The following is a 57,309-nucleotide window of genomic DNA, read 5'->3' on the forward strand; positions in this document are numbered from 1 at the left end:
AAATAAATTTAATACTGAGTGCTGGAAATTATAAAATGTTCTCAAAACATGAGCTTCTATTGCGCCGTATTAGAAAATGCAGGAAGCCGAACAAAAGATGGGGCAGGGAAATGACTTGCAGTTCAATTATAACCTTTAAGTTCAGAAGTTCCTGTGCAGATTGCTCTGCATGGTAGCCACATTTCATGCAACAGTTGTTATCTATTTGGGGAAGTTGTGTGGTGTTTCTGTTTCCTGTCACATGATGATTTGGCTGCTGACTTTATAGAACTACCAGGAATGGCTATGTTTTGAGTGATGGCTGAGTGGTAATGTTGCCTCTCCAAAGAAGATCTAGTCCAGTATTTGCAAACGCTCATAGGAATAGTTTCGGAACATGGAGCAAGGAACTGAAGACATATTTGATGCAGAATCAGGTGGGTCGGACATTTACTACCTTGAACTGAAACTTTAAGTGATGCAATACTGATATCAGACAGTAAACGGGCTGTTTTCAAAGTGTATGGTTTCTCTAATACATTTAGCACAATCATAATTGAATCTCAATTGGCTTTACATTTTTTTAAAAAGGTAATTTCATAAAAGCCACGGGTTTTACTTTATTAGAATAGAATATTGAATTCCATTATTATGTTTTATCACACTCGACTTCTCTCGAACGTAGTCACCAGCAACTTACTGACTACAACTACTCCTTGTACTTGACAGCCCAAAGTGTGAGCAAGCCACATAGCTGGCATTGTATTGACAAATTTTCTACAGTTTTTCTGCCTCTGTTTTCTGTGGTTGCTATCTATTTTTTTCCCCACAGAGAAAATGATGAGAAAACTGGTTCTCAAGTACTTTTCTTCATTTATTCAAGGAATGTGGATTTCACAGGCTGAGCCAATATTTAAACACCCTCCCTTAATTTCTCTTGAGAAAGTGGCAGTGACCTGCCTTCTTGAAGGATTACAGTGCTTCATACGGGGTTATACCCACAATGCTGACAGAGAAGGAGATCCCAGGATTTTGACCCAGCAATGATGAAGGAACTTAGTGGCCACTTTATTAGTTACACCTGTATATCTGCTCATGAAAGCAAATATGTAATCAGCCAATCATGTGGCAGCAACTCAATGCACAAAAGCATGCAGACATGGTCAAGAGGTTCGGTTGTTGTTCAAACCAGATATCAGAATGAGGAAGACATGTGATCTAAGTGACTTTGACCATGGAATGATAGTTGGTGCCAGATGGAGTGGTTTGAGTATTTCAGAAACTGCTAATCTCGTGAGATTTTCACGCACACGGACAGCTTACAGAGAATGGTGTAGAAGAGCATCGTTGAACATACAACACATTGAACTTTGAAGTGGATGGGCTACAGAGAGCAGTACAAGAGCACAGGCATATACTCAGCATCCTCTTTATTAGGTTCAGAAGGTACCTAATAAAGTGGTCGTTGAATGTATTTCCAAGTCAGGATGATGTGTGGCCTTGGAGGGAAATGCAGATTGTGCTGTTACTATGATCTTGCTGCCCTTCTTAGTATTTCTCTTAAACTTTATTACTTTGTTATTTAAAATACTTTACCTAAACAACACTCAAAAATTGTAAAGTAATGCAATTACATATTGGAAGGTGGATGAAAGAGGTCAAAAGTGAGTTGTATTACAGGCATAATATTTTAGTGGTCAGGATTATTGAACTAAAGGAATGATTCAAGTTCCTCTATGGCAGCTATGGAATTTAAATGTAAGAAGTTAAAAATCAGGAATGAAAATAAATGTCCTTTTAAATGACCTGCCAAACCATTCATTTCAGGGCAAATAGGCATGGGCAATCAGTGCTGGTGCCCCCCATCGTCTGTAATATGAACAATTTGGTCTCAAAGTCAAGAATGCGAATGTGTGGGCTAATTGGACTGAGTAACACTGTGATGAAGTGAAGACTTTGTCACACATAGAGGCAACGCTAGGTTACAGATTTGTGGAGGTTGGGGGAAGTGGTTTGTGTTCCAAGAAAATGGTTCACGTCAGAACTTTTCTTAATATGAAGCCACACCCCTGTGTCATCTGCCTGTGTGTCAAGGAATGCAAGCTGAAAGATATTCTTTCTTTCTTTTCCTTTTTTGAGATAAATTTAGTAAGAGTGAGTTTTCATTTGGTATCCCAGATTTTTTTGGTAGTGCTTTGTGGATTTTTAAAGGGTAAATTTTCATTATCCGAAGTGGCATAACCCTGGGGTCACTTGTATCTAGAACAAATAAAAAATAGCTTATCCCTTTTTGTCAAAACATAAGAAAGCTGACTTTTCCTCCTTAGGGTAGAATATTTGGACGGTGATGTTTTGGGATTAAGCCTGTCTCCAACCACTCTGCTCCATGGACTATGGGTGGTGTTGATTTGACGTTGAGTTGAGAAGGAAGAGACAGTGATGCAAATTGGGCAGCACGGTAGTGTGGCAGTTGGAACATCGCTTTACAGAGCCAGCTGTAATACTGAGGTTCAATTGTAGCTGCTATCTGTAGTGAGTTTGTACACTCACTCTGAGACTGAATGCTCCGATTTCCTCCCACTTTCTAAAGACATACTGTGATGGTTACTAAGTTGTGGATATGCTTTGTTGACTCCAGAAGCGTAACGACACTTGCAAGTGGCCCTGAGCTCATCTTGAACTGTGTTGGTCTTTGAAGCAAATCATGCATTTCACTGTCTGTCTTGATGCACACATGACAAATGAAGCTAATCTTTAATGTTTAACTTTAATCTTTTCTATCAGCCACACTGAGCGATGGAACTCACCACTGATCCTAAATAAAGTCACCCACAAGGTTCTAAATATCTGTTCAATGGATTTCACCTTTTCTGGCATGAATTGTATTCTGATGTCAGTTACAGGAGATTTCTGACATATAGCAATCATGATATGAAGGTGACCTAAAAGCCAGTCAATATGAAGAATCCTCATAGAAAACAAATCAAGAACAAATAATCTTAATTTAAAGTTAACTTTTTAAAGAGTTTTTAAAGAATTTAAATATTTAAATTAACACCAGTAGCACACATAAAAACTGTTGGTGAATGCAGCAGGCCAGGCAGCATCTCTAGGAAGAGGTACAGTCGATGTTTCGGGCTGAGACCCTTCGTCAGGACTAACTGAAATAAGAGGTAGTAAGAGATTTGAAAGTGGGACAGGGAGGGGGAGATTTGAAATGATAGGAGAAGACAGGAGGGGGAGGGATGGAACTAAGAGCTGGAAAGTTGATTGGCAAAAGGGATATGGGAGGATCATGGGACAGGAGGCCTAGGGAGAAAGAAAGGGGAGGGGGGAAGCCCAGAGGATGGGCAAGGGTAATAGTGAGAGGGACATAGGGAGAAAAAGGAGAGAGAGAGAGAGAGAGAGAGAGAGAGAAAGAAGTAAATAAACAAACAAATAAATAAATAAATAAATAAATAACAGATGGGGTACGAAGGGGAGGTGGGGCATTAACAGAAGTTAGAGAAGTCAATGTTCATGCCATCAGGTTAGAGGCTACCCAGACGGAATATAAGGTGTCGTTCCTCCAATCTGAGTGTGGCTTCATCTTGACAGTAGAGGAGGCCGTGGATAGACATATCAGAATGGGAATGGGACGTGGAATTAAAATGTGTGGCCACTGGGAGATCCTGCTTTCTATGGCGGACAGAGCATACACCAGTCCTTGATATGGAAGGTTTATCGTATGAGGAGCTTTTGATGGCTCTTGGCCTGTACTCACTGGAAGTCAGAATAAGTGGGGATTTCATTAAACCTATCAAATGTTGAAAGGCTTCGATAGAGTGGATGTGGAGAGTTTGCTTTCCATGTTGGGGGAGTCTGAGACTGAGAACACAGCCTCAGAATAGAGGAGCAAGTTTAGTATGGAGATGAGGAGGAATTTCTTTTCCCAGAGAGTGGTGAATCTGTGGAATTTGTTGCCACAGGTGGCTGTGGAGGCCAACTCACTGGGTATGCGTACTTAAGGCAGAGGTTGATAGATTCTCAATTAGTCAGGGCATGACGGGATACGGGGAGAAGGCAGGAGATTGGGGCTGAGAGGGAAATGGATCAGCCATGACGAAATGGCGGAGCAGACTCGATGAGCCAAATGGCCTAATTCTGCTCCCATGTCTTATGATCTTAATGCTTTGGCATGGACTAGATCGGCTGAAGGGCCTGTTTCAATACTATAGTGTTCTATGACACTATAATGCTAGAGTCAATCCAAACAATTTTCGGATCATGGCATTATAAGATTGATATCTTCATGAAAATGATTCCGGGTTTGAACAGCTTGTCATATGAAGAGCATTTGATGGGTATGGGCTTGTATTCACCGGAATTCAGAAGAATGAAGGTGACTTCATTGAAACCCATCGAATGGTGAAAGGCCTCAATAGATTGGATGTGGTGAAGATGTTTCCTATGGTGGGAAAGCCTAAGAGAAGAGGACACAGCCTCAGAATAGAGAGGTGTCCTTTTAGAATGGAGATGAGGAGGAATTTCTTTAGCCCAAGAATGGTGAATCTGTGGAATTTGTTGCTACAGGCACCTGTGGAGGACAAATCTGTATGTATATTTAAGGCAGAGCTTGGTAGATTCTTGAATGGTCAGGCATGAAGGGATACAGGCAGAAGGCAGGAGACTGAGGCTGTGAGGAAAAATGGATCAGACTCGATGGGCTAAATGGCCCAATTCTGCTCCTAAACCATATGTTTTAAAATAAAAATTGAATCATCCATAACAAAACTTTGCACTAATTAGTTTAAGATAGTTTTGAGTTGTGAAATAGTTATCCTAAGGGAGTAAAGCTTTATATGTAACATTAATTCTTTATGGCCGGTCATTTGTTAAGAATAATTGTGGGTTACTGTCTAAGTAAAATGCCTCATTCAACTCGGTTTCATTGAGGATTTTTAAGAGAAAATAGTGCATTCATGATTATAGTTCTTGACAAGTTGGTGATTGCAAATGATTACCATCTGCAAGACTTCAACAGACTATCTTGTTTAGAAGAAGGCTTCCATCCACAGCAACCTCAGGATGTCTGAGTTTTATACATTTTGATTTCAGTTTCATTGTATAATTATTTTGAACACCATTGTTATAGTCACAAATTGTCAACCGTAAATTATTAACAGTTTCAGATGTTGACCACAACTTCCAGATTCCCTGCAGCCCATGGCTTGGATAATATATTATGTCTGGGAGCCAAAGTGTCAGGGGACTGAAGTTTGATGCTTTGATAAAAACAGGAAATGTTGAAAATACCCAGGCAATCAGTCTGCATCTGTGGTATGAGGAACAGAGTTAACATTTTAAGTCCATGACACTTCTTTAGAACACTTTAGAAAAGGTCAATAAATTGACATGTTAACTCTATTCTTGTCTCCACTGATGCTCCTTGATCTGCTGAGCATTTTCATCATTATCTGTTTTCATTTCAGATTTCTAACATTTGCAGTTTTATTTTTTTTAATAAGGGATTGGTACTTACTTGAGCTACAGCTGAGCACCAAACATCTCTTTATTCACTGACCAGTATGTGTTAATTCTTACGTTTAAATCTCTTGATGGTCTTACCTCTCTCTACCTCTGTAACTGCCTCCAAGTTTCAGGTATACTTCCATTCAATGTTTCCATCCTTGACAGCCAAGACATCAGCTGTGTTTGTCCTAAACTGGTAAATTCCCCTCTCTACTACCCTCTTTTCTTAATGGCATGTTAAGATTTGAATAATAATCCTGTAGGATGCCTTGGAAAATTTTAAAATGACCAATTGTTGGTCATTTTTTTGTTGAATACAATATATACAATATATAGCAGTGAACGATAACTAATGAAGCAGGCTCCATGCAATGATTAACTTCCAATTAATCACTGACTCCAATATATATATTTGTAACTTTATTAGGTACCTCCTGTATGTTTGTGATCTTCCGAGGCTGTAGCATTCGATGTGTTGTGTGCTCAGAGATGCTCTCCTACACATGCATGCAGAAACACGCATTCAGCTGTGGTAACACTTGGTTATGTGAGCTAGTGTCACCTACCTGTCAGCTTGAACCAATTTGGTCATTCTCCTCTGACCTTTCTCATTAACAAAACACTTGTCCACAGAACTGACACTCACTGGACGTTTTTTTTTGTTTTTCACGTCATTCTCTCTAAACTCTGGAGACTGAGTGTGAAAATCCCAGGAGACCAGCAGGTTTTGAGATACTCAAACCACTCTGCCACAGTCAAAGTCACTGATATCACAATTCTTTCCCATTCTGATGTTTGGTCTGAACAACAACAGCAACTCTTGACCATGCCTGCATGCTTTTATGTTTTGAGTTGCTGCCACATGATTGGCTGATTAAATATATGCATTAACGAGAAGGTATACAGATGTATTTAATAAAGTGGGTACTGAGTGTAGATTTTCTGATCTGCACTAATAATGACTGAGCATTTTTTTTGTTTTAAAGTGACAAAGTAGTTGATAGTTATTGTGATAGGTGTAAAACTGAGACAGCTACGTTGACACACATGTTTTGGTCTTGTTCTATACTGGAACAGTTCTGGAAATCAGTTTTTTTTCAACAATTTCTAAAGCACTTAAAATTAATTTACAACCTAACAAATTAACTGTGCTTTTTGGAATAATTAATTAATTAAAGGCATCCGTTAGTCTTGTGAGACCATGGATCTGCACCTGGAAAGTCTTCACTCTCCAGGGCGCAGGCCTGGGCAAGGTTGTATGGAAGACCGGTAGTTGCCCATGCTGTAAGTCTTCCCCTCTCCACGATACCAATGTTGTCCAAGGGAAGGGCATTAGGACCCATACAGCTTGGCATCAGTGTTGTCGCAGAGCAATGTGTGATTAAGTGCCTTGCTCAAGGACACAACACGTTGCCTCAGCTGAGGCGCAAACTCACAACCTTCAGGTCGCTAGTCCAATGCCCTAACCACTTGGCCACAAAATATCCGTGGTATCTCTGTGTCTGACCAACATGTCATTGCATTTGTTACGTTGATAGCTAGGAGGGCCATTTTGTTGAAGTGGAAGGATACATCAGCTCCCACTTTGTCACAATGGTTCTCTCAAGTGATGCTATGTCTTAGTTTGGGGAAAATTAGAAGTTGAACCTTTGAACCTATATTTGATTTTGAGAAAAGATGGGGTTCATTTGCTCGTTATTATCATTTGAGTTAATTGATAGATTTCCTCCACGATATAATTGTAAATTTTTGGTACTTTTTTTTTCTTGCTGGCGGTTTGATGTTTATCTTTAGAAGCTTTTTGTATGATGCATGGCTCCAGGGTTGAACACCTAATGGGGTTTTCTCCCCCACCTTTTCCTGCTTAGTAGGTTTTTTTTATTATCACCAAAAAATTTTTCAATCTTTAAAATAATTATTTTTTTCTTGAGAGTAAGTAAGTGTTGCTTACTTCGATGTACTCGTGTTAATTTTGGACAATAATAATAAAAGATTTGAAAAGGAAAACAAAGTGACAAAGTATTAACCAGATGGTTACTTGATAAGTGAATATGTGAATATCCAGCATCTGCAGGTTTTCTCTTGTCAGTGAATATGTGTTTGCTTTTTTCCTAACAGATGGGAACTCTTCATTGAATATTTCCAATCAATCCTACTGTGAAACCAGCATTTACCAGCAACTTCCAAGTAACCAATCAGTGAAAAGAAGATCAAAATCTGTGACTTCCCAAGATAAACGTCGGTCCTCCATTGAGAACTCAACTGAGCTTTCAACTTCCGAATTCACATATGATGAGGAGGATCTACTTGTGGATTGTAAGCAAGCTCTGAGAGAACTTCCTTTCACAATGGCAAAGAGAAAGAAAGAGAGGTTAGTTCTAAAGTTCAAAGTTCAAAGTAAATTTATTATCAAAGGATATATATGTCACCATATACAACCCTAAGATTTAATTCTTGCGGGAATACTCAATAAATCCAATAATGAATGATGGCACTAACTGGGCATACAAGCTGTGTAAATACAAAAAGAAAGAAGAAATAATAAATAAATAAGTAAATAAATACATACATAAATATCGAGAAAATGAGATGAACAGTCTTTGAAACTGAGTCCTTAGATTGTCGGAACATTTCAGTGATGCTGCAAGTAAAGTTGACTGAAGTTTCCCCTTTGGTTCGAGAACCTGGTGGTTGAAGGGCAATAACTGTCCATGAACCTGGTGTTGTGAGTCCTGAGGCTCTCGTAGCTTCTTCCTGATAGCAGCAGTGAGGAGAGAGAAAGAATTGGGTACCTGATGCTGAATGCTACTTTCCTGCCACAGTGCTGCATGTAGATGTCCTCAGTGGTGGGGAGGGCTTGACCTACGATGGACTGGGATGCATCCACTACTTTTTTTTCCATTCAAGGGCCTCGGTGTTTCCATGCCAGGCTGTGATTCAGCCAGTCCATATACTCTCCACTACACATCTAAACAGGTTTGTCAAAGTTTTAGATGTCATACCAAGTCTTCGCAAATTCCTAAGGAAGAAGAGGTGCTGTCGTGCCTTCTTCATAATCACATTAACGTGTTGGGACCAGGACAGGTCCTCTGAAATGATAATACAGAGGAATTTAAAGTTGCTGACCAACTCCACCTCTGATCCCCCAGTGAGGACTGGCTCATGGACCTCCGGTTTCCTCCTCCTGAAGTCAAAAATCAGCTCCTAGGTCTTGCTGATCTTGAGTAAGAGGTTGTTGTTGTGGCAGGATTTGAATCACCTCCCTACCCCATGGGACAGTAGTCCTACCTCATTGGACAGTAATGATTATATTTATATTTAATCAACTTGGTGAAAGATAGCCAGCTGTCCTGCTGCGTTCACCAGCAACTTTTATGTGTGTTGCTTGAATTTCCAGCATCTGCAGAATTCCTGTTGTCAGCTGTTCTGCATTGTTGCTTATGCAACTCAATTTCATTTGGGTACCATTTCTCAGTTTACATCACCTTCTTAGCTAAACTGATTTAAGGAATATGGTTGTCAATTGGTATTGTTGACTGCTCTTGAGATACCATCTTCAACCACTGTAGTCCTTGCAGTGAAGATGCTCCTATACTGCTGTTTGGTAGAGGGCTCCTGGGGTTAGACCAGTGAGGTCAGAATCTGTGATTAGAACCACTGGTGTTAGAGCCTGGGGTTAGAACCAGTCAGGTCAGATCTGGGTTTCGAACCAGTGAGGTCAGAAACTGGGCCTAGGACTGTTGATGTTAGGACTTGGGGTTAGAACTCGTGAGGTCCGAACCTGGGTTTAGGACTATGATGTTAGAACCTGGGTTCAGAACCAGTGAGGTCGGAACCTGGGTTCAGAACCAGTGAGGTCGGAACCTGGGTTCAGAACCAGTGAGGTCCGAACCTGGGTTCAGAATCAGTGAGGTCGGAACCTGGGTTCAGAACCAGTGAGGTCGGAACCTGGGTTCAGAATCAGTGAGGTCGGAACCTGGGTTCAGAACCATTGAGGTCGGAACCTGGGTTCAGAACCAGTGAGGTCGGAACCTGGGTTCAGAACCAGTGAGGTCAGAACCTGGGTTCAGAACCAGTGAGGTCGGAACCTGGGTTCAGAACCAGTGAGGTCGGAACCTGGGTTCAGAACCAGTGAGGTCGGAACCTGGGTTCAGAACCAGTGAGGTCGGAACCTGGGTTCAGAACCAGTGAGGTCGGAACCTGGGTTCAGAACCAGTGAGGTCGGAACCTGGGTTCAGAACCAGTGAGGTCAGAACCTGGGTTCAGAACCAGTGAGGTTAGAACCTGGGTTTAGAATCATTGAAATTAAAACCTGGGGTTAGAAACTGTGAGTCAGAGGCTGAATTTGGAGGTGGTGGCAGTCTGATGAGTTTGCTGTCTTTGTTGTTCTAGATGTAACAGATTTCACTTTAGGGAAGTGCTTTTGGTGAAGCTTTGGTGAGTTACTGCAGTGCAGTTTGTATCCGTAACTGTACATTTTGTACTCTAAGCAGGCAGAGTGCTCTGAAAACAATGGGAGTGAATATTTAGGGTGATGGGTGATGGATGAGGTTCTGGCAGGAACTGAGCTTCTTGCGTGTTGTGGAGCAACACTCATCCAAGCAAGCGGAGTGAATTCCATCACACTCCTAGCATAAAGCAATACAGCACGTGTACAGGCCCTTTGGGCCATCTAGTCCATGCTGTCCGTGATGCACACCAAAACTATTTGGTCCTGCATTCCTCTAAGTCCCATCCTTCCACGTACCTGTCCATCTCCTTCTTAACTGATACTATTGTATTTGCCTCAACCACCTTCTCTGGTAGCTTATTCCAAGTACTCATCATCTTCTGTGTGGAAAAAGTTGCCCCTCAAGTCCCTATTAAATTCTTCCCCTCTCCCCCTAAACCCATGCCCATCTTGTCTATGATCCTCATAATTTCAAACATTCCATGCATTTGCCCTTCATTCCCCTACGCTCCAACGAACAAAGACCTTTCCTGACCAATCTCTCCCTGTGACCCGGGCCCTCATGTCCAAGCACCAACCTCCTAAATATTTTCGGCAGTCATTCCAGTTTAACCACACCTTTCCCATTACAGGGTGACTGAAACAGGATACTCCAAGTGCGGTCTCACCAGTGACTTATACAACTGCAACATAGTTCAGTACGCAATGCCTTGTAGATACTGGAAACACTTTGCAGTGACATGCCATTTAGCACATATTACCTTGCACCTAGCATGTAACTTGTGCTCACAGTCATGGTATGATTGTGGTTAATTTAATTATATATCTAGTTAATGATGACTCTTCCTGGGTGTTGATGGTGGGAGGCTCAGTCTTCAAAATTCTCAGGATTATTCAAAAAATTTTAACGCATGTGCTGCCATCAAATGTTCCATCAGCACTTGAATGCCTTGGCTCCCAAATTGTCCATCCACTCTAATTATCCATGATCTCTGCTCTTAGTAAATTCCCACTACGGTTTTTCTTCAGCAGTCGCCTGTCATGGCCAGTTGAGGCTGGTATGTGAAGTGATATGACCCGTGCTTCAGGACAATGGAGAGAACGTGATTACCATAATGGGGGTATTATTTCATGCCGAGACAATTAATGGATGAGTGGGGAGATGATTGACTTGTTGAGATTGGGAGTTAGTCAGGAAGATAAATACTGAAAGGACAGTTGTTTTAAGTTCCATTGTGCTTAAATGTAAATCTATGTATGTAAAATAAAATTTGTAGGCCATTGCATTTATTCAGATATGCTCCTACATAATACCTCTGGCAACATTAAACTGGAACACAGTTATTCCACTAATAGACTTGATCATTTTATCTGTAAGCCTTAACCATAAGTTTTTAGTACTACAAATCTGCAAACATATGGCTCAGATTATTAATGGAATCTAAACGATATCATTTATTATCACGTCTGAGGTCCCTGATGATTTTTGTACTAAGGTAAATAACTTGCTGGGTGGAGGAGTGGAGACATGTCTCTACCAAAGGAGGTGCAAGGCACATTTTCCCCCTGCTAGCCTATGGATGTAGTATCTGCTTAGCTTCCCCCTGCCTCCCACCCCCTGCTCAGGGTCACGTGAAGTCATGGGAGCAGGTGGTGCATATCACAATTCCTGGTTGTGCAACCACTGATGCTAGGAAGACAATTTCTGAAGAGTATTGGTAATGACTGGGGTCACCCATTTTGTAAAGATGCTGCCCAGAAGAAGACAATGGCAAAGCACTTCTGTAGAAAAATTTTCAAGAACAATCATGGTTATAAGACCATGATCCTCCACGTCGTACGACACGACACATAATGATGATGATGAAATAACGTGTATCCTTTCAAGGAAGGAGTGTGTGTAATCCTTTGTCACAGAAATCTGATCTGTTTATCACTTTTGTTTACAGACTCGTAACCATGGTATGAAGTTTTGCTCTGGTTCAGACATGCAGATAATCAAGTAAACAAATCCTTTTTTTCCTTCCTGACTATTTCAGGATCACTGTCTGTGCCTGTTTCAGAAAACATTTTAACCTTCCTTGAACACTTAAAACCACAGATTGAAAATATTGATTGGAAAAATGTATTGAATTAACTTTTAGTAACTAACAACTCTCAAGTATGCTTTTGGATTGGACTATATAACTGTTATTTTTCTTGTAGTTTAATTTCATACGCTTGCTTGTATTTTTATATAATTACCTATATACGTGAAATTATTCAGTGTATTCTTTAGTAGTTGCAGTTTCCTTGTATCTTTCTGGAAACTTCTTCATTTTAGTGAGTATCGAATTACTAGAATAGTGGCTATCTTGTTGATTAATTTAATCAATAGAATTTGAATGGAATTTGTGCCATTAACAGTCTGATATAAGAGGGCCAATCTTTGTTGATTTGTTCTCCCTTGTTTTCATTCTTCTCCCCACCATTAGGTTCTCTTTGCTCTTTGCTGTCTTCCTTCCCTTCATTTCCTTTGTTCTCCTAACGCTTAATAAAATGATCATAAGTAACAAGTTTTATACCATGTTCTTGACTTCTAAAGAACTTTGGATCACAAAAACCTCAGGATCCAACAATGCCTTACCAATGCCTTCATTTTTGGGCTGTAAGTAGTTCATAATAATCTCTGGTAAAGAGTCCCCTACAATAAATGAGGGCTTCAGATCACATTTTTCCTTTCCAGGCATGATTAAAGATGAATCTGTAAGCAATCAATCTCATTATTTCAGTCCTGATGAACTGTGTTGGCCTGAAGTGTCAACTATTTATTCCTCTCTATAGATACTGCCTGACTTTGCTGAGTTCCTCCAGCACTTTGTGTGTTTTAATCTCATTATTTGTTCTAAGAATTGATCTTTTGCTTTTCGCTCAGGAAAAAGAGAACATGTGTCTCAGAAGTTCTCAGCAGTTGGGAAATATGGAAGCAAAGCCAACTGAAATCACTGAGGAGGCTACAGGAGGAAGTGAGAAACACCATATCCTGGTTAGAACTGTGGAAGAGGTCACTGAAAGAAATAGAAGGTATTAGTGACTTCTTCTATGCGGAATTGCATTCTTAGCACAGTCAGGAACAAAGTGTCAGAAGCTGGAAATGGAGTTTCAGTATGTATCACATGAGAGGAAATAATTTAGAAAATCGATCATTACTGCAACTCAGTCCCAGTTTCTGAATATAGCTGTTAGAAGGGAGCATTATTTTTAAAGCATTCTTGTGCAATTGGTTTTTAAATATTTCGTAAATGCAGAGAATAATGGACAACCCTTGTTATCCGTTATTGAACACATGATGAGGTTCAGATGAATTGTAGGATGAACTTAGTTATTAAGGGATGTCTGCAAAGTTTTATTGAGAATGTTAGTTGATTAATGAAGAGAATAATATATATCAGGGAATTGTTCATAAAAATAAAGGAATGAATTATGAAAATAATTGTCATTTATCCATTAATACTAAGCACCTTTAGTGACCTTTGCATTCAATAATCAAGGAAATAGCTTTCTAAGTGTATCAACTGTTGGGCCCAACACATGAAGGCAAACAAGATTGATCTTAGAAATAAATTTAAAGCAGCTGCTTTGCAACTAGAAAAATACAAAATGACAGCTGCTGGAAATCTTATCTAAAAATAGAAGATACAGGCAATTCTTACCAGATCAGGTAGTACCTGTGGAGTAAAGCTTCAATTCGATGATCTGAAATATTGTTGTGCATAATTACAAAGTTGAAATGTAATTATACTTTTCTCTATGGAAATGCTGCATGTCTAGCTTTCTCTGTCTTTATTGCTGAGAAATGAGCATGGAGGACTCGATTCCAGTGGAACTAACTGGGAAATGCCAGCAACTTTGCATGGAACAGTTGGCACATAACATGAATACCATCAAATGTGGGACTCCCAAGAGAATGTGGAGGCCCTGATCTTGTTGGCTGACTCTACCAGCAATTTTCTGCTGCACCTGAAGTTCAACAAGGAAGCAGAAGTCTGTTTCAGTTCCTCAACATTTACACAAGGAATCTGCTCATGGCTCTTTCCCACTAACGCACTGGATTCAGTTTAATGTTGCAATGTTTAACGTGTTTAAGCTTTTTGTCTTTATACATCTCTTACTGCAGGTGTGATAAGATGGCTAAATCCTAACAAGGGTTTTCATTACTAAGCTGAAGATGCCAACAGATATTGGAGCATAAGACCCATAAGATATAGGAGCAGAAATAGGCCATTTGGCCCATCGAGTCTGCTACGCCATTTCATCATGGCCGATCCAATCTTCCTCCCAGCCCCAATCTCCTGCCTTCTGCCCGTATCCCTTCATGCCCTGACCATTCAAGAATCTATCAACCTCTGCCTTAAATATACATAAAAGCTTGGTCTCCACAGCTGCCTGTGGTAATTAATCCAACAGATTCACCATTAATCCAACAGATTCACCACTCTCTGTGTAAAGAAATCCATCCTCATCTCCATTCTAAAAGGACACCCCTCTATTCTGAGGCTCTGGTCTTAGATTCTCCCACCATAGGAAACATCCTCTCCACATCCACTCTATCAAGGCCTTTCACTATTCGATAAGTTTCAATGACGTCACCCCTCATTCTTCTGAATTCCAGTGAATACAAGCCCAGAGCCATCAGACACTCTTTGTATGACAAGCCACTCAATTTGGGAATCTTTGACATATAACATAAAAAGAATCGGTCCCAGCAGAAACCCCTGTGGAATACCTCTATTTTTCAAAAACTAGTGTGTGATAGGGAAATTTAATGGTGATTTTCATGATTAGCAGTCCAAAATCCATAAGATACACACAAAAATACTGAGGAAGAAAAATCTTTGTTATGAGTATTTAATATGAGGCTTTTAGAACTTTGTTTACTGAAGGGATTGAGAAAACATCATGGACTGATCAGCACAATCTCAATAGATGATGGAAATGGAGTAATTCAGTTCCTACCTTGCTATAAAGTCCGAAGTTGAACATGGCTTAATTGAATGCTGAACATAATGACAGATTTAATTTTCCATTTGTTCTAGGAATAAATGAAAAACATATTGTATGTTGAAGCACTTTCTTGAAGGTGTAAAAGACATTTTGGTTAGAACTACTATACTGAAGAGTCCACTTTAATTTTCAAAATCAAAATAATTTTGAATGGCACCTTACGTTAATCTATTGTTTCACGACGTGTTTTGGACTTAGGTCACTTTGGGACTGGCATCCAGTCATACTTCACGTTCCTTCGTTTCTTGGTTTTCCTGAATCTTTTGGCATTTCTTTTGGTCAGTGGTTTTGTGCTCCTGCCTTCTATCTACATAACCAACATGGACCTTACTCAGACAGACACGGAGCGCCTAAAGAACAGTGAGTCTATGATATGTGTCAAATTTTATGCCATCATTATGCATAATAATATACTATGCATGTCCATGTTCAATTGCAAAAACTGTTCAACTGTGACAGATTAAAATGATTAATTTTCTTTGCCTCTGCATTACTATCCACCCCTTTCACTTGCTACATGAATGGATGTACAAATTGCTGTCAGAATTCAATGATTTTAGAGATTTATTCTTGGAATGGTTTGTGTAACAATCATTTGGCAGTAATATCTGAGGTGATGGAGGACTTCAAAGTTATTAAATATAACTGAGATTTTGTTTACATATACGTTTTTTCTCATTGTGTTTATTGGCTTTTGCTTCTGATCAAGTTAATTCATGGTGCTATTGTTTATTTTGAAATATCTCTCTGGTTTCCATTTGTTTTATTTTAATTCAAAGGGAATACTTTCGGAGGCATTAGTCCATGTTATTTCTATTTCAATTGCCCTGCTTGCTGGTTCAAAGCTGAGATAACCATGAAGCTGCCATGAAGAGTTAGTCAAGAATTCTTCCTAACAATTGGAGCATTCTTTATTCACTCTCTAAATTTTACATTGAGTCATTGAGCACTACAACTCAGAAGCAGACCCTTTGGCCCATCTAGTTCATGCTGAACTATTATTCCTCCTAGTCCCATTGACTATTGGCCGTGGCTGGTCAGATTCTCCCCAGGTTACGATTGCCTGACTTAAGGACAATACAAGTGAGCATATGGGAGACCAGCAGGATGGATGTGATGCCCGTTGTGGTGATTCAGGCATCCTCTGTTGTGTGGGATGGGGCATTTCTGCATGCCCTTTCGCCCAGTTGGGCTGGGTTGAGCTGAACAGAGCTGAGAAGGTTGAGCAGATTCCACTTGTTACTCACCTCTGAGTTTGCGAGGCCATTTGGTGCCTGCTTTCTCTTCCATCACAGCTGTAATCCACTCCCATGTTGCTTTTGTGGATTTCCAATTCATAAGCCATCCTCAAGAACATAACCTGTACAATATTTTGGAAGCTCAGCTCCACGAATCTTCAACTAAACTGCAAATATTAGTCTCAAACCAAGCACCTTCTCATTTACTGAATTGCTAATTTTAGAGGTGGATTTGGTCCAGGCAGCATATGATCTACTAAGCATTGTTGGAATACCTGTACTTCAGTTAAGAAGATGATTTATCTTCATATTTAATTACAGGCATTCACAGAATGCCTTGCCCATTATTTATATTTTAACGATTTCTACAATACGACATTATCTGAATTGTCAAAATGCTTATCTTTATAATCATAGGATTGAAAAGATCAAGGGAATTTCTGATCAGTACCAAATGCAGGCTCTTATATTGTTTCTCTTCTAACGACTTCAAGGTGGACTTTATTGATTCATTTGTTTATTGATTGATTGAGTGAATGAATGATTGATTGATTGAGATACTTCATGGAATAAGCTATTCCGGCCGCGATGTTGTAATAATTTTAATCTGATGTGAATTCTCAAATTAATTCAAATGGACATTGGTTGTAATGGTTCAAACATCTATAAGCTCTCTTCTCTATATACGTCTATATTTAAATATACTGTAATCGAGTAAGGTGCTGGAGTCCATTCAGTAATACTAGGTGCAAACATCTAATTAACGATCTGTGTTTCCAGTTTCTCTTTCAGCACCTGAGTGCTCCAGATATGATCAACATCCAAAGGGCTTAGTTTCTTTTTATGACAAAATCCTGGATCTGTTCTCTGGGACAGTAAGTTATTTAAATTTAAAATGTGACTCAAATGAAATACACTTGGGTTCAGCAGTTGTTCACTTAAGAGATAAGTAGCTGCCAGCTTCCAAATGGTGTATTCGTAACCAGCCACGGTGTTGTATGAAGTTAAGGCTTCTGCACATCAGACATCAGTGCAGCCAAGACTGAACACATGCAGAAGTTTAGCAGTATACGCATTAAAACACTAATTTGAATACCATATAATCCCAGAATCCATAAATATCTGCCTCATAAATCCTGATTAAAACTTTGTGGTCTCACCTCTAATTTAAAACGTAGATTTTAATTGAGACTTGTAAGATATTTCTCTATATGATTTCGTAAACCATAGTTTCATGAAGCAAGTCAGCTAATTAGTGTGGGCAGCAATTCCAATCAAAAACAAATTGTTCTGTATTCATGGTTGTAGAGCTTGAATGACTAAATAGAAGAAAACCTGACTGATGAAGGAATAGATTTTAAAAGAATGGGAATATTATGTAACAGTTCATGCATTTTACTCTCTGGAAATACCCATTTCTTGCTATGAAACAAGTGTAGGGTGCTGTGAGCCACTCCATTGACCATTGGCTTAATGTGTGTCTTAACAAAAATGAAACAATGAAAAGTTACTATGTAAGATCACAGAACAAAATCAAACTTGGATTGCAGAAAATGAATGAAATCCCGAATTTTAAAAATAGGTCAAAAGTGAAAAGGCTAAACTATGCAAGCACTGTAGCTGCCAGGATTTTGAAATTGAGTAAGAAAACTGTATATGGAGAGAAACAGGTCACCATAACTGGGGAAAAAGCAGTGGATAAGACTATTTTATGATGGAGAGAAAATGAGATGAAATGAGCATCAGGTGAGATCAAATGGCCAAAGCATTGATTCATATTGGGTTGGAAGGGCCTGTCCCATGTTGTATCTCTAAATAAATAAAATTGATTCTACTGTTCTCTGTCATGCCTCCTCTTGACCTCATTCTTTACGTCTCTAATGCTTGCCACTACACTAATATGGACCTCAGTGTTGAGTTCAGAAGATTGTAATGTACCTAAACGAAAGATGAAGCAGTGACCCAACATTCAGCTTCATTGGAACAGTTTGGTAGAGATGGACCGAGATATCAGAGTGAGAACAGGGTGGAAATTGAAGTGAAAAGACATCCAAAATGCAGCGCCATACTTATGAGCCAAATAGGAATGTTACACAAAATAGTCACCCAATCTGCCCCTGCAAGTCATTATAAGCAGTTTATCGAATTCAATGATGAACACATACATTAGAAAGAGGAATGTTATGTGCTGGGAAAGGAGAGATGTGAAGGACAGAATTATGTTACCTACATTTGTGCTGACGAGTGCCAAGGGAAAGTGAAGAGTAATTCAGGGTGCTTAGAGAGCAGATCAGGACGACATGAACAGTCTAGAAAGGTGAAAGGAGAACGGAGGATATATTGAGTGGGAGTATGGGGGCAGAGGGTCCAGTGGATGGGAGTGAGAGATGAATGCAGCTCAGCCACTGTTAAGATCAAGCATTTTCTTTGATGGCAAATAAAAATGTCTAGCTTTTGGAAAATTGTCCCTCTAGATTAGATAACGCCTTCAGCATTGGTGTAGTGGTTAGGAAGGAGGTAGGAAATGCACATTAATAAAACGAACTTGGTAATTGATAACTTGTAGGGTGAGCAATCAGGAAGGTGGATGGAAATACAAACATAAGATATAGTTTTATTGGTGTTGGAGCTGTACAGTTGGTGTTCTTGCCATGATTAGCCAGGACATGAAGTTCAGTTATCAACTGAAATATCAAGGTACAGTCTGAGAGAGCAAATCAGCATCAGAATTTAACCTTTAAAATTAGGAAAAAGAGTCTTTAAATTGTTCCTTTTTAATATTATTAATATTTTTTTTCAGGGATTCATGGAAGATTCCTATATGTTCTATGGGCATTATAAATTTGGTGTGTACAAGAGCTTGAACTATAACCCTTCTTTGGCTTATCTGCTCACCATGGTCTTCTACTTCCTGTTCTGTCTTTGCTGGATTGTAAAGAGGTTTGATTTTCCTTTACCCTTTATACTGTACTGATTTAAAATTTGTTACTTAATATGAATACAGTTTAAAGAAATTGTGTTCGTCCATTGTCGACGTCGATGAGGACCTCGACACCATTATGATGGCGTCGAGACTAGCACGTGAGTTGGATTTAAGTGAGGGAGAGTTGCGCAGCGTCAGCCTCACTCTCTCTTCCCAAATCCCATCTGGATCCAGTGGCAAGACAGAGTCGAGACAGCTGGAGATGGGACTAGGTGCAGTGGATGACCAGGGCGTCTTCTGTTTCTTGTCCTGCTCTACACGTTCCACGACGCTTGCAGAGACCGCCTTCTTGACAGTTGGACCTTCCATTGGTCTTGTCCGCTCAATCCGCCAGAGTCTGTCTTCACATGCTGGGATAGACAACTCCCTACCTCACCGAGGGTTTGAGACCCGTTGGCTACCCTCACCTGGTTTAGCTGGCTTGTTGAAGCTGTTGCCCGGGGTGTGGCTGCTGTCGCATGCAAACAGCTACATGGAGCCACAGGTCAGAGCTGAGTGCCAGGTGGGGACCAAAGGTGGACTAACAACCTTGAAAAGGACGTGACATGTTCCCCCACCAGAGGTACTACCCCTCCCTGACACCTCATAAGCCCCTTAAGAAATGAGGTAAACCTTGCAATCATGAAAATGAAGCTCAGACAAAGACGTAGCGGGATAACAAACTTTATCCCATTGCCCATTTGTTACTTGTAAATGCACAATATACCAATTCATATATCATAGCAAGACCATTCTTCTTTCAGAAGAACCTTTCAAATAGGAAAAATAATTTTCAGAAACAAGAGATTCTGCAGATACCGAAAATCCAGAATAATACACACAAAATGCCGGAGGAACTCAGCAGGTCAGACAGCATCAATGAGAGGAATAAAGAGTCAACATTTCAGGCTGAGACCCTTCATCAGGACTGGAAAGGAAGAGAGAAGAAGCCAGAATAAGAAGGTCAGGGTAGTGGAATGAGTACAAGCTAGAAGGTGATAGGTGAAGCCAGGTGAAGAGAGAGGTAAGTGGGTTGAGGGGTGGGTGAAGTGAGAATGTGGGAGGTGATGGGTGGAAAAGGAAAAGGGCAGAAGAAGAAGGAAAATGATAGGAGATGTGAGTGGACCATTGGAGCAAGTGAAGGAGAGGCAGCAGTAGAAGGAGGTGATAAGTAGCTGAGGAGAAGAGAAAGGGGTAAGAGGAGAGCTAAAATGGAGAATAGAGGGGCAAGGCTGTTGTGGGAGATGTTACTGGAATTTAGAGAAATCGATGTTCATGTCATCAGGTTGGGGGCTACTCAGGTGGAACATGAGATGTTGCTCCTTCATCCTGAGTGCAGCCTCATTGTGGTAGTAGAGGAGGCCAATATTAAGTTCCATTTATGATTTCATTGAAGAGAATGGGCAAAGATAGAACTTTGGAAGTCAAGGTAGTTTTCTAAGGAGGAAACAAATACTAGGTATCATTTAAAGATAATTTATTAAGCACACGTGAACTTGCAGTTGTCTTTAAGACACAAATTGTCAAATAAATTAGGAAGATCTGAAACATTTTTTTGAATGGGGGAAACAAATCCAATCCTGGAACAGACCAATGTCACAATTTAACTGTAAAACCTGTAGAAAAGCTCTTCTAAATCGTTGTAAAGTTGGGATGTTTCTGATAAATGGTCACAGCATGTTGTTGCAGTTCTGAGCAGATTTGGTGGTGTTAACATTATATTATTTCATTGCGAAAAGCAGAACATCCACGTAATGCCCCGGGGTGGCTTCATTCCATCAGTGTTGATAAAGCTTTGATTCATTGGTAGAGTGTGGTGAAGCAATTAATGACTAGACTAGTTATCCAGGGGCCTGTGCCAACAATCCAGAAACCTGGGTTCAAATGCCTAGACTACAGCTGTGGAATTTATTACTATGCTCCGAGGCAGAGTTATTTTAAAGGAGGTGAAATGTCATGTGGAATGAACAAGTTATTCAATGGTTTGTCATCTTCTAGGAATGATCTCCAAGGGGCATTTACTCCATTCAGCACAACCTTACTCCTGAGATGCAATTTCATTGGACTTTCGAGAAATTGAAAGATGTGTGGTTGTATTCAAATGATGAAAGATCACAGCCAGAAATGTCGACTGTTTACTCTTTTCCATAGATGCTACCTGACCTGCTGAGTTCCTCCAGCACTTTATGTGTGTGGCTTTGGATTTCCAGCATCTGCAGATTTACTGGTGCTAGTATTCTACTGGTCTTTTCCAGTTGTGACCTTTACGAAAAGTACATTAAAAGTAATAAGAAGATGTATAAACGATGGGAAACTCAGAAGAAAACCAGAACATCATTGAACACAGTGATGTGGTAGTCTTGAGCTTAAACACATAGTACACTGTGAAAATAAGTGCTCTTTAAAACTGTGATGGACTTGTCTTCGCAGGACAGTGAATAGATTTAAACAAGAGAGTATGCACGAGGATAATTACAATTCCAGACAAAGTGCCAAGATCTTCACTCTCTGGGATTTTTGTATAAAGGAAAACACCACGGCTGAATTGAAGCACCACTGCATTGTGAATGAACTGAAGGTATTGGAACCTTATAGGTCACATGCAACCATACTATTGTAATCTTTTAAGTGAACACTCTTGAGTTGTTTATGAGTTCATTTGGAACAAGTATAAACTGTTTTGTTCCAAAATTGTGCTCTTCTCCATTGGTTTTGTAGCCATTTGGAGTCATTAGCGTATGAAGAGTTGCAGCATGAAAATAGGCTCTCTAGCCATCATGGCGGTGCTGACTGTTACACTACCCATTTACACTACATTAGTTGGAGTCATTAACCTATACATCACAGATTACACTGCTTCTGCCTGTGATATCATTCATTTATGAATTAATCCATAAGTTACTCAAAGAGACAATCAATGCCATAAATAATTCTTGGTAGTTATAGCATAAGGGATGGTATAAATATTAGATAGTCAACTCAGTGATGACCTGGGTCACCTTTTACTGATGAAATGTGTAGATCATTCAAGGCTCTTTCCAGCAATGTGATTGACTAACTAATATTATCTGTTGTTCTCTTAAATACATGATGTCAGCAAGCTGTTGTTGCTATGATGCAGTTGGAATCATATAGCAACCAACAAAGGCCAAGCCACCCAAAATTCCTTTTCTATTTTTTAATGCATTCCCCTTCCTTTGTTTTAAGGGGAATATCCTTAGATCTGCTTGAAGTACAAAATCCCTGGTAATTGATCCAGGAAATCTCCTTGTACCCTCTTTAAAGCCTTGACATCTTTTCTGTCATATGAATCCCAGAACTGTGTCCAAATGAGTGACGTATAAACTTGCTTTCAATCAAACAATTCACTAATGTTTTATACAACTAATAATTCTCAAATGAGGTACTTTATAACAGCAGAAGTGGATCCAGGGACCTGAGCTACCGATTAAATATTAATCGTTGTTAAGTTTAACCAGATTCTGTAAGACCATTAGTAATTGGTTTGTTTGGAATTCAAGGTAAATTTATCACCTGAGATTCATTTACTTTCAGGCACACTAATTAAATTCATAGACTAATAACCAGAACAGAATCAATGAAAGACCGCACCAACTAGGTCTTCAGCCACTGTTCAAAAGTCAACAAACTTTGCAAATACAAAAAGAAAAAAAGTAATAAATAAATAAGCAATAACTATCGAGAACATGAGATGAAGAGCCATTGAAACTGGGTCCATTGGTTGTGGGAACATTTCAATGATGGGGCAAGTGAAGTTTAGTGACATTATCCACTTTGTTTCATGACCCTGATGGTTGAGGGGTAATAACCGTTCCTGAACCTATTGGTGTGAGTCTTGAGGCTCCTGTACCTCCTTCCTGATGGCAGCTGCGAGAAGAGAACACATCTTGGGTGGTGAAAGTCCCAACGATGGACACTGCTTTCCTGCGACAATGGCGGGGAGAGATTTACCCATGATGGACTGGGCCATATTCACTACCTTTTGTAAGATTTTCCATTCGAGGGCATGGGTGTGGGTGTGATGCAGCCAGTCAATATACTCTCCACTTCACATCTAAAGAAGTTCATCAAAGTTCTCGATTTCATTCTGAATCTTCACAAACTGCTAAAGAAGTAGAGGCACTGACGTGCTTTCTTCATAATTGCACTCTTATCCTGTTAGGAAACTTCTCCAGTTTCTCAAAGTAAAGCAGATTTCAACTGATGTTTTGGCCAGTAACTCCACTCTAATGAGATATTTAAGATAATGTTTAAACTGCTGATTAAACTTTAAATATTCAAAGTTAATTGAGTGCCATGCCTTGTAATTTTTTTTGTTTTAACTAGATTGACTTAGCAGAGCAAACATACAAGAGGAGAAAAGCAGAACGAACTACAAGGGAGAGAGCAATTCTTTACTTCGTCCGCTTTTTGCTCAATTTGTTTATCATGATTGTTTTGACTGGAGCTTTCTATGTCATTTATCAAGCCACAAAATCGTCTCAAAATTTCCAGCAGCAGGTGAGCAGTAGATAAAGTTAAAGAACATGGAATGATTATGTTACTAGCCTATAAATCCACAGTCCCAAAGATCCAGATTCATTCCTGATATTGGGAGAGATTAGGGTGGGATTTCCACATTTCATTTGTAAACATGTGGGTTAATTTCCTCACACAATACAAAGACATGTTCATGAGTTAACTGACTACTGTAAATTTACCCTTAGTGTAGGTAAATGACAAATTAATTCTAAAATAAGATAGTTGATTTGTATGTGAGAGATTAAATTGCAAGGACAATAGGGAATAAGAAGCAAAACAGGATTGTCCTGTTGATAGCTGGGATGGACTTGACCTGTATTGTAATATATAAAAGAATAAGCACCTGAAAACAAGACCGTTTATGCTTCATCACCCTTTAATCCTTTAATCCTTTCTCCCTTGTGAATTTACCTGTCTTTCCTAAGGCAGTTGCCTCACCAGCTCCATCTGGTGGCAAGGTCAAGCCCAATCCTTTTTTAAGCATTTCTCCTGCAAAAATTAAGAATTTACCCGTGCTCCTTTTTGAATAAACTAAAGAAAAATTCTTATTATTGGTTTGCCATTGTTATGTATACTGAGATACAGTGAAATGCTCCCAGACAGTTCACTCCATATTCAGGTATGCTGAGAGTAAAAAGATAAATGGAATAGAGAACTTTATGTCACTGTTACAGAGAAAGGGCAGTGCAAGTAGACAAATAATGTGTACGAGCCTTATTATTAATATTTCCTAAAAGTTCCTGAATCTCATCCACATTCCACTTAAGCCAATACCGTAACTATATGATATTGGTCAGTCCAACTGTTTCTCTTCAGTTTAATGTAGTTATAATGCTCCACTCTATTTTTGACAGTTGTGCAAAATCAAACGGATGTTATTGAATTTATTAAGGGATAAAAATCCATTGTGTTTACAAAATACATCAAGATAACCCAGAAAGATAGAAATGACCACAACCTTAATGGAAGGTGCAATCTGTTGTCATCAGAAAATAAGTATAAGGGCATAATTCTCTAAAGAATTAGATTCTTACATGTCTAGATAACTAATGATTTTATTTGGGTGATACAATATGCTTAAATGCTGTTAAAACATGTATTAATTTAAATAATTAAAACTAGTTAATTTATGAATTAAACTGTCATGAAAAGCTCAAAATTGCCCTATTCAATATTGTTTGGGAATTAACTTCAAAGCACAGTGTAAATATTTTCATAGAGTCATAGAAAAGTACAGCACAGAAACAGGACCTTCAGCCCATCTAGCCCCTGCTGAGCCACTTAAACTGCCTAATCCCATCAATTAGCACCTCACCATACCCCTACCATCCATGTACCTATCTAAACTTCTCTTAAGCTTTGAAATCAAACTTGCCACAATTATGGACCTGTATTCCCAGATCCCTTTGTTCTATCGCACTCCTCGGTGCCCTACCATTCACTGCGTAAGACCTTCCGTGCATGGTCCTACCAAAGTGCAACACTTTGCACTTGTCTGCATTAAACTCCACCTGCCATTTTTCAGCCCATTTTTCCAACTGATCCAGATCCCACTGCAAGCCATAGTAGTGTTCCTCACTGTCCATTACACCTCCAATCTTTGTGTCATCCACAAATTTGCTGATCCAGTTAACCACATTATCATCCAGATCATTTATATAGATGACGGACTACAATGGACTCAGCACCGATCCCTCCAGCACACCACTAGTCGCAGGCCTCCAATCAGAGAGGCAACCATCTACTACCCCTCTCTGGCTTCACCCACAAAGCCAATGTCTAATGCAATTTACTACCTCATCCTGAATGCCAGGCAACTGCACCTTCTTGACCATTGACCAAGCTCCCATGCAGGATCTTCTTAAATGCCTTGCTGAAGTCCATGAAGCCAACATCCATTGCCTTGCCTTAATCCATTTTCCTGGTAAATTCTTTGAAAAACTCTCTAAGATTAATTAGACATGACCTACCACGCACGAAGTCATGCTGACTGTGCTTCATCAGTCCATTTCTATTCAAGTACTCACATATCCGGTCCCTTAGAATATCTTCCAACAAATTTCCCATTACTGATGTCAGGCTCACTGGCATGTAATTTATTTATAGACCCTTCTTAAATAGCGGAACAAGATCGACTATCCTCCAATCCTCCGGCACCTGATCGGCAAAAATAGCAATAGGGAAATAAAAATAGGAAGAAATGAAAGTGAGATAAGCACCCTGAAGATGGAACAGGTAGAATATAGGAGAAAATATACGCTCAGTAGCTACTTTGTTAGGTATTAGGAGGTACTGAATAAAGTGGCCGCTAACTGTATTTTTGTGGTCTTCAACAGTTATAGCCCATCCACGTCAAGATTCAATGTGTTGCACATTCAGAGATGCTCTTCTGCACACCAATGATGTAACATGTGATTATTTGAGCTACTGTCACCTTCCTGTCAACTTGAACCAGTCTGGCCATTCTCCTCTGACCTCTCTCATTAACAAGGCACTTTCACCATCAGATGACTGGATTTTTTTCTTTTAGTTTTTGCACTGTTCCCTGTAAACTCTGGAGACCATACTGCATAAAAATCGCAGAAGATCAGCTGTTTCTGAGATACTTAAGCCACACTTCTGCCACCAACAGTCATTCCATGCTCAATGTCACTTAGATCACATTTCTTCCCTATTCTGATTTTTGTCTGTACGATAACTGAACGTCTTGATGATGTCTGCGTGCTTTATGCAATGAATCGCTGCCACATGATTGGCTGATGAGATATCTGCATTAAAGAGCAGGTGTACGGGTAGATCTAATAAAGTGAGTAGATTAGTTTGTCTTCAACAGCACCAAGGAAAGCTTGAGTGAAGTTGTGTGTTGGAAGAGCACTTAATATCAGAAATGTAACTGCAAATACCTGAAATGCTTTGATCCTTAGGCAACAACTTGTTGGATTAATGAACTTGTACATAGAAGTTCTAGAATCTCTGGTGTCCTGGCCATCTGAAAGCTGCTGTCAAAATTGGTCAAATGTCATAGCAAGTCAGAAGGAGTGTTACCGCCCAGTATGAATCCAAAAGAAAGAAACCTGCAGTAACGTGGAGGCAATAGCTACAATACACTATTTTTTGCCAATAACAATTGTAGCTCATTCCATAGCTGTAAGAAAGTCTTGATCCATTTCTCAAAGTTGGGTGTGTGGCCCTATAGACCTCAAATGGCCAGTGTGTGTAGTTTCTTTTGCTCTGGAACTCAGGTGAGGGAAGGCAAGGGAACCCACAGTCTGGCTACAATACCAATGCCACTGGTGGGTTGACACATCCCAGTGGCTTCAGCTTCAGTCTTCGTTTTAGTCTTTTAGTCTTCATTTTCTTTAATCTTTGCCTGAATTGGCTATTCCTTTCCCAATGAAATTTTAATTCTCCTTCCATTGGGTTTATGCCATTCGGAATATTGGAATTCTGAATCAAAGTGATCTTCTGTAAGGATTTGAAACATGGAGGACTAGTACCACTGGGAAAAGTTATGGCTCCAGGTATCTATGTATATATTAAATTATCTTTCTTTCTCCTAGGAGAGTAAACAGGGGAGATTTGCATTTGTCACGGAATTCTTCATGGAATATCTTCCATCCTTAATCCTCACCTTTAACAACATTCTTCTGCCATACTTATTTTGGATAATTATCCGATATGAAGATTATCCACCAAACACTGAAATCAATTTGATATTAATCAGGTAAACCCTCTACCTGCTTTTCTAGACAACTAAATCTGTGATTAAATATATTTTACTAATGATGTGACTTATGGGTTAATAGGTTAATTGGTCACATTGTTGTGACTAGGCAGGATAGACTTGTTGAGCTGGATAAATAAAATAAAGTATTGTCAGTCTGAGACCCATTAGGCAGAACCTTAAAAGTAATTGAAAATACAATGTGTTGTACTTTATATATTGGGTCTATTCTTTCCGAGTTTGTAACAAGTCAGTTTTTTTTTGGGTGCAAATATTATCCAACTAATTTCACTTTGGATACAATTTAGATATCATTAGCTTCCATGGTGGTCTAAACTACTTGGTTCGGAACATGTTAACACTTGTAATGAAGCAGAATAAGTGGAAGTTAATTGTGGAATCTGAAATAATGTGAAGCCTAAATGGGATTAGCAGGAATTACCTATTTACTCTTGGAAGTGGGTGGTGTGATGGATCCAAAGGAGGTCTAAGGCGCTCCTTTGGGCAAGATGTAGTATCTGCTTAGCTATGTCGCCCCCCCCCCCCCACCTCGATCAGGGTCACGTGAAGTCATATGAGCAGCTGGAGCATATCACAAGTCCTGGTTATGCGACCACTGACACCAGACAGACAATCTCTAAAGAGGATTGATAATGGCTGGGATCAACTATCTTGTAAAGACACTGCCCAGAAAAAGGCAATGGCAAACTACTTCTGCAGAAAAATTTGCCAAGAATAATCATGGTCATGGAAAGAGCATGATTGCCATGTCATACAATGGGCACATAATGAACAAACTCTTAGAAGAAGGCTCATTAGCTTTAAATTAATTGGTAAAAGGATCAGAGGGAATTTAAGGAAACTTTTTTTCATCCAAAGTGAAAAAATTCTCTGCCTGGTAAAGAATTTGGTAAAGAATTCCCTGCCTGAGGGAATGGTAGAAATAACCACATATTTAAAATGTACTGAAGAGCCTGAACCTATAAGGATATAATTGACAGATTTGAAATGGGAGTAACCAACACCTCAACTTTTGGATAGTATGGACCTACTTGGATGAATGGCCTTCTCCTGTGTCAAAACTTTCTGTGATCTGTGAACTCTGTGGTCCCTAAGTGAAGCTACAACACAACAGTACTGAACAGAAAGGAAATAATTTTTCCACAGAGCATTTTATACACTCAGAATGTTCTCAAATGCTTCATTACTAATGAATTAATTTTGAAAGTAATTTAGTACCATAATGTTGATAAGTGTGAAGAACAATTAACTTATAATAGTTCAGTTGTTAGATAAATATTGAAGAAGATGCTGGAAGAATTGTATTACTGTTCAGATAGCAGTAAAGAGGTTTTTGTTTTAACATCTCATGTCAGAAAGTGACGTGTAATAATTCAGCACCCACTAGGTCATTCACTGATCTGTCTGCCTGGATTTTTAAATTTCTAAAAATGTTGTTATGAGGCGAAGAAAAAATATCAACAAAAATAATACATTATTATTACATAAGTATTAAAAATTTCAAGAATATCCAGCTTTTTAGCTGGCCAGAATAAAAGGGCTTTTAGGCCGAGAAAGTTCTAGGTGGGATCCTCTGCATATGCTGTTACTCAGTCCTGGGTGGGGTAACAAGGGCAACTCTTCAGCTAGTCCTGATGAACAAATGGGTTGGTCTGAAATTGGATGGAATGGAAGAGGTATTCGATGATACAAATTGTGGTGGTACTGGTTAAAAAGGTGGTATCGACTCATGAGTAACACAAGGAATCAGAATCTGATTTATTATCACTGAAAATTTTATTATCGAAGTAAATTTATTATGAAAGTACAGTACATATATCTCATCATTTCCAGCCCTGGTTCATTTTCTTGCAGGCATATATAATAAATCCATAATAGAATAATAGCCACAATAAAATCAATAAAAGACTGCACCAACTGGGTGTTCAACCAGTGTGAAAAAAATAACAAGCTGTGCAAATACAAAAAGAAATAAATAATAATAAATAAACAATAAGTATTGAGAACATTTGATGAAGAGTCCTTGAAAGTGCGTCCATAAGTTGTGGGAACATTTCAGTGTTGAGGCAAGTGAAGTTGAGTGAAGTTATCCCTTTTGGTTCAAGAGCCTGATGGTTAAGCGGTAATAACTGTTTCTGAACCTGGTGTTGTGATTCCTGAGATTACTGTGCCTTCTTCCTGATGACAGCACTGTGAAGAGAGCATGACCTGGGTGCGGGGGTCCCTGATGATGGATGGTGCTTTCCTGTGACAATGCTCCATGTAGATGTGCTCAACAGCGGGGAGGGCTTTACCTGTGATGTACTGGTCCAAATTCATTACTTTTTTTTTATCAGTTCAAGGGCATTGGTGTTTCCATACCAGGCTGTGATGCAGCCAGTCAATATCGTCTCCACCACACATCTATAGAAGTTTGATAAAGTTTTAGATGTCATGCTGAATCCTCACAAACTCCTGAGAAAGTAGAGGTACTGCCTTACTTTTTCTGTAATTGCACTTATGTGCTGGGCCCAGGACAGTTCCTCTGAAATTATAACACTGAGGAATTTAATGCTGCTGACCTTCTCTGTCACTAAACCTCCGAAGAGGACTGGCTAATGGACCTATGGTTTCCTCCTCCTGAAGTCAATAATCAGCTCCTTGGTCTTTCCGACATTAAGTAATGAGGTTGTTGTTGTGGCACCACTCGGCCAGATTTTTAATCTCCCTCCTATTGCTGATTTGTCATCACCTCTGAATCGGCCAATAACATTGAAGTCATCAGCAAAGTTGAAAATGGCATTGAAGCTGTGATTAGCCGCACAGTCATAAGAGTACAGCGAGTAGAGCAGGGGGCTAAGTACATAGCCTTGTGATACACCTAGGCTGAGGAAGGTTGTGGAGAAAATGTTGTCAGCAATCCAAACTTACTGAGGTCTGGAAGTGAGGAAATCAAGGATCCAATTGCGCAAAGAGGTATTGAGGCCAAGGTCTTGAAGCTTATGATTAGTTTTGTGAGAATGATAGTATTGAATGCCGAGCTGTAGTCAATAAAGAGCATCCTGATGTATGTTTGCTCTCCAGATGTTCCAGGATTGAGTGAAAGGCTAATGAGGTGGCATCCGATGGGGGCCCTGTTTCTCAGGAGGCAAAATTGGAGTGGATCCAAGTTGCTTCTCAGGCAGGAATTGATATGTTTCACCACCAACCTCTCAAAGCTCTTCATCACTGTGGATACAAGTGCCACTGGACGGTAGGCATTGAGGCAGGTCACCATGTTCTTCTTAGGCACTGGTCTAATTTGAAGCCTGCTTGAAGGATTTGGGTACCTCAGTCTGCCAAAGCAAGAGGGTAAAGATCTCAGTGAACACATTAAAGCATAGGTCTTTCATACTTGTCCCAGGTGCCCCATCTGGGCTGGATGTATTTTGTGGGTTCACCCTCCTGAAAGATGCCTACACTTTGGCCTCGGAGACGGAAATCACAGGATCTTTGGAGACTGTAGGAGTTTGTGATGGTTCCTCCATATTTTGATGGTCAAACCATACATAGAAGGCATTGAGCTCATCTGGAAGTGAAGCCTTGTTGTCACTTGACTTTATGAGAAGTGACAGCGTTCAAACCCTGCCACAACTGTTGAGCATCCTTCATTGATTTAAGTTTAGTTTGGAATTGTCACTTTGCTGGTGAGATGGATTTTCAGAGATCATACCTGGACCTCTGTAACTATCCTGGCTACCAGATTTGAATGTCTCGGATCTAGCCCTCAACAGATTGCAGATCTCATAGTTCTGGATGGGGAAGACTGAATGATTTTGTGAGGACACACTCATCCACAACTGATCTTATAAAGTCCGGGACAACCACGCTGTATTCATTCAGATCCACAGATGAGTTCTTGAACATGGTCAAGTCTACCGACTCAAAGCAATTCTGTAGCCGCTCCTCTGCTTCCCACGACCACCTCATTGTTGTCCTAATCTTTAGGGCCTTGCTCTTTAGCCTCTGCCTGTGTGCAGGTCAGAGAAAGACAGCCAAAAGATCAGTTTTCCTGATATGCGATCGGGGCATGGAACTGCAGGCATTCCTTATCTTAGTATTAGAGTGATCTAGTGCATTGGGACCTCTGGTGCTATAGGTTATATGCTGATGGTAATAGGCAGGATTTTCTTTAATCGAGATTTGAAATATGTCAGGATGGACTGTTTCTTATTTGGACATGGCATTATGCAGTATCTCAAGCACTTGATTATAGTCGGCCGTTGGTGGTAGATAAACTGGAGTCACGATTATGGAGGAGAACTCCCTAGGTAAAAAGAATGGATAGCATTTGACCATTAAGTTCAACATCAGGGGAACACAGGTTCAATAAAACTGCCACATTGGAGCACCACCAAGAGTTTATCATGAGACACGCACCTCCACCTTTTGCTTTTTCTGATCAGTAGTTTGGTCTGTTCAGTGAATTGAGAAGCCTTCTGGTCTGACTGCTATGCCTGACATGCTGGGAGAAAGCCACATCCTGCTCAGACATAGAAAATAACAATCTCTCATTTTTTTCCAATACAGCAAACTTGCCCTCAGGTCTTCAATTTTGTTCTCCAGTGACTGCACATTTACTAACAAGATGCTGGGTAGTGGGGGACTCATCCCTCTGCATTTCAGCCTGGTTTGGAGTGCCCCCTCCTCACCTTGCCTCGCTACTGGCTATGATGATCAGCCTTCCTCCATTTAAAGGTCCCATACATGCTTGGTCCACCAAGTCATGCAGAAGATCTAAAATCTGAAGATCATTAAATTGATTTAAAAGTGCATTGCTTAAAGGGAATCTACATGCTGCAGATTGCAGTGAGAGTATTTAATAGCAGTATACCTAGAAGTACTGTACGTAGCCTGCAGAATGTCACTATGGTTTACAGGCACCATCTTGCATTTAGCAGCTCCCAGATGCATTAAAAAAAAGCAAAAATGTCTAGCTACATCAGAAGGATAGACATGTTCGATTAGTCAATGAATAACTGGCTCGTACACAGAACTAATTGAGCAGTATTTTGAAGCCAATGAGAAATGAGTACCTGTTTTGCTGAGTGCATTGAGTATAAGGCATACAGTTTGCTTAGAAATTTGACAACTCCAACAAAACCAGCTGAAATGATCTTTGCTGATATCGTGAAAGTAATGCAGGAGCATTTATAACCAAAACCATTGCTGGTTGCGGAACTCTTTAGGTTTCATAAGTTGAATCAGAAGGAAGGGGGAGTCCATTTCAGCGTACATGTCAGAGTAGAAGAAGTTGTCTGAGCATTGTCAGTTCAGTGATAGACTTAATGATGCACTAAGAGATTACTTAGTTAGTGGAATCCTACAAGAAAGTATTTAAAAATGGTACCTAACTGATCTGTCAGTATCGGAGGTGATTTTAAGGTCACTATCAATCCAGCACTGAAAGTAGATCAATACACAGGACAGAAGATATCTTTGCAAACACTTCTGGACAGAAACACTTCAGCAAAGTGGACTTAGCTGAGGCCTGCCTATAGATGAAGATGGAAGAAGAGTCTGAAGTGTTTCTCACCATAAACACCCACAAAAGGCTTTATTGCTATAATAAGTTTACCTGAAGGCACGTGGCCAAGTGGCTAAGGCATTCGACTAGCGATCTGAAGGTCATGAGTTCGAGCCCCAGCCAAGGCAACATGTTGTATCCTTGAGCAAGGCACTTAACCACACAGTGCTCTGCGACAACACTGGTGCCAAGCTGTATCAGCCCTTGCCCTTCCCTTGGACAACATCGGTGTCATGGAGAGGGGAGACTTGCAGCATGGGCAACTGCCGGTCTTCCATACAATCTTGCCCAGGCCTGAGCCCTGGAGAGTGAAGATTTTCCAGGCGCAGATCCATGGTCTTGCAAGTTTACCTGGATGACATCAGTGTTACTGGTGAGGATGACAAGGATCATCTCCAAAATCTCAAGACAATGTTAAAAAGATTATAAGATTATGGGCCAAGAGCATGACACAACAATTGTGAATTCTTTAAATCAAACATCACTAACTGAGGTCACACCATTGATGCTAAAGGCTACACAAGTGTGCTGAGAAAATTCAAGCAGTGGTGGATGCCCCAAGACCAAAGGACATGCCACAGTTGTGGTCATCTCTAGGATTTGTCAATTACTACAGCAGTTTTCTGCCAAACCTGGCTACGGTGCTCCACCACTCGAATTCATTACTATAGATCAGGAAGAAATAGCAATGAACAAAGCAGTGTTAAGTAGCTTTCAAAAAGATAAAGGTGATATCAGACAGTGTACTCAGATTATGATCCATATATTTCTGTGAAGCTTGCTTCGGTGTAGATGCAGTCACATTACACGTTATGAGTCATGGAAGCGAACATCCCATAGCCTTTGCATCATATTCCCTTAATACTGCAAAAAAAATATACACTAAGATTAACAGAAAGGCCTTGAGTCTGGTTTGGCGTGTAAACTGGTTTAACCATGGGGGAGATTTTACCCTCATTACTGGTCATTAATCACTAGCGTACATTTTCAAACTACAGAAGGACGTTCCAGCTGCAACAGCAGCATGTGGGCTCTGATTCTTGGAGGACACAATTACAAGATCAAATTCAAGAGGATGGCTAAGTATGAAAATGTGGATGGAATGCTCCGTTTATCTTTGTAAAAGGAAATACGTGAAGAAATTTACAAAAGAGGATGCTCCTTTAGACGTACTCTCACTAATGCAAATTGAAAACCTCCCCTATTACGGCAGAGATGATCCAAAAGGAAACTAGAAAAGACCCCACACTGTCTCAAGTCTGCATGGCAACCCAAAATGGCTGGATTGTGCAACAAAAAGTCCAGTTCCCCCATTTTTACCAGTGCCAAAATTAACACCTTTGATGGTGGTTGCCTTATGTGGGGATTGAGAGTTGTTGTACCGTCCAAACTGAGAGCTAAAGTGTTGGAAGACCTACATGCCGGTCACCTGGGCATGGTTAAAATGAAAGCATTGTTTTAAAGCTTTGTCTGGTGGCCTGTGATAGATCAGCAGATCAAGCAGCTTGCCATGCACTGTGTGGGATGCCAACACATCCAGAAGATGCCATCCATGGGATTGGCCTACATTGCCCTGGCTGAGAATAAACGTGGATTTTGCCCAATAATTCATGGACACAAATTTCTTGGTAGTAGTGGATGCAGCTACAAATTGGCCAGAAGTGTTCCCAATAACTTCCATTACAGCTTTGTATACTGTTGATGTGTTGGGAAACCTCTTCATAAGGACTGAGGTTATAGAACTCTTAGTCAGTAACAATGAAACACAGTTTGTGGTGGAATAGTTTCAGTCATTCCTGAAAATGAATGGAATAAGACGTATTACATCAGCACCATATCACCCAGCTACGAATGGCTTAGCAGAAAGGTTTTCCCAGAGTCTAAAGAATGTACTGTGAGCAATGTCAGTTGAACACACTACACAACACACTTGTAACATGCTGTAGGGTTTCACTGATAATGTAATGGTTTCTCTGTGGCAGCAATGTTTGGGTTATGACTAGAGATAACGGGGTTTGGAATGCTGTTGTTCTTTCTTGTGAGTCTGGAAGTGGGACTTTCGTGGTCTTTTGCTGGGGAGAGATGAGGAGAGAAGACACGAATGGAGAGAATTGGTAGACCGCTGGCCGGGTGGGACCTGGAGCGAGGGTCTGAAGGGCAGCGACGATCGGAGGAGATTGATGGTGGACGACGGGCTTATCAGTGAGCTCCAACATTGCGCAATAGACTGTTTCATAAGATTGGGCCCTTTTTGGACTTAATCGTTTAATCGCATGCTGTGTACTGTTTGTTTTTTCGGGGTACTGATTTGTAACATGGGACACATCGTGCAACATCTACCCAAACGAGATTTCTTAAGTTTGGCCGGGCTGGGGGCTATCACTCCCTGTATCAAGCCGCTAGCTGAAGCGGGAGTTACACACTGAACCAAAAGCTTGCCAATTTCCTCCTTGCATATTGTAATGCAGCACACTACACAACCAACAACTCACCTTCCATGCTGTTCCAGGGTCACCCCTTACACTCACGCTTGGATCTTCTCAAACCCAGTCTCTGAAGGAGTTCGCAGGACAAAAGGCTGAGACAAATTGAGGGCTCCTCAAACGAGGAGGTTCGATGTTTCACTCCAGGACAAGTAGTCCTGGCGAGGGACTACAGAGGTGATCAAAGAGGGTACTCAGAAAGATTAAGAACAGAACCTGACCACTCTTCTCCAAGGTGGAGATTGCGTCGGACGTCATCTGGAAACGACACATTGATCAGCTGAGGAGACCAGAGAAGAAAGGTGCCCAGAGCTGTGAGAACCACTTCCTGCAGTCTCAGAGTCAACCCCTCTAACCACCACAGAGGAGGCCCCATACCTGAGATTGTTTCACAGCCACAAGTCTCACCTGTCAAACAGAGTGACCAGGAAAGAGATTACCCCACAAGAGTAAGACAGACTGCACAGCAATTAAATCTTTAAGCCTGAATGGGACAATGTAAAACTTACAATGCTGTGGATATCTGTATAGTAGTTGTATTCTATGGTATACAATGTGTATAAGCTGAGATGCATTCGATATTAAGTTGGAGTTTATAGTTAAGTAGGGAGGAGCATTGTGCATTGAATATGTCAGTAGTATCTGAGTAATATTGTAGATATATCGTTTGATTAAATATTCTTCTCTGTTTTAAATAATTCATTACGGGTTACATGTTAAAATAAATGAATTGTCTACGCATGACGCTACCATGTGATGCGCGCATGTCTCATTTAAAGTATAAAACGAACAAGGACTCTCACCTCTCAGCTCCGGTTGCTTTCCTTTCAATTAGTTTTATGTTTTGGAGTTTCAAAACATAACATTTTTCAACCTGTGTTTGATTTCCTCATCATGAAGTATCAAATGTAGTACACTACATTGGAAGTACAAGTGTATAGCTCCCCCTGCTGGAACGAGAGTGTGTGGCCCCCCCCCACCCGATGGCAGGAAGATGCACGGCCAGCTCTTGCATTTACTGATCATTATACCCTGCACTCCATACTAATTGCCATCTATAACCATGTACTATCTAACTTTTAGACAATATGTTCTTAAGTATTTTGGTGCAATATCTTTATCCTGCACCATTGCAATCTTGGGAATATCAGAAATGGAACCGGCAAAATTGTGTAAAATTGCTTATAGCTTTGTTTGGTGGCTTTCATTCTAAAAGCCAGTGGAAAACTAAATGCGTTCTGGGAACTTTTTTCCTATTTCTATAATTCATTATCTATTAATTAATTTTTGTAGGTGATAATTTTTCTTCCTGTCTTAAGACCACTCTAGAAAATGAAAATCCTAGGCTGATACTTTGGTGCAGTATATTTAGAGATGCAACACAGTAACAGGCCTTTTCCAGCTCAACAAGCCCACACTACCTAATTACACCCATGTAAATAATTAAACTACTAACTCATACATCTTTGGAATGTGGGAGGAAACCGCAGCAACCGGAGGAAACCCAAGCAGTCATGGGCAGTTCATACAAATTCCTTACAGACAGGAGCAAGGAAAGAACCCGGATTGCTCTGTCTGTAAAGTGACTGCATTAACCGCTGTGCTACCATACGACTCCCAATACACCAGTGCTGAATTATAACACATGCCTTTTTTTAGCATGAGATGTTAAAACAAATCCAATAAAAATCTCTGGTATAAATTATCAGATTGCAACATATTAACAGCATTAAGGGTTCAAAGGTTTATTTTATCCTCAAAGTATGCACATACAATACAACTCTGGTATTCGTCTTTTCCAGATAGCCATGAACTACAGAAAAACCACAGGTGCTGTTGAAAGAAAATACATCAACCCCTCCCCCCCCCCACCATATGAAAAGGAAAAAGAAACAAAATTCGCACACCCCAATCCCCCCCCTCAAAAAAAATCACCCATATGGAAAACAGCAGCTGGAACATCAAACCCCAAGCCCCCAACCTTCTCACTCACACAAAAAAACAACAGATCACTCACCCGGAATACGGCAACTAGAACCCCACTGCCCTACAACAAATAACAGTGACAACAACATCAAACCCCCAACACCCTTTTATACTTAAAACATCTTGTTATATTAATATCGGACCAATGGTTTATAATATTACCCAGCAACAGGAGATTGTATTTAGCAGGACCACAAGAGAAAAGACAAAAATAAATGGCCATCCAATAAGGAACTGATAACTTCTGCCTTGTTGAAACTTTTAATTCTTTTATTCCCTCTAGGTGTATATTTTTAAGGCTGACCAACCTGAGCATGTTGGTGTTCTCTCTGTGGCAGCAGGTCATCTGCTCAGGTGGGAAAAGTGAAAAGGATTGTGAAGCCTGTGGTTACAACATACATTACCAGGTGAATAAGAAGGCATGAATAGTGAATTAATAGAGAATTTAGTGGTGCATTACAGGTCTGATCAGGCACTCCTGGACGAAGTCCACTTTACATTTCTGATTTGATTAGTGGTGTAGTGGACAGAAAGTAAAAGTTCACATGTGGCATTCATTCTCTCTGGTAAACTCTTTTGTGGAACTGGTGGAATCAAGGTCATTACCACTGACCTGAGAGTTTAAGGCATAAATTGCTTTGGCATATCATCATGTCGCATCATCAAGAAATGCAAAATTGGTTTGTAAGGAATGATTCCATTTTGAATCAATTACCTTTATCATGCTAACCAACTGTCCCATAAGCAACAGAGATGGATAAAGGGGGCACTCTTTAAGAGGGAGTTGCTGTCTATTATGTGTGATAATACTCCATTGTTCTTTAAATAATGTTTTTGGATGCTTTTCCCCCACTGAAATGGGGGGGGGGGAAACTACCTCAAAGGCATAAAGTGCTCCTTTACCTCAAAGGCATGAGGTCCAATAATTCTGCTCCTTTAGTCTGCGCTGATGCGTTATTCTAGATTGTGTGCTAAAAATCTTAGGGTCCATCAACTGAATTATTGACATGACCACAATCAACCTAACCAGTCTATACATTTGGGATGAAACAGTAGAAAGGTGACAAATAATGGCCACAAAAGATATATCCTTTATATAAAAATAAAGGATATTCTCAAGGAAAAATCTGGAGCTGCAGTCACTAAAGCAGTCCTACGTTGAGTTCAACGCCAACTGGCAACTCCTGCAATGCAGCTGCCGCCAAACGGTATCGGTCTCTGGCGTTCCTTTGGGTTCAGCAGCTGCGCAACGAGGGGGGAGCCTGCTGCACGGGCAACAGCTTGCCCTCCATATTGTACTGCCTGGCTTGCGTATCACGTAGACAGCTCGGACACAATATCCACGGTTGACCCTGACCAACGGAGGGCCTCACCAAGAGACTACAGATGCTGCAATCTGAAGCAACAAGCAATCTGCTGGAGCTGCTTGGAGGGTCAAGCAGTATCTGTGGGAGAAAAGCAATAACTAATATTTTGGGTCAAGATTCTGCATCAGCATACAAAATAAATCAATTTTGTTGCTGATCTGTTCTGAGTGAATCTCAGATGCACTGTATCACTTTCCCTCCAATAATCACTGAACTCACTGCGGGCGCACACATTGATAAACACACATGTTATACTGTATGTGTCTGTTCAAAGCAGTTCTCCAAGTTTAAATTCCCATACACAGACTGTGAGAAGAAATCTGTAGAGAAGTAATCTGAATTGTAGGGTGCCGGTGTAACAATGAATTTATTCTTGATGAGTCAATGGATTGCATCAAAATTGTGATCTCAGTTTGAGCATTTCGTGCACTGTAGCTAAGCCAAACTTCAGTTGCTTGAAGCTGCGTTTAGTTGCAAGGCAATGTTCCAGCTCTTGTTGGAACCCTTGTTCAAAAACAATACTTGAAAAAGTATTCAGAAGCAGAAAGATTGAAACAAAAACATTTTGCTTTAAAATGATTTGTGTAATTTAAGGATTGATTGTCCTTTTGTGCAATTTCTCAACATCAAGCTGACATTTATTTTACAGTGCTTTGTAACAAGTTGACTAAGATAATTTATGTTTGATTCTCTAGTGTTGGGAGACGAAGATTGGACAAGAAATGTACAAGCTCTTTTTGTTTGATTTTCTAGCCAGTGTTGGTGTCATATTTTGTTTGGAACTTCCAAGAAAGTAAGCAATCTCGAAAAAGAACATTTCATATACTTTCAGACTGAGATTGGGGGACATAATAGATGTTCTCAAATTAGAAGAGTACTTTGAAAAGATAACAGATTACTTCTACTGGATGATTCAGATTAGAATGAATTCACAAAAAGATTATTTTCACTTTTTAAAATATTCCTTTTAATCGAAGTTTGTACAAACAGTAACATTGTATAATTGTCCATAATGTATAAAGCAGTTTAATACACAAGCAAGCTGTAAGTTTGGGATGAACCATTAGAAATCTGATCTATAATTTTATCACCACAAAATGATATAAAAGGTTATAAATTTCAGCTTCATGCTGATTTATTTTGGCTGAATGTAGGAGATAGGAGCAACACCTTTGTAAGACATGCTTATTTGAAATGATAGGTGAATGTTCCTTTTTGTAAAAGTAGGTTCTGATATACCTCCAGATTTATTCAAAACTGATGCAAACTACAATTTAATATACACTCAGAGACCGCTTTATTAGGTACAGAAGTGCAATCCAGTATGATCTTCTGCCCATCCACTCAAGGTTTGATGTGTTGTGTGTTTAGAGATGCTCTTCTACACATCACGGTTGTAACACAGGGTTATTTAAGTTATTATTACCTTCCTCTCAGCTTGAACCAGTCTGGGATTCTCCTCTGACCTCTCTCATTAGCAAGGTGTTTTCACCCACAGAACTGCCTCTCACTGGATGTTTTTTTTATTTCTCACACCCTTTTCTGTAACTTCTATCATGCATGAAAATCCCAGGAGATCGGCAGTTTCTGAGATGCTGAAACCACCCTGTTTGGCACAAAGTAAATTACACCACATTTCTCCCCATTCTGATGTCTGGTCTGAAGAACTAAACCTCTTGACCATGCCTGCATGCTTTTCTATATTGAGTTGCTGCCATATTATTGGTTGATTAGATATTTTCATTAAAAAAGGTTTACAGGTGTATCTAATAAAGTGGCTACTGAGTGTATGCATTTATTCAGTTCAGATTGATATCCTTGCAAGTTATACTTCATTAAGAATGTTGCTCATGAATTTGTTTACATGCCTATCCATTCAATAAATGAATGAACAGTGTTTCTGCAAGAAAATATTCACATAGTTTTCCTTCAATGTTTAGATTTCTGGAAGATCATGCTTCCTTTCAGTTACCCAAGATATTGCAAAGGCCGCCATTCATCATTACGGAAAATATACTAAATATTGTTAATGGACAAACTATCGTCTGGATTGGAATGTTTTATTCTCCATTGCTGCCGGTTTTCAATGCCATCAAATGCATAATCACATTCTACATGAGAAAGGTAGAGGAAAGAACATCGTCACTGCTGCTAAAAGTTGGTTTGAAGTTAAACACAATCACCAGTAGTTGTGTAGATCGGACCTCAAAGCAATCTTCTAACTGTGAAATTAAAATTCTGGTAATTCTAAGGAAACTTTCTGGTTGACAACTTGCCTGCAGAAAAGCTGTGCACAACTGTAAGATGATCTTCACAGCACAGCCCAACCAGTAGTTCATGTACAAATTCACAATCATATCAGGACTCTAGACTGATTCTAATCAGGGACCCAACCAGAAATAGGATTGAGATGATACCATTCATGATGAAAATGATGGCAGGGGAACCAAGCAATAACGATTGCAGTGTGTTTTTTTTTGGCCATGACTCGGTGGAAAAAACTAATTATCATTTTGGACTTTTTATCCAAAGCCACAGGGAGTTGGGTTTATGCATTTTTAGGTTGCAGATGACAGAATAAATACTTAAATATTTTTAATTTAGTGAACAGCAAACTTTATTGTCTTTATAGTCTCAGTGATTATAATTGGCATGGCCGTAAAATGCCGATTTGATTGTGGAAAGATAATTGTTTTAAAGCCTTATCTTTTTATGTTCTCTTTTATATGATCTTATCCACAGCACAGTCTATATAATTACTGCCGTCCTGCCAGAAGGTTGTTTCGAGCATCCAGCTCGAAGATTTTCTTTCAGTTGACGCTACTGTTTGGATTGTCTTTAGCATTGATCCCGATTGCTGTTAATCTATTTATGTAAGTATAATTCTTAGCAGGATGCCTCGTATTCAACTAGGTTTTGTATCAATAATCATCAGGAAGCAGTTGCATCGTCTTGCAAGGAGATAGATAGCAATTTCGGTGCACTGATAAACCTAAAAATACAAAACGCAAACACGAGGAAATCTGCAGATGCTGGAATTCCAAGCAACACACATAAAAGTTGCTGGTGAAGGCAGCAGGCCAGGCGGCATCTATAGGAAGAGGTACAGTTGACGTTTCAGGCCCTTGGGTCTCGGCCCGAAACGTCGACTATACCTCTTCGTAGAGATGCTGCCTGGCCTGCTGCCTTCACTAGCAACTTTTATGTGTGTTGCTAAAAATACAAAAATTGCACTTACACCTCCCAAGGACAGCTATAAGCTCTATACCAATGGATTTGGCGTGAAAGAAGAAATAGTGAGGCATCTGGAAAGAAACGGATCCATCAGGCAGACGCAGCATGGATTCAGCAAAGTCAGGTCCTATTTGACGGACTTACTGGGTTTTTTTTTAGGATATAATGAATGCAGTGGACAGAGGAGAACAGATGGACGTTATTTACTTGGATTTCCAGAAGGTGTTCAATAAGGTGCTGCATTAAAGACTTATCCATAAAATAAGGATGCATAGAGTCGGGGGTGATGTATAGAGGATAGAGGATTGGTTAACTGATATACATGGGTGTTACTCTGTTTGGCAATCAGTGGTGAGCAGTGTGCTACAGGGGCCGGTGCTGAGCCTGCAACTGTTCACGATTCGGCAGAGAGAACCAAGTGTAGTGGATCTAAGTTTGCTGAGGATAATAAATTGAGTGGAAAAGCAAATTGTGCAGAAGATATGGAGAGTCTGCAGAGAGATAAAGATAGGTTAAGTGAGTGGGCAAGGGTCTGGCAGTTGGAGTACAATGTTGGTAAATGTGAGGTCATCCACTTTGGAAGGAAAAATGGAAGAGCAGATTATTACTTGATGAAAAAATTTCAGCATGCTGCTGTGCAGAGTGACTTGGGAGTGCTTGTGCATGAATCACAAAACGTTGGTTTGCAGCTGCAGCAGGCTATCGAAAAGGTAAATGGAATGTTGGCCTTCATTGCTCGCAGGCTTGAATTTAACAGCAGGGAGATTATGTTGCAACTGTACAGGGTACTGATGAGGCTGCACCTGGAGTACTACATGCATTTCTGGTCCCCTTACTTGAGGCTGGATAGACTGGCTTTGGAAGCGGTACAGAGGAGGTTCACCAGGTTGATTCCAGAGATGGGGTGGGGGGAGGTGGCGTTAGACTATGAGGATTGGGACTGTACTCGCTGGAATTCAGAAGAATGAGAGGAGATCTTATAGAAACATATAAAAGTATGAAAAGGATAGATAAGATAGAGGCAGGAAAGTTGTTTCCACTGGTAGGCGAGACTAGAACTAGGGGACATAGCCTCAAGATTCGGGAGAGTAGATTTAGTATGGAGATGAGGAGGAACTGCTTTTCCCAGAGAGTGGTGAATCTGTGGAATTCTCTGCCCATTGAAGCAATGGAGGCTACCTCAGTAAATATATTTAAGACAAGGTTCAATAGATTTTTGCATAGTAGGGGAACTAAGGGTTATGGGGAACAGGCAGGCAGGTGGAGATGAGTCCATGGCCAGATCAGCCATTATCTTATTGAATGGCGAAGCAGGTTCGATGGGCCAGATGGCCGACTCCTGCTCCTATTTCTTATGTTCGTATGTAACAATTGCAACATCATCGAGTTGAGAGGCTGGGTATCCTGTGAGAAATAACTCACCTCCTAACAGGACAAGACCACCCCAACATCAGTAAACGTGAAATCAGGAGTGTGGTAGAATTCTCTCCACTTGCCTGGATCATTGCAGTACCAACAATTCTGAAGGAGCTCACTGGCGCCCAGGATAAAGCAGCCTAGTTAATTAACAATCCATCAACTATTTTTAACATCACTCTTTCCACCTTTGGTGTATAGGGGCTACATCTATGTTCCATAAGCAAATACAGTGCAGTTATTTCCCCAGGCAAGGGGTGACAAGATGAATATTTTAATAGCTTCTCCAATAAGTTACACACCTTTCTAATTTGGACCCATATTGCTGTCCTTCATCATTCCTAGGTCTGAGAATTTCATCCCCTATCACTCTGTAGATCAACAGCAGCTTCTTAAAGGAAATAAGGGGTCAGAAATGGCATTGTTGCCCATATCTCAAAAATGAATTAAAGATGATGCACGGAACTCACTAGTTAACTACTAAACTAGTCTGAACAAAATTGGTAATTCAATCAAAGATAACTGAATTTTTAATAGTAAGTATCATTTATTATCAAATGTATTTATTATTATTTATTGTAGTGCCTGCACTGTTTTGTGCACTTTATGCAGTCCTGGATAGGTCTGTAGTCTAGTGTAGTTTTTGTGTTTTTTCTTACGTAGTTCAGTGTAGTTTTTGTATTGTTTCATGCAGCACCATGGTACTGGAAAACGTCTCATTTTTACTATGTTCTGTACCAGCAGTTATGGTTGAAATGACAATAAAAAGTGACTTGACTTGTATTCAAGCTTTCAGAAGTTAATAATTGCAGTAGATTTAAAACATGTTTTACTTCCACTGCTTGCATCTTTTATCGCACTTGGGTGATCCCATTTTTCTTTCCAAGTTAACTATTTCTGTACTGATTTCCTGCTTTATATTCCCTGATTCAAACTGCATAGCTCAGACAGGATTCTTCAGCTTGGGGATTCAATGGCCTGTTTAGTCTGCTTATACTCTACAATGTAAAGGGTGCCACAATGCATCAAGTGTTGGATTTGAGAAGGTCTCTGTTCAAAAGCTGTAATGGAGGTAGCTAAAGGGGAGGTGAATAGCAGATATTGTTTGTCTGCTATTTTCTACAAAATTCTTTCCTTTGTTTGAGGAAGAATGCCATAAGGGAAGGGGATAATCTTCTCTTCTCTCTGCTCTTCTGAACTACGGTGGATGCAAGCCCGAGCTCTCCAATTTTTCAGCACTATCTTCCTTTCTGAAGTGTAAGTAAATCTTCTTCCAACATCTCAGCAACTTTTCTTAAATAAGGAGAATAGTACTGTATCTCGTTATACATAGACTTTTGCACAGTACTATTTATGTATATATATACAAAATGTGTGCGTGTGTGTATGTATATGTTACCAGTTCTTTTTTGCATTATCTCTGCTATTATCCTTTGTGTATATCCTTTGAATGTTGATGTGTATGTTGAAAGGTTAATTGAGTTTAATGCTATTTTCATCGGTTTTCACATGGATTATTTCTGCAGATAATGTTAGTTCAAATCTTGGGGTAAGATCATGCAAGTGATAATTCCAAATGTTTTCTCTTCAGAGTTCGTCCATCCAAAGCATGTGGTCCATTTCGATACTACGAATCAGTTTGGGATATTGTACCAGAGGCTGTTGCAAGACTTCCACGGAAGGCACAGAACTTTTTTATCTACATTAAGTCCGAAGTCTTCTTGTTGATGTTGATTACTCTTTTAAGGTAAGAATAGCAACAGATGATCAAAAATTAGGATTGAGAAATAAGGCGAACAGTGTGACATTTAAATGTTAAATAGAATAAAGTTCAAAGTTCAAGGTAAGTTTATTATTAATTTGCTTACATATACATATGTTACCATATACTACACTGAGATTCATTTTCTTGCAGGCAGTCACAGTAAATCAAAGAAACACAATAGAATCAACAAACAACTGCACACAAAGATGGACAGTCAATGCACAAAAGACAACAAATTGTGCAAATACAAAAAAAAGAAAAATCAAAATAATAATAATAAATACTGAAGTAACAAATACTGAGATCAAGAGTTGTTGAGTCCTTGAAAGTGAATCCATAGGTTGTGGAATTAGTTCAGTGTTGGGGGTGAGTGAAGTTATCCATGCTAGGTTCAGGAACCTGAGAATTGGGTAGCAACTGTTTCTGAACCTGGTGGTGCAGGACCTAAGGCTCCTTCACCTCCTTCCCAATGGCATTAGCAAGAGAAGAGCATGGCCTGAATGGTGGGGGGTCTCTGATGACGGATGTTGCTTTCCTGCGACAGTGCTCCTTGTAGTTGTGCTCATAGTGGGAGGGTTTAATGACCGGTCTAAAAGAGAAAGTGATTTCCCTACTTTGGGATAATAGGGTGCATTAATAATAATAAGGATATATTTAGTAAGACCAGAAGACATAGGTACACAGTTAGGCCACTCTGCTCTACCATTCCATCATGGTTGATTTATTATCCCTCTCAACCCCAGTCTCCTGCTTTCACCCCATCATCTTTGATGCCCTGACTCATAAGGAACATTTCAAATTCTGCTTTAAATATATTCAATGACTTGGCCTCCACAGCCGCCCAACACAATGAATTCCACAGATTCACCACCCTCTGGCCAAAGAAACTCCTCCTCACCCCTGTTCTAGATGGATGTCCCTCTATTCTGAGGTTGTGCCCTCTTGTCCTAGACTCAGCCACTGTAAGAAACAGCTTCTCCAGATCCACCCTGTGCAGGCTTTTCAATATTCAATAAGTTTAAATGAGATCGCCCCTTATTTTTCTAAACTCCAGCGAGTACAGGCTAGGAGACAGCAAATGCTCCACATACATTAACCCTTTCATTCCCAGAATCATTCTTGTGCACCTCCTCTGGACCCTCTCCAATGACAGCACATCTTTTCTCTGATAATGTGCCCTAAACTGCTCACAGTCCTCCAAGTGTGGCCTCAGCATCACATCCTTGCTTTTATATTCTAGTCCTCCTGAAATAAATGCCAACATTGCATTTGCCTTCCTTACCATTGACTCAACTTGCAAGTTAACCTTTAGGAAATCCTGCACAAAAAATCCCAAGTCTCTTTGAACCCCATTTAGAAAATAGTCTACGCCTTTATACATTTTACCAAAGTGCAGGACCATAAACTTCCCTACACTATATTCCATCCGCCACTTTTTGCCCATTCTCCCAATCTGTTTAAATCATTTTGTAGAGTCTATGCTTCCTCAGTGATACCTGCCCCTTCACCTATTTTTGTATCATCTACAAAATTTGCCTCAAAGCCATCAATTCTGTCATCCAAATCATTGACATTTAACATGAAAAGAAGCAGTCCCAATACCAACCCCTGCGGAACCATTAGTCCCAGGCAGCCAAACAGAATAGGCCTCTTTTACCCCACTCTTTGCCTCCTGCTAGTCAGCTAATCTTCTACCCATGCTAGAGTCTTTCTGTAATACCATGAGCTCTAGATAAGCAGCCTCATGTGTGGTACCTTGTCAAAGGCCTTCTGAAAATCCTATTACACAACATGCCCTGACTCTCCTTTGTCTATCCTGCCTTTTATTCCTGCAAAGGATTCCAACAGAGTTGTCAGGGAAGGTTTTTCCTTGGGGAAACAGTGCTGACTTTGACCTACTTTTTCATGCACCTCCAAGTACCCCAAAACCTCATCTTTAATAATGGACTCCAACACCTTGTCAACCACCAGTCAACTAACTGCTATAACTTCCTTTCTTCAGCCTCCCTCCCTTCTTAAAAAGTAAAGTGACATTTGCAATTTTCCAGTTCTCAGGAACCATTCCAGAATCTAAAATTCTTGAAGGATCATTGCTAATACCTCCACAATCTCTTCAGCTACCTCTTTCATAATCCTGGGGTTGAGTCCATCTGGCCCTGGTGACATCTAACTTCGGACCTTACACCTTCCTAAGTGTCTTCCCCTTAGTAATAGCAACAACACTCACCTCTGCCCTTTGCACTCTCAAATTTCTGGCATACTGCTAGTGTCTTCCACAGTGATGACTGACACAAAATACTTACTCATTTTGTCTGCCATTTCTTTGTTCCCCCATTACTACCTCTCCAACATCATTTTCCAGCAGTCCAGTATCCATTTTCTCCTCTCTTTTACTCTTTAAATGTCTGCAATATTTTATCTTTTGTCCCCTTATGGCTTTTTTAGTTGCCTTCTGTTGGTTTTTAAAAGTTTCTCAATCTTCTAACTTCCAACTGATTTTGCTATAATTTATGCCCTCTTTTTGGTTTTATGCTGTCTTTGACTTAACTTATTTAAAGTCCAAAGTAAATTTCTTATCAACCCTGAGGTTCATTTTCTTGCAACACACTTAATGAATCCAAGAACCATAACAGAATCATAGAATGACTGCACCCAATGGGGTGGACAACCAGTGTTGAAAAGAAAATGAACTGTGCATATACTACTTTAAAAATAATAAATAATAAATAAATGTGCAATAAATATTGAGAACATGAGATGAAGAGTCCTTGAAAGCCAGTCCACAGGTTATGGGAACATTCCAATCATGGGGCAGGTGAAGATGAGTGAGGATCTGCAAGTGAGGAAATTGAGGATCCAATTGCATAAGGAGGTATTAAGACCCACATCTTGAACCTTATTGATTAGTTTTGAGGGGGTGATAATATTGAATTCCAAGCTGTAGTTGATAAAGAGCATCGTGATATATGCACCTTTACGTCAGCCACAGTCGCATCATAATCCCTTGAGAATACTTCTTTATCTTTGGGGTGTATCTATTCTGTACCTTCTGAATTCTCCCCAGAAGCTCTAGCCAACGCTGTTCTACCATCATCTCTGCTAGTGTCCCCTTCCAATCAACTCTGTCCACTCCTCTGAAATTCCCTTACTTCACTCTAATTATGATACATCTGACTTTACCTTCTCTTTCTCAAACTGCAGGGTGAATTCTATCATATTATGATCACTGTCTCCCAAGGGTGTTTGCAGACAATCTAAAAATTCCCTCTTTTGGGATCCAGCTCTAACTTGATTTTCCCAATCTACCATACCTATTGAAATGCCACATGACTATCATAACATTGCCCTTTTTACATGCCTTTTCTATTTTCCATTGTAATTTGTATCCCACATCTGGCTACCGTTCAGAGGCCTATATATAACTCCCATCAGGGTCTTTTTAACCTTGCGTTTTCTTAACTTTACCCACAAGAATTCTATATCTTTGGAGTTCCGATCCTATGTCACGTCTTTCCAAGAATTTGATTTCATTTTTTACCCAAAGAACCACTCCACCCCCTCTGCTACCTGCCTGTCCTATCAATACAATGCGTATCCTCGGACGTTACACCTGTAACTATGATCTTCTTTCAGCCACAGCACAACTCAGTGATGCCTACGATGTCATACTTGCCAATCTCTAACTGCGCTGCAGGATCATCTACCCTATTCCGTATATCGTGTGCATTTAAATGTCACCCTTTTCAATCTTCAACCCAACCCACTGAGGGCAATTTTACCCTATCGTAAGCCTGTTCTTCCTCACAGTCTCACTATACACTGTATCGACTTGTATACCAACTACTCCATCCTCACTCTGGTTCCCATCCCCTAAAAAATTACTTTAAACCCTCACCAACCTAGCAAACCTGCTGGCAAGGATATTGGTCCCCATCGGGTTCAGGTGTAACCTGTCCTCTTTGTGCAGGTCATATCTTCTCCAGAAGAGATCCCAATGATCCTGAAATTGGAAACCCTGCCCCCTGCACCAATTCCTCAGCCATTCATTCATCTGTATTATCATCCCATTCCTGCCCGGACTAACACATGGCCACAGGAGTAATCTAGAGATTATCACCTTATAGGGTCCTGCTCTTCACTTCAGACTTTTCCCTAATTCCCTATATACACTGCACAGGATAGCTTCTCCCTTTCAAACGAGGTGGTGTTCATAAGTTCGTGGTCTATTCAGGAAACCTGATGGCAGACAGGAAGAAGCTGTTCCTAAAGTATTGTCTGTGGGTCTTCAGGTTCCTGTACTTCCTCCCCGATGGTAGTAATGTGAAGAGGACATATCCCAGATGGTGAGAGTCTTTAATGATGGATGTCGCCTTCTTGAGGTACCACCTGTTAAAGATGTCCTCGATGGTGGGGAGGCTTGTGCCCCTGATGGAGATGGCTGGGTCTATAGCTCTCTGGAGCTTCTTGCCATCCTGTGCATTAGAGCCTTTGTACCAGGCTGTGATGCAGCCAGTCTAATGCTCTTCACTGTGCATTGTAACAATTTCAGAAATCTTTGGTGACCTACCAAGTTTCTGCAAACTCCTAATGTTTGTTCAAACTCCTAGAGCCACTTGTGTGCCTTCTACATGATTGAATCAGTATGTCGGGCCCAGGCTACATCCTCTGAGATGTTAATGCCCAGGAATTTGAAGCTGCTCACCCTTTCCACCACTGATTAGGACTGGAGGAGTCAGTGTACGCCTGACTCCACCTTCATGAAGTCCACAATCAATTCCTTGGTCTTGCTGATCCTGAGCGTGAGGTTCTGGTTGCAAAAACCATTCCTCCAGCTGATCTATTTCACTGCTGCATGCCTGCTCATTGCCATCTGAAATTCTGTTAACAGTGATACCATCGGTGAATTAATAGACCTAACCAGACACTTATGAGTAGAGGGAGAGTAGAGCAGTGGGCTAGGCATGCTTCCTCGAGGTGCACCTATATTGATTGTCAGTGAGAAGCAGATGTTATTACCAATCAGCACTGACTGTTGTCTCCTGATAAGGAAGTCGAGGAGCCAGTTACAGGGTGGTACAGAAGCTTACAGGTTTGCCTAGAGGAAACCACACAAATTAGTGTGAATTATTTGTTATGAATGTTTAAACAAAAAGAAACAATGAACTTGCAGAATACTGCTTGCATGAACCATTGGCTAAGAATTAAGTTTAGATTACAGCATTCTTTTCTCATTTAAGTGTATCTTTTGGTAGCTTTGCTCATGGACAAACCAGATGTAGAAATTAAAGGAACATAATAATTGTGAAACGAAGACTGACCAAGCCCCACTTAGTTCACCTTTTATTCTAATTATTTCTATTGCTGTTGGCGTAGACAACTGTATCATTTACAATTATTTGCCTATCATAGAGAAAAGATGGTGTACACCTTTTAGTACAAAGGTGGTTGCAATTAAATTATTGATAGCATCTGCCACAACTGTTTATTTGTGAGATGATGAATCCTTTTAAAATAGAAATATGTATGGTTTTTATTTTTAAATTCAGTGTAGAGGTGGAAACTGAAAACGGTGTCACTATTGCCATATACTTCCCATGTTTTCTGTGAGCAAGAAGTGAATTGGTCGTGTAGTTTCCAATATCCTCTTCTTCATGAATATTATTTGAATGATATATTGAAATGTCAGTCTTCAAACCCTTTGCTTACATATATATTTTTTTTCTCGACCTTTATGGTTGGTATGTAGAGTATTTTTCCCTCAATCTCAGGTCCTCTACCAGAGGCCTGGGAGCGTGAGGGTTTGGCACAGTGTCCTTGATGTTCCTAGTACTGTGGTCTTCTGGACTGAGATCTCAGATCTTGTTGGAGTCACTCTCCCGGTCCAGCTGTCACAGCTTCAGGTGCTCCTATCACCACCGGGATTACTCTGGCTTTAACCTTCCACATCCTTTCTATCTGCTCTTTCAAGCCCTGGTATTTCTTCAGCTTCTCATATTCGTTCTTCCTGATGTTACTGTCATCCTGGATTGCCACAGCTATTGCTTTCCTCTGTTCCTTGTCCAGTATTACTATGTCTGTTGGTTGGCCAGTATCTGCTTATCAGTCTGCATTCAGAAGTCCCACAGGATCTTAGCTCAGTCATTCTCCATTACATTCTTGGGTGTTTCCCTATTGGACTTACCAATATATACACAGTACATTAAGAGCTAATAACATTCTTGGGCATTACATGTGAATAATAATAATATATTTATTGTACATAAACAATGTAATCATATTTCTCAAATTCTTTCTTGTTAACAGTGTGGTACTGACAACATGTGTAGAGTTGGTTCGAGCTAACAGAAGGACTATCACCCAGCTGAAATGGCATTTAAGTCTGGTAAGTGAAGAAGTTGTGCTTCAATCATATGCTGCATTAGTGAGACCATTTCTGGAGTGCTGTGTGTTGTATTGCTCTCCTTATTTGAGAAAGCATGTGAATGAATTAGAAGTAGATCAGAGATGCTTTTAAATGCCAGATCTGCTGCATTAAATATTCTGCTTGTTTTATTTTACTACGAACATCTTTAGTGAAAAGTACTTGCACAGACACAGAGGATACAAAACTTCTAATGTTATTTCAAATATTCATTAATTGTGAACTACTTGTTCCTCTAGGCAAGACAAGATAAGCAGTATTTGGTGAAAAAACTATCCACACGTTCTCAGCATCAAAGACGTGTTCATTTTCAAGACAGTTCTTCCAACAGCACTCAAGGTACCAACAACTACACGTGAACCTTATCACAATGGAATTCTTTCAAGGATCAAATCACTTAATGATCTGTTGTGAGCATAAATGAGAGAAGGAAAAAAAATTGCTCTGTCCTTCCTTATTCCTTAAAGAATGATGATGTTTGCCAGATACACATCTACCTTTGTTGAAAAATTAGCCTTGCATATTCTATACATCATTAAGCACAATATATTTCCTTTGTTATTCTTCGTTATGTGCTATTTTGTTAATAAAGTTGGATAACAAAAAACTAGGGAGAAGCAGGATTTTAAAAATAAATCCAGAATAGTATGTGTGACAACAGAAGTTCATGAAAAGTGTTTCTGAAATCTTGTTTTGGATATGAAATGGAGTTGTACAGTACAGAAAGTTTGAAAGAGTTCAGAGAAAATTTCCAAGGGTTTTGCTGGGACTGGAGGACTTGAGTTATAAGGAAAGGTTGTACAGGTTAGGTTAGGACTTTATTCTCTGGAGTGCAGGAGAATGAGGGAAGATCTTATAGGGGTGTACAACATTACAAGGCATATAGATTGTGTCAAGAAATGTAGGCCTGACCCAAACGCAGAGCAGTGGAAACAATTTAGCGGTGAGCAAACACTTTAATAATAAACTGCAAATTAACAAGCCACAAGGGACCACAAAACAAGAGAGAACAGATACTTAACATGACTCCAGCAACTAGGTAACTGATAGCTAGGAACAACTGGTTGTGCCTCGCTGGTTTGATGGGTGAACATGGACTGCCGATGAGAGCTCAGTTTGAATAGGCTGCACGTAATGAGTTGGAAACGAATGGCAGGTGACTCCTGTTTGCTAGCTGGAGACTGGGAGGTGCCTGCCCCCGCAGGTCTGATAGATAGGGTGCATGCATGTTGACATTTTCCCCTCAAGTTGGGTGAAACCTGAACTACAGATCATAGGTTTAAAGTGAAACACGAAATAATTAAAGGGAAGTGTCATCACTCAGAGGGTGTTGAGAATGTGGAATGAGCTGCCAGTGGAAGTGGTAGGTGTGGGCGCAATTGTAACATTTAAGAGAAGTTTAGTTAAGTACATGGATGAAAGGGGTTTGGGTGCAGGTATAGGTAGTAGATCGAGGAGAATGGACAAGATGGGCCGAAGGACCTGCTTCTGTGCTGTAGTACTCTGTGACTCTAAATGGGCCCTTTGGTGCATCACATCAATGCTGACCATTTTACCCAGCTACACAAGTCACATTTACCTGCATTAGGGCCTTATCCTTAAATACCTTTTGCTGGGGAGATTCATCTTACTCAACTTCTTTCAATCGCAAATGAATATTTGGAGATCTACCACTGTATTGTTTTCTATTTCTTCCCCAGCCATCAAGCACATACAGTGAAAACCAAATCCACCTCCCAACCCTTTTCGTCTATCAGATTCTGCTGTATAGTTTTACTTTTGTTTTATGGAGTATGAATTTTCTTATGTAAAATAAGTATTTCATTTTTATATAAATTTGGAGCAGGGGCTCCCAACCTGAGGTCCACAGACCCTTCAGTTAATGGTAGGGGTCCATGGCATAAAAAAAGGTTAGGAACCCCTGATTTAGAAACTTATTTTAAATACTTGTCAATTTTTTCCATTTCTATCTAATTTATGTTTAAAGTGATTGGCTTCCTGACTGATTTTCCGAGAATTTTTCTTAAGAATTAATGGTTTTAAATCTTTAAGTTAATATATGAAGGTATCTTGTTAAAAGAGGTCTGGAATGTCCATGGTCTCTCCAAAGCTATTATATAGCTAAAGGGTTTCTTTTGAATTGTACTCACTGAAGTCATACCCTGAAAAGAATTGAAATAAATAGCACCACAAACAAAATGGTGGAGGAACTCTGTAAGTCAGGTAACTGATGTCCTGATGAAGGGCCTCGGCTAAAACATCGACTGTTTATTCCTTTCTTTAGATGTTGCCTGACTTGCTGAGTTCCTCTAGTATTTTGTGTATGTTGCTCAAGACTTCCAGCACCTGCAGAACCTCTTGTGTTATTGAAACAAGTAACTAGCTGATTTCATTTCTTTAATAGAAATAGAGAAGTCTGGAGCCACTCATTAAGTTAGGGACAGTATCTGTACGATGTGGTGTGTGAACATTTCAACTAATTTATCATTAATAATGGAAGACATTAGAACCTGTTAAAATAACCAATGTGAAAGGGGAGGGTGAAAGACCCACGGACAAGAAAAGAAAATGATTGCTGAAGTCCAGCAATAACTTGTCAGTGGCAAACAAAACAAAGAATACAACATAAATGCTTTATTAATAACACTTCTTCTGATAAACTCTCACTGCAGAGTCGAGGGCTGAAGCAAGCGGAGGCAAGGAAGAGTCGAGGAGCGAGGAAGTGTGAGGCAGAGTTGAGCTGAGCGGAGACGAGGCAGGTTCAAGGCCCGTCCACCAAAACTGAGAGCGAGGAAAGACCCGAGGCCTGGTTGATCTAAGCGCCATGCTGATTTGGAAAGGTCTGGAATGGGCGGAAACCAGGTGGCAGGGTCCAGGCCTAAAGCATATCAAAGCGACAGGGCCCAGGTCCTGGAGCAAGGAACAAACCAGTGCTTGGATGACCTAAGCAGCAGGAAGTCTTGCTTGCTGCTCCGTGGTGTTTACTCAGCTCTGCAATGAGTGGAAGCCATGACCTGCTCTGGGCTTTGTGCCTGTGGACTCACTCTCATTCTGAATGCTATTTGCTTACTTTTATAGTTTGCACAATTTTTTTTTCTCTCTGAACATTTTTTATGGGTCCTTCTGGTCTTCTTTGTTTAGTGGCTGCCCGTAAGAATCCAAATCTCTAGGTTGTATGATGTATACGTACTTTGATAATAAATGTACTTTCGAACTTTGAACTTTTGAAGTGGTTAGGTTGAGAAAAACCATACACCTTGTGTCACGGAGCAGATGAAGGCATGATTAGCGCAGAAAGATGCTTTGATCTAGAGGCCTGAGTAGTTAATGCAGGTAAATAGAGTTGGAAGGTGTAACAACCCCAGTTAAGGCAAAGCAGGATCAGTAGTCAATATAGTTGACATGGAACAGCACAGCACAAGAACAGGTCTTTTGACCCACCATGTCAGTGCTGAATTATGCCAAATTAAACAGTAATTTATCTGCCTACACAAGATCCATATCTCTCCTTTCCCTGCATGTTCATGTGCCTGTCTAAATGGTAGTATCGTGTCCACTTGCACCAACACTCCCAGCAGCAAGATCAAAACACATGCCACTCTGTTAAAAAAAAAACTTACCCTGCACATCTGTTTTCAGCTTCTCCCAAGCAAAATATGAGGAAAGAGGCTATAACATCCGTTAGTACGTCATGGAAAGAGGGAGGGGGAGAGGGAGAAAAGGAAAAATGTCAATAGTTCACAAGCTTTAATGCAAGTAGAGTTAGAGGGAAAAGAAGAAATAAACACTAGGCCAAACAGGGCCGTTAACTATTACTCTCAAATAGAAAACAAAGCCTACACTGCGGCTGAGAGGAATAACTAAATATAGAGCTAATACCACTAGTCTTCAGCGTGCACAGCCTCTTCGGTGAATGATATCTGTAATCTGTCAAGTAGGATACCATGCGCAATTCTGATTTGATGGAGACAGACGTGAGAGTACGGAGGAATATCTGAAGAAAATTCTGAAATGCCCGCATCGCTGCCGCTGCTACTGTGTGGTAACCGGAATCTCCGGAGCAGAAGGCCCCGAGTCCTCGGCTTTGCTTGTTTTAGCAGCCAGGGCGAGGTCGAAGGCGCTCGGCAGAGGATGGCGCTCCGGAGGCTGTATCGGAGGGGCTGGTCGGAGGCTGGAAGTTTTCGGATGGACGGACTCAGTGTCGGCTGTGGTCAGCTGCTTCCAATGCATCGGCAGTTGTCAGTGCCTGGAGGTTTACGGCAGGGAGTTTCTCCCTTTTACTGCCTGTTATCGGGGACTCAGGAGTCCATCATGACTTGAGACTTCTTTTTACCGTGCCCATGGTCTGTTCTTTATCAAATTATGGTATTGCTTTGCACTACTGTAACTATATGTTATAATTATGTGGTTCTGTCAGTGTTAGTCTTTGGTTTGTCCTGTTTTTCTGTGATATCACTTGGGAGGAACATTGTATCATTTCTTAATGCATGTATGCATTTCTAAATGACAATAAACAAGGACTGAGTGTTCTCATAATCTAAAAATTTACCACTAGTCTTAAATTGAATTTACCACTGGTCTTCAGTTGAATTGACAGTCCAATTTCTCAGGCAAGGCCGAATGCAAGCAGGCAGCGAAACGTTGCAGTGCATTGCTCAAGTCTTGACAAGCGCTACTGTGAAAAGAATGGAGTTAAATACCATCCCAATGAAATAATAATTAGCCGATACGTGTATATTCACAAGCGCAATTGCCGTATATGTTGCACTACCAAATCCGTGGTTGTGACAACATCTCACATGAATGGTCACAACGACCAAAATTATGGGATTATCTATGGAGTGGCTTGTCACATTTCCCCAAAATAATTGAAAAGCTATACCTAATCAATTGGCTTTGATGACTATGGTGTGATAGCCATTTGCCTTTTTGTACAGTCTGTAATTTGCCATCAGGGCCCTGCTCCGGTTTCAGGTTTTAATTTTTATTGCAATTGTCAACCTCACCCTTTGTACATTCACATTTCACTTCGTAACTTCATCGGAAATAGAATGAATGTAAGCTTCTCCCGCCAGGGTGAGTGTGAGTTATCAAGCCAGTGCCTCTCCAGGCTGAGTTGGTGAGGAATGATGATAGATTTGAAGCATTAATTATTTTTCTCTCTCTACTAATGCAGTTAAACTCTTTGAGTATTTACAGCAGTTTCTGTTTTAATCTAAGGGTTTGAATTCCAGTAGCTGCAGTATTTTTGCTTTCCAATGTCAAATAGATAAACAAAGAGAAAATAAAGAGGCTTGGCCTTTTCTCCCCCGAGCAGAGGAGATTAAGAGGGAACATAATTGAGATACATAAAGTTATGAAGGGTATAGATAAGGTAGAATGGAGTAAACTTTTTCCCTGTATCAGAGGCAGATATCTTCAGGGACTTGAAGTCCTTATCCTGGCTATCTCTATAGTTTCAGTATTGATGTTGGTTCTTGAGCTGACATGTCAACCGTCCCTTTGCCTCCACAGGTGCTGCTTGACCTACTGAGTTTGTTGAACAGCTTGTTCTTTGCTCGTGTTTTTTGGCTGAATTCATCACAGTACACTGTTTATGATCACCCATCAACTCCTGTGCAC

General features: G+C 40.2%; 1 protein-coding gene across 4 annotated transcripts; it reads left to right on the forward strand.

The window, feature by feature from the left end:
* Window positions 1-271: 271 nt before the first annotated feature.
* LOC134360307 (transmembrane channel-like protein 7) lies at window positions 272-56,199 on the forward strand. 4 transcript variants are annotated; one of them, XM_063074521.1, is made up of 17 exons: window positions 272-416; window positions 7,609-7,861; window positions 12,855-13,003; window positions 15,182-15,343; window positions 17,002-17,096; window positions 19,022-19,161; window positions 21,614-21,761; window positions 23,531-23,704; window positions 27,286-27,449; window positions 37,768-37,891; window positions 39,547-39,644; window positions 40,792-40,975; window positions 41,594-41,724; window positions 45,093-45,248; window positions 51,570-51,648; window positions 51,927-52,026; window positions 54,360-56,199. In XM_063074521.1, the coding sequence occupies exons 1-17, from the start codon at window positions 377-379 to the stop codon at window positions 54,413-54,415; spliced, it is 2,253 nt and encodes a 750-aa protein (XP_062930591.1). In that variant the 5' UTR covers window positions 272-376; the 3' UTR covers window positions 54,416-56,199. The 4 variants fall into 4 exon arrangements, 2 of the variants coding, with proteins under 2 accessions (XP_062930591.1, XP_062930592.1); XM_063074522.1 differs by lacking the exon at window positions 272-416 and adding an exon at window positions 11,890-11,942 and having other exon boundaries at window positions 7,748-7,861; XR_010021312.1 differs by lacking the exons at window positions 51,570-51,648; window positions 51,927-52,026; window positions 54,360-56,199 and adding exons at window positions 43,847-44,037; window positions 44,651-44,758 and having other exon boundaries at window positions 45,093-45,220.
* The last annotated feature ends 1,110 nt before the right edge of the window (window positions 56,200-57,309 follow it).

Source organism: Mobula hypostoma, chromosome 22 (assembly GCF_963921235.1).
Source record: "Mobula hypostoma chromosome 22, sMobHyp1.1, whole genome shotgun sequence".
NCBI lineage: Eukaryota > Metazoa > Chordata > Chondrichthyes > Myliobatiformes > Myliobatidae > Mobula > Mobula hypostoma.

Coding starts and splice junctions, on each gene's coding strand:
- LOC134360307 (XM_063074521.1), top strand. CDS start 377: ATGGAGCAAGGAACTGAAGACATATTTGATGCAGAATCAG. Junction 7,862..12,854: donor GCAAAGAGAAAGAAAGAGAG/GTTAGTTCTAAA, acceptor CTTTTCGCTCAG/GAAAAAGAGAACATGTGTCT. Junction 19,162..21,613: donor CTTTGCTGGATTGTAAAGAG/GTTTGATTTTCC, acceptor TTGTCTTCGCAG/GACAGTGAATAGATTTAAAC.